Here is a 72089-nt window from a genome sequence, read left to right as displayed (position 1 = left end):
TACCAACAAAGGAACATTTAAAGCACATTTCAGAGCTGGCATTGGATGAACCAAGATCTTTAGGCAAGACCCCTGAGAGCTCTTTAATAATAATAAATGCCTTGTTTCCCTACATGACATTTCATACAGAAGTCCTCCGACTTCCATGCACTGTAATAAAAGGTGTTATTATTACTCCATTGGAAGGGCGAAAGGCTAAGTGAACCCTGCCGTAACCTTCAAACTTATAAGTGCGGGATCACACCATGCGAGAGTCCAGCATTTATTTGTGAGCTTTCCATCTGCCCTGGATGCAGAGCCATCAGATCAGAAAATATCCTGGAACTGATGATGCTGGTGTGTTCTGTGGTGGAGATGTTCCAAGTGAACAAGCAGGAAAAAGTTCTTCAAAACGATGCAGGGGTGCAGCGGTGGTGATCCTATTCACTTTTCGTTCTTCGGGAGACACACCAGAACAGGAGACGTATGCAAAGAGTGTGGGCAATCAAGACACAATGTCAACAACTGACAATGCAAGAGCATCCAGAGGAAGTCTCAGAAAGGAAAATCGGAGGAACGCATTTGGAGTGATGATCAAAGATGTGGAGTGGCAAGACCCACTAAGAGAAATAGGTGGGACAATGAGGGAGAGTGTGCCAATCAATAGTGGTGCGAGCTGAAGAATTTGAAAAACCCACCTGCAAGATAAACGTAAAGGGAATAAAACTTGAATGTATGTTAGGGAACTTTAATGCCACTGGAGATGTTCAAAAGAAAATGGCAAACAGTGCGGTCCAGTTGGCCCTATCATGTGTGTGCCTAATTGAAATGAAAGGCACACAAAAGACATGAAAGGCTGCCTCAATGCAGATATCAAAAATGTAGGCATGCCCATAAATGGGGAGATTAGTATTGCAAGCCAGGGACTACAAATTCCAGGTTAGATGAGCAAGCCATTCTAGGAATGACTCTGAAACCAGAGGCAGTGGAATAAGTACTCTTGTCCGAGCTAGGATGCATTGGCATCAGGAAAATATGCACGTTTCCTGAGGTTTTCAGGAACAACACTGGAAAGCTAAAGGTTTTTCAGGATAGGATAAGGCGCAAAGGTGATGCCATTCCTGTGAAGAGTCTGAAAGGTGCCCAAAAGGCTACATGAAGGGTTGGAAAAATGACTCGGTGACATGGTCGAAAGTAATGTGATCAAATAAGTAGATTTGCTTCATTGGGTTGCCCTTACTGTATTGTCTGCCAAACCTAACAACTTGAAAGATTTGTGAATCAATTTTAGAGTCCTCAATGCTCACACTGTTACAGATGTCCACCCACTACCAAGCAATGGAGAGATGATTCACAAGACAGGAAATGCTGTGCTGTCCTCCACTTTGGAGCTCCGGAGTCCAAGCATCTGGCCGGATTCATGACCCCTTTTGGCCCGTTTAAGTTGCATTCTATACCATTTGGACTAACCTCTGCAGTGTCTATGTTGAGAGACTAATTTGAAAACCTTGCAAAGTTATATACATTTCCAAGAGGATAATTTAGTCAGGACAGAGGATTTAAGTGAGCATTCCTTATTTTAATATCATATGGACTTACAGTAAAGAAAGAAAAGGGTAAGCCTCACTAGTGGATGGGCGACTATCTTGGGCACCCACGGGGCAGTGTTGGATCCAAGGAAAGCTTTGTTCAGGCTAATAAACAGGAACCAACCCCACCAATAAGGAAGTAGTAGTGGTATCATACCTAAGATTACGGGGGCACCATTTGAAGTTACTTCACAACTTTTCCACTTTGTTAGACCCCTTGAGAAGGCTAATGATGAGAGACACCACTTTCGTGTGGTGTGAGCAAACAACAATATTCTTCAAAATGGCAAAAACGAATTCAAGTAATGCCGTCCCCTCCAAGTGTGCAAATGTTATTTTAAAAATGTTTTATTTCCATGAAAGGATGTTCAAAGGCAAGCGTCTATTGATGCAGGTAAAGGATCCCCCATGAGAACTTTAGGAGGGTGCTTGAAAGTTAGCCCCTTTTCTCTTTCTAGGCCAGCTGGAAGGGAAGGAGAGTAGTGACTAGTCCGGTGAAGTTGAAGTAAGTGTAGCCAAGGGGCCGGATGGGAGAATCCCAGGTGAGAGGGGGCAGGAGGTGTAAGACTGTTGTATGTTGCATGTTGTACAGGAAAGCAGGGGCACAGAGGAAAGAACCTTCAGCTCACTTAGAAGGCAGGACACTATTGCTTGATAGCTTGTTATGCGAGCAAGATGATTGGCTGAACCCTGCACAGTAAAGCTAGATATTAAGTGGGTGAGTCGAATCTTAGCCATGTGCTTTGCATGTATTAGGCACCTTTTCGTGCAGGTGTGGAATTAGCTTGTTCTCTACCTTTGTTCTTTGTGGCAATGCCTTTCAAGAATGAACATTCCGCTAGGACAATGAGCTACTTTTGGGATATAGTTGGGGTGTTCATCTAAGCTCACATTTAGTGCAAACAAATAAAGGCAATTTGAGGGAGCACTATTTAAAGGAAAGTGATGAGAATCTATTTTTATTTTTTTATTTTGTTATCGGTTTATTACAAGCCTTTAAAAAATACATACTGTACACATCTAATTTAATACAAAATCACAGTTCCAGAAGCAAAAAGAAAAACTTCACTCAAGCTTAGACGAGAATCCTGTGAGTGTTTTTTTCCAGAACAGGCAGTCCTCAGGTGCAGGGCTCAGCTTGTGTTTTGGGTAAACAATGGCTTGACACTACGGTCGAGCTCAAGGCAGCCACTTGGCTCGTGCCAGCCTGAGACCCTACTGACTCTCACACTTCTACAGTAGACCTTCTCTCGTCTTCCGTGCCTACAAAAAGCAGCTTCAAGTGGTCCCCAAGCATGCGATACTTCTAATGTTCTCATACCGTAAAGCGTGTCTGGGCACAGTCTGATCATAGTGGCATTCAGCCATGAATTGGGCCCTTGGTGCTACACTTTAACTGTTGTTTATTTACCTGTTTATTCACAAATGCCTGTTTTCTCCATGATATGTTATATCGGTCATGCATTTGCTTCAGGCCTTCACAATGAACATGTAAACCACCTGCATCAGACATATCGCTTCACTCACAACATTATACTTTTTTCAGTGTACTGTGTGTTTGTACCAACAAAACAGCTCCAGTGTGACTTCCCAGGGATTTCCAGGAGCAAGGTGTCCATTACTCCTTCATCATCCTTTCGACGTTAACTCTCATGTCACGTACATTATTTTGAATATTACATGCATAATATAACTAAATGAAACACATAGTAAAGCAACATTAAAATGTGTTTGTTGTTCACCATTTCCTTTCACATTAGTATTATGAGTTAATTATTCGCTGCGTTCCTAAAAGTTGAGTAATAATGATTTGTAGTTGTGAAGAGTTGTGCTCGGGATATAAAAATGTGATTAAAACAGCGGACTTGAAAGGCATTATGCGCTGTTCCTTCTGGCTATTTACAAATAAGAATAGCCATGTCCAGTGCTTGGGCAGACACTCTGGAGCCCTCCATTCCAGTAATTGCAAATTACAGTGCGAGAACTTCACAGACATTCCAGGCTGAGAAAAATGCTAAATATCAATGTTCCAAAAAAAGGGCAAATGCAATTTTGTAGCGCCCAAAATGTCGAGCCACGGCCATTTATTTCTGTTTCACGGAGGCCTATCAAGGTATGCAGGAAGCTGACTGTACTGTATGGAATAAAGGCGCGTTAAAAATGGGATGACGCAGTAGGTTAAGCAGAGTAATATAGCGAGAAGGCGGCATGGTATTTTACACTTAGTTTGGCTTGCATACTTGTTTCATTACCCTTCGCTCACTTCGCATTTATGGAATGAAAGGCGAAAGTGGTCCTATGCTAAATTCAATGGAAAGCATCTACAAGCCTACTAAACTTACTTTCGATCCGAACCTGTGCATAAAGACCAATTTTGATTTCTATGTTTAAATCACAGGAAATAATATTGCAGCAGTATATGACTGAGAACTCTCAAATAACAGACCTTTCCCATTTTTTACCAAAGTATTTAATTCCATAAAATGGGCCTCATTCCGAGTTTGGTAGGGCGGTAAAAAAAAAAGTGGTGGGAATTCCATTGCCACCACTTTTTTTGGTGGTAAGGGAATCGCTGCTGTTTTTGCTGCTCTGGAAAATCCTGAGTATGATGTTGAAGTGGACGATTTACCTCCTGCATTAAGCCAGAGGTAAATCCTCCCCTTTAATGCCTAGAATCTGCAAAATTACAGTGGCTGAATTACTGCTCACAGTATTTCTGCCAAAAATCTCCATGGAGTCTTATACACTCCAGAAATCGGGGCTAAAACCATTTTACCATCACTTGTAATCCTGTGGTTAACCCACAGACCATGTGGTGGTAACGGCAACCTTATTTTGGTGGTGTCACACATCGGGGTCTGAATGACCCGCGTGCCTCCTCATCACGCCAGGTGAAACAGGCCACTTTCAAGGTACCTACCAAAGTCGTAACGCTTCGCCACAGTATCTGACGTTTCTCAGCCCCTTACTTCTCTCGGTGGCGGTTACCCTGGAGATTGGGCTCAACAACATCAAAGGTATCGACATCCCAGCCTTTGCCTACAACTCCCAGGAAACCTACCTTTTGCGTGTAGTTATGACTATTCGGAACGTGAGCTCTGACGGGCTTACGGCGCTCCGTCTCCTGTGTATATTGGGCACTGCAGTGGGAAGGGCGCTGCTTCTGATTAACGTTGCAACCGGCATCCAAAGTTTCGTCTTCTGTGCCTTCCTAATCGTGTACCAATTCCTGTTTTTCTAATTACGGACTGCCTTGAGACTTCTCAATTCTTCTGCCTACCTGTGCACCGGACCTTTGCCTGTCCTATGGTTTGCTTGCTTCCTGATTCTGTACTGTCTTTAGCACGCCTGTGTACCAGATCTCGCTGCATGTCCACTGGATTGCCTTCCGCTATTTCTTACCGTACAGAAACTTCTGTCCTGAATTACCTACCATCGCCTTCACCTGGTTTTCCTCACCTTCCCAGCTGACTCCAAGTAATGGCAACTGCTTCCTTCTTCAATTCCAGTGTTCTTTTGTGGATTCCGACTCCATTCCGTTGTTTTGGATTTATTCCCTCAAGTGTACGCAAGGACGCTTTGCTGATTGTACACAAAGACTCATTTCTGAAAGTGCACACAGGGACGTCTTGCTGAGAAGTGCACCTACCTGTATCTAGTGCTCTCCTCGTGCCGCCCGGGTATAGCAGCCCTACTAACCTTCCTGTTTATTGTTTTGTACCTCCGTTGTTTCTAACCTGGATTGATTAGGTTATTTCAATTCCTGTTCTTGTAAGACACCCTTAACTTTTCTCTATTAATTCCTATCTGAACCATCAAAATAGAAGCTAATATCATTTCTATACTTACAGGGGAAATTCCATTTCTGTTCGTTTTCAATTACAAGGGGAGTGGGTGACCCAGGTACTTTCTGCTTTTGTGAGGCTTTTCTTGTGGTGATCTTTGCTCTCCCCAAGTATTTACCAATTGTCTTTTTCTTTTTAGCTGGGTCCGTGGTGGTGTGTTCTCCCCGCTCTTTTGGGTCTCTCAGTCTGTGATTTAGTGCAGCTGAGAGTCATATCATCAAAAAGAGCTTATTTCCCTCAACAGAGAGGAGGCTCAGGTGGAGGCTTCATCTCAAGCTCTTCAAGCAACATCCAGTACAACCGTCCGGCCGGTGAGTAACAGGTGGTATTTCTGACGAGTTACCACCAAACTTGGAATGAGCCCCACTAGTGGCCTTTCCCGTAAAATGCGCTAGATTAAATTGTCACATGCACAAACCGCATGCCTTATTGATTATAATAGAGATTACAGAAACCGATTGGCAAAGTGTGACCCTTACTGACTGGTAATTACTCAGAAAGCCTACTAGGACAAGGGCAGTGCCAGTCATACACTTGGGTTGCCTAATGTGTGGCTGTCTAGGACATATCTAGAAGGCTCCAGCAGTCCTTACACTAGTCTCAGGAGGATAGCTCAGGGGCAACATGCTCGCCTTGGAAGCAAGATGACACGGAACAACACAGCTTTGATCCCCTTTGAAGCACGATGACACGGAACAACATGCGTTGTTCCCTGGGTCTGCACTTAGAAACCTTTGGGTATTAAGCATGTTATAAATAACCTATTATTTATATATATATATCCATATATTTATCATCTGGAACGGGACGGCCACCGAATTGACAAGTTTCTTTCACACTTTGAATCAAAATCAACAGAATCTGCAATTCACTGAACATCACAGTAAAACGGAAATAGTCTATTTGGACATAAAAGTGAAAGTTATTGGAAACAACATAAGTACAGAGGTACACAGAAAAGAAACGAGTACTAATACACTCCTACATGCCACAATTGCACATCCACAATGTCTCAAAGACAGTATTCCGTATGGTGAGTTCTTACGGATCAAAAGAAATTGCAGTGAAAATGAAGTATGGGAAACCAATGCTAAAAGACCGCGGGTGGATTTCTAATGCAAGGTTATAAGAAAAGAATTATAAACAAAGCTTATGACCGTAGCTGCAACAAAACCCGGGACATGATTTTGGCCAAAAAGAGCACGCTCAAAGATCAGACAAAAGACCAACAAAATGAAGATTGCTCCCTCAGGTTTATTATTACATTCAATTCTGGAGCTAAAGAAACAAAACAGATCTTGAACAAACATTGGTATCTTTTGAAACGAGATCCTGATATCAGTCCACACCTGCCGTCACAAGCCACCATAACATATAGGAAACCACCATCTATACAAACAAAACTATCACCTAGCATTTTTCAGTCACCCAAACAAAGCATTAATACCTGGCTAACCACAAAACGATCTGGTTTTTACACCTGTGCTAAATGCACAGCATGTCGTTACGGAATGAACACCAACGTTTTCTTACACCCTCGAGCTAAGAAAGAAGTCAAGATTAAACAAGATCTGAGGTGTTTCACACAATTTGTTATTTATGTGATTATATGTGCATGCAATCTATGGTACATTGGCAGCACAAAACTGGAAGCCAGGCTACAAATATTACAAAATCTACGTGCAATCAAGAATCACAACATGTCTTATCCACTTGCCAAACATTTTGAAGAGGTTCACCAAAATGACATTAGATCATTTAAGTATTTTATCATCAATTCAGTGGGTATTCATCCAAGAGGTGGGGACAGATTGCGGACACTGAGACAAATGGAATCAAGATACATAGTAGATTTTAACACCAAATATCCGGGAGGTCACAATCGTGACAAAGAATTTTTTGTATTCCTGGGATCTTAAATCCTATGATCAATATGATTATTATACTGTGTTGTATGTATATCTTCGTTAATTCCAGGTTTTTCTGATTATGAAACTTTTCCACAAAGTTCTATTTCTCTATTTCTCTGTAGGCAGTGTGCTAATAGAATAAGTCAAGGTTTCCAGTACACTATGTACGTTTTGGACGCCTACACATCAGGTTGCAGTTTTTGCACATACTTTTTATTGATTTTACTAATAAGTATATTTTTAATCACAGTTTTGTATACACATTTCTTTGGAAAATAGGAGAGAATGATATGCATTTATAGATGAAGTGTGTTGCTTTCATAAGTATTCAAAATGCATTAATTTTAAAATTGTGAATTTTATGGAAATCTCAAGAATATATATGGGCTGCAGGGATCCTAAAAATACGAATAACGAGATCAAGATAAGGCTAAGGTGAGAATTTTAGTGTTGAAGATGCTGTGATCAAAATGCTTAAAACTTGTGTGTTTCAACATAGCATCTTGCATTTTAATCCTTAACCCCTTGTTTTTTACAATCAAGTGACTCTATCTGTGAAATTGTGGTCTATTTACTCAAATATGTTTGTTTTTTGATTATGAGATGTAATTCCAATATATAGCACTATGCACTTTAATATATTAGAGATGTCACTTAAATAACAGGAAAAGGGTAATATACAGTCTTTATACCCATAATTGTCACCCCCTTTTTTAGATCATAATTGCGATTTTATTCAAATGTATGATTTGAGCCAGACACCCGCAAGGGTAACAAACTGTCTGTACTTTGATTAGGATATACCATCACAAATCCCTTCTTGTTTTTGCTTAGAAAGCTAAAAATTTGGGTTGGTCAAGTTATACTACAGAGGCACCCGCAAGGGTAACATATAGCCTCTATTGTCATAAAAGATTAATTTTGGGATACGGATCCATATGTATTATTATGAACATACATAATATAGCCTGATCTCCATATATATAATATCCTTTTCACAAATGTCGAAACTTAGATGATAGAGACATACCCAAGAGGCACCCGTAAGGGTAACACACAGCCTCATAGTTTAATGTATGAATCACACTTAGTTTCATAATATGCACTTTGAAAGCACATAGCACTTTATCATTGAATTGTCTATCTGTGTTTACATAGCACATAGCACTTTAATACAAATGAATCATTTGTAGTTTTACAATATGTACCTCGAAAGCACATAGCACTTTACTGTATAGTAGTAGATTTACATATACGTAGTACACAGCACTTTGCTAAATACGCCAAATATAATAGGATGGCATCGTGCATACTTCAATTGTTGCATCTGCAAGCTATAATGTCATGTGTAGCACCGAGTACCCCACTTACCCACCTGGGAAGACGAAACTCAGGGGGTCATTACGACCCTGGCGTTAAGGGTTTAACGGCGCCATAAAAAGGTGTCGGCGCCGTTAAACCCTTAACGCCTGATTACGAGGTCCCTTTGCGGGACCCGACCTTAACGGCTGGGTTTACCAGCCGTTAAAGTAGGGTGCCGCAAAGGGACCTCGGTGCTAATTACGGTACCGCAATTTGCGGTACCGTACTTAGCGCCTTCCCCAGTCCCATTGAGCCCTATGGGGTAAAAATGGGAATGGGGAAGGGCCATGGTGAAATGGGGAAATACTGTCCCGCCAACCTTGGAATGGGGCGGTATTTCCCCATTCCACCATGGCGGACTCGTTACAACACCGGCACCAACCATGGTGCTAATAGCGCCATGGTTTAGCGCCGGGGTTGTAATGAGGGCCTCGGTCATCACAAAAGATAATGCTGAATAACCATTCTTTTGTATAATTTTCAAAATGGTGGATGTTTGAATGGATTAAGTGCATAATTGATAATCCCATACAAATCATCACTTTTTAACCAACTTGGGATAATTCAATTCTGGGATAATTCGAGATAAGTTACAACATTGAACTTTCATTAGCATTATTCAAACATGGGCATTGATAGAGAACAGAAGTAACATTCACAATGTTCCAATATGGCCGCTTGTCTGTTTGCCACTAGCTAACACACCTAAGTGCTAAAAACTGAAGATCGACTTGCACACTATGTCTATAATACTGCAGTCTTCTCTCCTTGTCACACACCAGACGAAGCCCGAGTAGGGTGAAAAGCGTCGTTACTTTTTTGTGCTAAACTGCTGCTGCCTTCCTTGTCCATGTACTTTTAATTAATAAAGGACTCTTTGGCTGCACGGCAAACACTGATTGTCTGTGGATTTGTAAGAAATATTGAGTTTTTCATCACGAGCACAGCCGGAGTGCTGCTGCGCCCCAGACTGGATCCCAGTCCTTCCTTTTGTTTAATTTTATATATATATATATATATTAATTACATGGCCACCGTAGTGGCCATGTAGTTATGGTTAAGTTGCTGTTTCCATAGGAAGAGCACTTTTTGGGTGGCTTATAACTTTGTTCCCCCTGGACGAATCCACACCAAACTTTGCAAAAAAGGTATATGGCCCACTCTGAAGTTTTTTGCAAAGCTTGGTGAGGATTCGTCCAGGGGTGGCAAAGATATAGGGGAGGGTCCCAAAACTTTTTTTCCCATAGACTGAATGGGGAAAAAACTTTGCTCGCGTCTACAGCCCAAACTGCTGGACGGATTTTCACCAAATTTGGACCAGGAGTAGCGGCTTGGTTCCAAAAGCATCTGTCCAGTAGTTTTTTTTTAAATGACCAAAAAGTAGGTCATAAAAAATTAGTGATATCTGTGTTCGGTCCGTGAACACATTTCACTGTTCGCTCCGCGGACAGTGTCCTGATTGGCCAATCGGCTTGTGTGATGTCTGCGGACATGTGACGTGTTCGCTGATTGGACGGCGTGGAGCTTGAAGCGTGTCAGATTTTCGGTAGCGCCCGCCATCTTGGATTCACGGACGTCCGCGGACAGCGCAGTGAAACTTGGTTTAAAATGTGTATTTAGTAGAGTCTGTTTGTGTGTAAGAGTGTTTGGGGAGGGTGGGAGAGTATGAGATAAGTTAAATGTTGTATTTTTTTATGTGGTAGACTCTCTTGTTGTGTTCGATTATCTGCGGACAACACGGCTGTCCTGAAATGTTCTAAATAAACTAAATGGGGGGGTGTTCTGAGGACCCAATATGTGTTCGTTTTGTTCGCAAACAAGCTGAAACTGTTCTAAGAACACGCGCGGTGCCCTGAAATGTTTGTAAATAAACAAAATGGGGGTGTCCTGAGGACGCTGTCCGTATTGTTCTCTGGTAAGTTGAATGTGTTCTAAGAACACTTCTGGTGTCCTGAAATGTTTGTAAATAAACAAAATGGGGGTGTTCTGAGAACGCTGTACGTATTGTTAGTTGTCAAGTTTAAAGTGTTCTAAGAACACTTGCAGTGTCTTGAAATGTTCGTAGGGGGTGTCCTGAAGACGCTGTCCGTATTGTTCTATGGCAAGTTGAATGTGTTCTAAGAACACTCGTGGTGTCCTGAAATGTTCGTAAATAAACAGAATGGGGGTGTCCTGAGGACGCTGTCCGTATTGTTCGATGGGAAGTTGAATGTGTTCTAAGAACACTCGTGGTGTCCTGAAATGTTCGTAAATAAACTAAATGGGGGCGCCCTGAGGACGCTGTCCGTATTGTTTGATGGGAAGTTGAATGTGTTCTAAGAACACTCGCAGTGTTCGGAAATGTTCGTAAATAAACAAAATGGGGGTGTCCAGAGGACGCTGTTCGTATTGTTCTCTGGCAAGTTGAATGTGTTCTAAGAACACTCGTGGTGTCCTGAAATGTTCGTAAATAAACAAAATGGGGGTGTCCTGAGGACGCTGTCCATATTGTTCGATGGCAAGTTGAATGTGTTCTAAGAACACTCGCGGTGTCCTGAAATGGTCGCAAATAAACAAAATGGGGGTGTCCTGAGCACGCTGTCCGTATTGTTCGTTGTCAAGTTGAAAGTGTTCTAAGAACACTCGCAGTGTCCTGAAATGTTCGTGCACACTTCCCTGTTCAACCGCGGACAGTGTCCTGATTGGCAAATCGGCTTGCGTGATGTCCGCGGACATGCGATGTGTTCGCTGATTGAATGGCGTGGAGCATGAAGCGCGTCAGATTTTCGGTAGCGCCCCCCATCTTGGATTCACGGACGTTCGCGGACAGCGCGGTGAAACTTGGTTTAAAATTTGTATTTAGTAGAGTGTGTTGGTGTGTAAGAGTGTTTGGGGAGGGTGGGAGAGTATAAGATATGTTAAATGTTGTGTTTATTATGTGGTAGATGCTCTTGTTGTGTTTGATTTGTCTGCGGACAACACGGCTGTTCTGAAATGTTCTAAATAAACTAAATGGGGGTGTCCTGAGGACGCTGTCCATATTGTTCTCTGGCAAGTTGAATGTGTTCTAAGAACACTCGCGGTGTCCTGAAATGTTGGTAAATAAACAAAACTGGGGTGTCCTGAGGACGCTCTCCGTATTGTTCGTTGGGAAGTTGAATGTGTTCTAAGAAAACTCGTGGTGTCCTGAAATGTTTGTAAATAAACTAAATGGGGGTGTCCTGAGGACGCTGTCCGTATTGTTCGATGGGAAGTTGAATGTGTTCTAAGAACACTCGCGGTGTTCTGAAATGTTCGTAAATAAACAAAATGGGGGTGTCCTGAGGACGCTGTCCGTATTGTTCTCTGGCAAGTTGAATGTGTTCTAAGAACACTCGTGGTGTCCTGAAATGTTCGTAAATAAACAAAATGGGGGTGTCCTGAGGACGCTGTCCATATTGTTCTCTGGCAAGTTGAATGTGTTCTGAGAACACTCGTGGTGTCCTGAAATGTTCGTAAATAAACAAAATGGGGATGTCCTGAGGACGCTGTCCATATTGTTCGATGGCAAGTTGAATGTGTTCTAAGAACACTCGGGGGGTCCTGAAATGTTCGCAAATAAACAAAATGGGGGTGTTCTGAGGACGCTGTGCGTATTGTTCGTTGTCAAGTTGAAAGTGTTCTAAGAACACTTGCAGTGTCCTGAAATGTTCATGCACACTTCCCTGTTCATCCGCGGACAGTGTCCTGATTGGCAAATCGGCTTGCGTGATGTCCGCGGACATGCGATGGGTTCGCTGATTGAATGGCGTGGAGCATGAAGCGCGTCAGATTTTCGGTAGCGCCCCCCCACCTTGGATTCACGGACGTCCGCGGACAGCGCGGTGAAACTTGGTTTAAAATTTGTATTTAGTAGAGTGTGTTGGTGTGTAAGAGTGTTTGGGGAGGGTGGGAGAGTATGAGATAGGTTAAATATTGTGTTTATTATGTGGTAGATGCTCTTGTTGTGTTCGATTTGTCTGCGGACAACACGGCTGTTCTGAAATGTTCTAAATAAACTAAATGGGGGGGTGTTCTGAGGACGCAATATGTGTCCGTTTTGTTCGCAAGCAAGTTGAAACTGTTCTAAGAACACTCGCGGTGTCCTGAAATGTTCGTAAATAAACAAAATGGGGGTGTCCTGAGGACGCTGTCTGTATTGTTCGTTGGGAAGTTGAATGTGTTCTAAGAACACTTGTGGTGTCCTGAAATGTTCATAAATAAACTAAATGGGGGCGTCCTGAGGACGCTCTCCGTATTGTTTGATGGGAAGTTGAATGTGTTCTAAGAACACTCGCAGTGTTCTGAAATGTTCGTAAATAAACAAAATGGGGGTGTCCAGAGGACGCTGTCCGTATTGTTCTCTGGCAAGTTGAATGTGTTCTAAGAACACTCGTGGTGTCCTGAAATGTTCGTAAATAAAATGGGGGTGTCCTGAGGACGCTGTCCGTATTGTTCTCTGGCAAGTTGAATGTGTTCTAAGAACACTCGTGGTGTCCTGAAATGTTCATAAATAAACAAAATGGGGATGTCCTGAGGACGCTGTCGATATTGTTCGATGGCAAGTTGAATGTGTTCTAAGAACACTCGCGTGTGCTGAAATGTTCGCAAATAAACAAAATGGGGGTGTCCTGAGGACGCTGTCCGTATTGTTCGTTGTCAAGTTGAAAGTGTTCTAAGGACACTCGCAGTGTCCTGAAATGTTCGTACACACTTCCCGGTTCAACCGCGGACAGTGTCCTGATTGGCCAATCGGCTTGCGTGATATCCGCGGACATCTGAAACTGTTCTAAGAACACTCGCGGTGTCCTGAAATGTTTGTAAATAAACAAAATGGGGGTGTCCTGAGGACACTATCCGTATTGTTCTCTGGTAAGTTGAATGTGTTCTAAGAACACTCGTGGTGTCCTGAAATGTTTGTAAATAAACAAAATGGGGATGTCCTGAGGACGCTGTCCGTATTTGTTCGATGGGAAGTTGAATGTGTTCTAAGAACACTCGTGGTGTCCTGAAATGTTCGTAAATAAACAGATTGGGGGTGTCCTGAGGACGCTGTCTGTATTGTTCGTTGGGAAGTTGAATGTGTTCTAAGAACACTCGTGGTGTCCTGAAATGTTCATAAATAAACTAAATGGGGGTGTCCTGAGGACGCTGCCCGTATTGTTCGATGGGAAGTTGAAAGTGTTCTAAGTTCTGAAATGTTCGTAAATAAACGAAATGGGGGTGTCCTGAGGACGCTGTCCATATTGTTCTCTGGCAAGTTGAATGTGTTCTAAGAACACTAGTGGTGTCCTGAAATGTTCGTAAATAAACAAAATGGGGGTGTCCTGAGGACGCTGTCCATATTGTTCTCTGGCAAGTTGAATGTGTTCTAAGAACACTTGCGGTGTCCTGAAATGTTCGCAAATAAACAAAATGGGGGTGTCCTGAGGACGCTGTCCGTATTGTTCGTTGTCAAGTTGAAAGTGTTCTAAGAACACTCGCAGTGTCCTGAAATGTTCGTGCACACTTCCCTGTTCAACCGCGGACAGTTTCCTGATTGGCCAATCGGCTTGCGTGATGTCTGCGGACATGCGATGTGTTCGCTGATTGAATGGCGTGGAGCGTGAAGCGCGTCAGATTTTTGGTAGCGCCCGCCATATTGGATTCACAGATGTCCGCGGACAGCGCAGTGAAACTTGGTTTAAAATTTGTATTTAGTAGAGTGTGTTGGTGTGTAAAAGTGTTTGGGGAGGGTGGGAGAGTATGAGATAGGTTAAATGTTGTGTTTATTATGTGGTAGATGCTCTTGTTGTGTTCGATTTGTCTGCGGACAACACGGCTGTTCTGAAATGTTCTAAATAAACTAAATGGGGGGGTGTTCTGAGGACGCAATATGTGTCCGTTTTGTTCGCAAGCAAGCTGAAACTGTTCTAAGAACACTCGCGGTGTCCTGAAATGTTCGTAAATAAACAAAATGGGGGTGTCCTGAGGACACTGTCTGTATTGTTCGTTGGGAAGTTGAATGTGTTCTAAGAACACTCGTGGTGTCCTGAAATGTTCGTAAATAAACAAAATGGGGGCGTCCTGAGGACGCTGTCCGTATTGTTTGATGGGAAGTTGAATGTGTCCTAAGAACACTCGCAGTGTTCTGAAATGTTCGTAAATAAACAAAATGGGGGTGTCCTGAGGACGCTGTCCGTATTGTTCTCTGGCAAGTTGAATGTGTTCTAAGAAATCTCGAGGTGTCCTGAAATGTTCGTAAATAAACAAAATGGGGATGTCCTGAGGACGCTGTCCATATTGTTCGATGGCAAGTTGAATGTGTTCTAAGAACACTCGCGGTGTGCTGAAATGTTCGCAAATAAACAAAATGGGGGTGTCCTGAGGACGCTGTCCGTATTGTTCGTTGTCAAGTTGAAAGTGTTCTAAGGACACTCGCAGTGTCCTGAAATGTTCGTACACACTTCCCGGTTCAACCGCGGACAGTGTCCTGATTGGCCAATCGGCTTGCGTGATATCCGCGGACATCTGAAACTGTTCTAAGAACACTCGCGGTGTCCTGAAATGTTTGTAAATAAACAAAATGGGGGTGTCCTGAGGACACTATCCGTATTGTTCTCTGGTAAATTGAATGTGTTCTAAGAACACTCGTGGTGTCCTGAAATGTTTGTAAATAAACAAAATGGGGATGTCCTGAGGACGCTGTCCGTATTTTTTCGATGGGAAGTTGAATGTGTTCTAAGAACACTCATGGTGTCCTGAAATGTTCGCAAATAAACAGAATGGGGGTGTCCTGAGGACGCTGTCTGTATTGTTCGTTGGGAAGTTGAATGTTTTCTAAGAACACTCGTGGTGTCCTAAAAATGTTCATAAATAAACTAAATGGGGGTGTCCTGAGGACGCTGCCCGTATTGTTCGATGGGAAGTTGAAAGTGTTCTAAGAACACTCGCGGTGTTCTGAAATGTTCGTAAATAAACGAAATGGGGGTGTCCTGAGGACGCTGTCCGTATTGTTCTCTGGCAAGTTGAATGTATTCTAAGAACACTCGTGGTGTCCTGAAATGTTCGTAAATAAACAAAATGGGGGTGTCCTGAGGACGCTGTCCATATTGTTCTCTGGCAAGTTGAATGTGTTCTAAGAACACTTGCGGTGTCCTGAAATGTTCGCAAATAAACAAAATGGGGGTGTCCTGAGGACGCTGTCCGTATTGTTCGTTGTCAAGTTGAAAGTGTTCTAAGAACACTCGCAGTGTCCTGAAATGTTCGTGCACACTTCCCTGTTCAACCGCGGACAGTTTCCTGATTGGCCAATCGGCTTGCGTGATGTCCGCGGACATGCAATGTGTTCGCTGATTGAATGGCGTGGAGTGTGAAGCGCGTCAGATTTTTGGTAGCGCCCGCCATCTTGGATTCACGGACGTCCGCGGACAGCGCAGTGAAACTTGGTTTAAAATTTGTATTTAGTAGAGTGTGTTGGTGTGTAAGAGTGTTTGGGGAGGGTGGGAGAGTATGAGATAGGTTAAATGTTGTGTTTATTATGTGGTAGATGCTCTTGTTGTGTTCGATTTGTCTGCGGACAAAACGGCTGTTCTGAAATGTTCTAAATAAACTAAATGGGGGGGTGTTCTGAGGACGCAATATGAGTCCATTTTGTTCGCAAGCAAGCTGAAACTGTTCTAAGAACACTCGCAGTGTCCTGAAATGTTTGTAAATAAACTAAATGGGGGTGTCCTGAGGATGCTGTCCGTATTGTTCGATGGGAAGTTGAATGTGTTCTAAGAACACTCGCGGTGTTCTGAAATGTTCGTAAACAAACAAAATGGGGGTGTCCTGAGGACGCTGTCCGTATTGTTCTCTGGCAAGTTGAATGTGTTCTAAGAACACTCGTGGTGTCCTGAAATGTTCGTAAATAAACAAAATGGGGCTGTCCTGAGGACGCTGTCCATATTGTTCGCTGGCAAGTTGAATGTGTTCTAAGAACACTCAAGGTGTCCTGAAATGTTCGCAAATAAACAAAATGGGGGTGTCCTGAGGACGCTGTCCGTATTGTTCGTTGTCAAGTTGAAAGTGTTCTAAGAACACTCGCAGTGTCCTGAAATGTTCGTGCACACTTCCCTGTTCAACCGCGGACAGTGTCCTGATTGGCAAATCGGCTTGCGTGATGTCCGAGGACATGCGATGTGTTCGCTGATTGAATGGCGTGGAGCATGAAGCGCGTCAGATTTTCGGTAGCGCCCCCCCATCTTGGATTCACGGACGTCCGCGGACAGCGCGGTGAAACTTGGTTTAAAATTTGTATTTAGTAGAGTGTGTTGGTGTGTAAGAGTGTTTGGGGAGGGTGGGAGAGTATGAGATAGGTTAAATGTTGTGTTTATTATGTGGTAGATGCTCTTGTTGTGTTTGATTTGTCTGCGGACAACACGGCTGTTCTGAAATGTTCTAAATAAACTAAATGGGGGGGTGTTCTGAGGACGCAATATGTGTCCGTTTTGTTCGCAAGCAAGCTGAAACTGTTCTAAAAACACTCGCGATGTCCTGAAATGGTCGTAAATAAACAAAATGGGGGTGTCCTGAGGACGCTGTCAGTATTGTTCTCTTGTAAGTTGAATGTGTTCGATGGGAAGTTGAATGTGTTCTAAGAACACTTGTGGTGTCCTGAAATGTTCGTAAATAAACAAAATGGGGGTGTTCTGGGGACGCTGTCCGTATTGTCCGTTGCCAAGTTTAAAGTGTTCTAAGAACACTTGCAGTGTCCTGAAATGTTCGTAGAGGGTGTCCTGAAGACGCTGTCTGTATTGTTTTCTGGCAAGTTGAATGCGTTCTAAGAACACTTGTGTTGTGCTGAAATTTTCGTAAATAAACAAAATGGGGGTGTCCTGAGGACGCTGTCCTTATTGTTCGATGGGAAGTTGAATGTGTTCTAAGAACACTCGCAGTGTCCTGAAATGTTTGTAAATAAACAAAATAGGGGTTTCCTGAGGACGCTGTCCGTATTGTTCGATGGGAAGTTGAATGTGTTCTAAGAACACTCGCAGTGTCCTGAAATGTTTGTAAATAAACAAAATAGGGGTGTCCTGAGGACGCTGTCCGTATTGTTCGTTGAGAAGTTGACTGTGTTCTAAGAACACTCGTGGTGTCCTGAAATGTTCGTAAATAAACAAAATGGGGGTGTCCTGAGGATGATGTCCATATTGTTCGATGGGAAGTTGAATGTGTTCTAAGAACACTCGCAGTGTTCTGAAATGTTCGTAAATAAACAAAATGGGGGTGTCTTGAGGACGCTGTCCCTATTGTTCTCTGGCAGGTTGAATGTGTTCTAAGAACACTCGTGGTGTCCTGAAATGTTCATAAATAAACAAAATGGGGGTGTCCTGAGGACGTGGTCCATATTGTTCATTGTCAAGTTGAAAATGTTCTAAGAACACTCGCAGTGTCCTGAAATGTTCGTACACACTTCCCTGTTCGACCGCAGACAGTGTCCTGATTGGCCAATCGGCTTGCGTGATATCCGCGGACATGCAACCTGTTCGCTGATTGAATGGCGTGGAGCGTGAAACGCGTCTGATTTTTGGTAGTGCCCGCCATCTTGGATTCACGGACGTACGCGGACAGCGCAGTGAAACTTGGTTTAAAATTTGTATTTAGTAGAGTGTGTTGGTGTGTAAGATTGTTTGGGGAGGGTGGGAGAGCATGAGATAGGTTAAATGGTGTGTTTTTTATGTGGTAGATGCTCTAGTTGTGTTCGATTTGTCTGCGGACAACACGGCTGTTCTGAAATGTTCGTAAATAAACTAAATCGGGGGGTGTTCTGAGGAGGCAATATGTGTCGATTTTGTTCGCAAGCAAGCTGAAACTGTTCTAAGAACACTCGCGGTGTCCTGAAATGTTTGTAAATAAACAAAATGGGGGTGTCCTGAGGACGCTGTCCATATTGTTCTCTGGCAAGTTGAATGTGTTCTGAGAACACTTGTGGTGTCCTGAAATGTTCGTAAAAAAACAAAATGGGGATGTCCTGAGGACGCTGTCCATATTGTTCGATGGCAAGTTGAATGTGTTCTATGAACACTCGCGGTGTCCTGAAATGTTCGCAAATAAACAAAATGGGGGTGTCCTGAGGACGCTGTCCGTATTGTTCGTTGTCAAGTTGAAAGTGTTCTAAGAACACTCGCAGTGTCCTGAAATGTTCGTGCACACTTCCCTGTTCACCCGCGGACAGTGTCCTGATTGGCAAATCGGATTGCGTGATGTCCGAGGACATGTGATGTGTTCGCTGATTGAATGGCGTGGAGCATGAAGCGCGTCAGATTTTTGGTAGCGCCCCCCCATCTTGGATTCACGGACGTCCGCGGACAGCGCGGTGAAACTTGGTTTAAAATTTGTATTTAGTAGAGTATGTTGGTGTGTAAGAGTGTTTGGGGAGGGTGGGAGAGTATGAGATAGGTTAAATGTTGTGTTTATTATGTGGTAGATGCTCTTGTTGTGTTCGATTTGTCTGCGGACAACACGGCTGTTCTGAAATGTTCTAAATAAACTAAATGGGGGGGTGTTCTGAGGATGCAATATGTGTCCGTTTTGTTCGCAAGCAAGCTGAAACTGTTCTAAGAACACTCGCGATGTACTGAAATGGTCGTAAATAAACAAAATGGGGGTGTCCTGAGGACGCTGTCAGTATTGTTCTCTTGTACGTTGAATGTGTTCTAAGAACACTTGTGGTGTCCTGAAATGTTCGTAAATAAACAAAATGGGGGTGTTCTGGGGACGCTGTCCGTATTGTCCGTTGCCAAGTTTAAAGTGTTCTAAGAACACTTGCAGTGTCCTGAAATGTTCGTAGAGGGTGTCCTGAAGACGCTGTCTGTATTGTTCTCTGGCAAGTTGAATGCGTTCTAAGAACACTTGTGGTGTCCTGAAATGTTCGTAAATAAACAAAATGGGGGTGTCCTGAGGACGCTGTCCGTATTGTTCGATGGGAAGTTGAATGTGTTCTAAGAACACTCGCGGTGTCCTGAAATGTTCGTAAACAAACAAAATGGGGGTGTCCTGAGGACGCTGTCCGTATTGTTCTCTGGCAAGTTGAATGTGTTCTAAGAACACTCGTGGTGTCCTGAAATGTTCGTAAATAAACAAAATGGGGGTGTCCTGAGGACGCTGTCCATATTGTTCTCTGGCAAGTTGAATGTGTTCTGAGAACACTCGTGGTGTCCTGAAATGTTCGTAAATAAACAAAATGGGGATGTCCTGAGGACGCTGTACATATTGTTCGATGGCAAGTTGAATGTGTTCTATGAACACTCGCGGTGTCCTGAAATGTTCGCAAATAAACAAAATGGGGGTGTCCTGAGGACGCTGTCCGTATTGTTCGTTGTCAAGTTGAAACTGTTCTAAGAACACTCGCAGTGTCCTGAAATGTTCGTGCACACTTCCCTGTTCACCCGCGGACAGTGTCCTGATTGGCAAATCGGCTTGCGTGATGTCCGAGGACATGCGATGTGTTCGCTGATTGAATGGCGTGGAGCATGAAGCGCGTCAGATTTTTGGTAGCGCCCCCCCATCTTGGATTCACGGACGTCCGCGGACAGCGCGGTGAAACTTGGTTTAAAATTTGTATTTAGTAGAGTGTGTTGGTGTGTAAGAGTGTTTGGGGAGGGTGGGAGAGTATGAGATAGGTTAAATGTTGTGTTTATTATGTGGTAGATGCTCTTGTTGTGTTCGATTTGTCTGCGGACAACACGGCTGTTCTGAAATGTTCTAAATAAACTAAATGGGGGGGTGTTCTGAGGATGCAATATGTGTCCGTTTTGTTCGCAAGCAAGCTGAAACTGTTCTAAGAACACTCGCGATGTACTGAAATGGTCGTAAATAAACAAAATGGGGGTGTCCTGAGGACGCTGTCAGTATTGTTCTCTTGTACGTTGAATGTGTTCTAAGAACACTTGTGGTGTCCTGAAATGTTCGTAAATAAACAAAATGGGGGTGTTCTGGGGACGCTGTCCGTATTGTCCGTTGCCAAGTTTAAAGTGTTCTAAGAACACTTGCAGTGTCCTGAAATGTTCGTAGAGGGTGTCCTGAAGACGCTGTCTGTATTGTTCTCTGGCAAGTTGAATGTGTTCTAAGAACACTTGTGGTGTCCTGAAATGTTCGTAAATAAACAAAATGGGGGTGTCCTGAGGACGCTGTCCGTATTGTTCGATGGGAAGTTGAATGTGTTCTAATAACACTCGCGGTGTCCTGAAATGTTCGTAAACAAACAAAATGGGGGTGTCCTGAGGACGCTGTCCGTATTGTTCTCTGGCAAGTTGAATGTGTTCTAAGAACACTCGTGGTGTCCTGAAATGTTCGTAAATAAACAAAATGGGGGTGTCCTGAGGACGCTGTCCATATTGTTCTCTGGCAAGTTGAATGTGTTCTGAGAACACTCGTGGTGTCCTGAAATGTTCGTAAATAAACAAAATGGGGATGTCCTGAGGACGCTGTCCATATTGTTCGATGGCAAGTTGAATGTGTTCTATGAACACTCGCGGTGTCCTGAAATGTTCGCAAATAAACAAAATGGGGGTGTCCTGAGGACGCTGTCCGTATTGTTCGTTGTCAAGTTGAAAGTGTTCTAAGAACACTCGCAGTGTCCTGAAATGTTCGTGCACACTTCCCTGTTAACCCGCGGACAGTGTCCTGATTGGCAAATCGGCTTGCGTAATGTCCGAGGACATGCGATGTGTTCGCTGATTGAATGGCGTGGAGCATGAAGCGCGTCAGATTTTCGGTAGCGCCCCCCCATCTTGGATTCACGGACGTCCGCGGACAGCGCGGTGAAACTTGGTTTAAAATTTGTATTTAGTAGAGTATGTTGGTGTGTAAGAGTGTTTGGGGAGGGTGGGAGAGTATGAGATAGGTTAAATGTTGTGTTTATTATGTGGTAGATGCTCTTGTTGTGTTCGATTTGTCTGCGGACAACACGGCTGTTCTGAAATGTTCTAAATAAACTAAATGGGGGGTGTTCTGAGGATGCAATATGTGTCCGTTTTGTTCGCAAGCAAGCTGAAACTGTTCTAAGAACACTCGCGATGTCCTGAAATGGTCGGAAATAAACAAAATGGGGGTGTCCTGAGGACGCTGTCAGTATTGTTCTCTTGTACGTTGAATGTGTTCTAAGAACACTTGTGGTGTCCTGAAATGTTCGTAAATAAACAAAATGGGGGTGTCCTGAGGACGCTGTCCGTATTGTTCGTTGGGAAGTTGAATGTGTTCTAAGAACACTCGTGGTGTCCTGAAATGTTTGTAAATAAACTAAATGGGGGTGTCCTGAGGACGCTGTCCGTTTTGTTCGATGGGAAGTTGAATGTGTTCTAAGAACACTCGCGGTGTTCTGAAATGTTCGTAAATAAACACAATGGGGGTGTCCTGAGGACGCTGTCCGTATTGTTCTCTGGCAAGTTGAATGTGTTCTAAGAACACTCGTGGTGTCCTGAAATGTTCGTAAATAAACAAAATGGGGGTGTCCTGAGGACGCTGTCCATATTGTTCGATGGCAAGTTGAATGTGTTCTAAGAACACTCGCGGTGTCCTGAAATGTTCACAAATAAACAAAATGGGGGTGTCCTGAGGACGCTGTCCGTATTGTTCGTTGTCAAGTTGAAAGTGTTCTAAGAACACTCGCAGTGTCCTGAAATGTTCGTGCACACTTCCCTGTTCAACCGCGGAAAGTGTCCTGATTGGCAAATCGGCTTGCGTGATGTCCGCGGACATGCGATGTGTTCGCTGATTGAATGGCGTGGAGCATGAAGCGCGTCAGATTTTCGGTAGCGCCCCCCATCTTGGATTCACAGACGTCCGCGGACAGCGCGGTGAAACTTGGTTTAAAATTTGTATTTAGTAGAGTGTGTTGGTGTGTAAGAGTGTTTGGGGAGGGTGGGAGAGTATGAGATAGGTTAAATGTTGTGTTTATTATGTGGTAGATGCTCTTGTTGTGTTCGATTTGTCTGCGGACAACACGGCTGTTCTGAAATGTTCTAAATAAACTAAATGGGGGGGTGTTCTGAGGACCCAATATGTGTCCGTTTTGTTCGCAAGCAAGCTGAAACTGTTCTAAGAACACTCGCGGTGTCCTGAAATGTTCGTAAATAAACAAAATGGGGGTGTCCTGAGGACGCTGTCAGTATTGTTCTCTTGTAAGTTGAATGTGTTCTAAGAACACTTGTGTCCTGAAATGTTCGTAAATAAACAAAATGGGGGTGTTCTGGGGACGCTGTCCGTATTGTCCGTTGCCAAGTTTAAAGTGTCCTAAGAACACTTGCAGTGTCCTGAAATGTTCGTAGAGGGTGTTCTGAAGACGCTGTCTGTATTGTTCTCTGGCAAGTTGAATGTGTTCTAAGAACACTTGTGGTGTCCTGAAATGTTCGTAAATAAACAAAATGGGGGTGTCCTGAGGACGCTGTCCGTATTGTTCGATGGGAAGTTGAATGTGTTCTAAGAACACTCGCAGTGTCCTGAAATGTTTGTAAATAAACAAAATGAGGGTGTCCTGAGGACTCTGTCTGTATTGTTCGTTGAGAAGTTGACTGTGTTCTACGAACACTCGTGGTGTCCTGAAATGTTCGTAAATAAACAAAATGGGGGTGTCCTGAGGACGATGTCCACATTGTTGGATGGGAAGTTGAATGTGTTCTAAGAACACTTGTGGTGTCCTGTAATGTTCAGAAATAAACAAAATGGGGGTGTCCTGAGGACGCGGTCCGTATTGTTCATTGTCAAGTTGAAAATGTTCTAAGAATACTCGCAGTGTCCTGAAATGTTCGTACACACTTCCCTGTTCGACCGCGGACAGTGTCCTGATTGGCCAATCGGCTTGCGTGATGTCCGCGGACATGCAACGTGTTCGCTGATTGAATGGCGTGGAGCGTGAAGCGCGTCAGATTTTCGGTAGTGCCCGCCATCTTGGATTCACGGACATATGCGGACAGCGCAGTGAAACTTGGTTTAAAATTTGTATTTAGTAGAGTGTGTTGGTGTGTAAGAGTGTTTGGGGAGGGTGGGAGAGTATGAGATAGGTTAAATGTTGTGTTTTTTATGTGGTAGATGCTCTTGTTGTGTTCGATTTGTCTACAGACAACACGGCTGTTCTGAAATGTTCTAAATAAACTAAATGGGGGGGTGTTCTGAGGACGCAATATGTGTCCATCTTGTTCGCAAGTAAGCTGAAACTGTTCTAAGAACACTTGCGGTGTCCTGAAATGTTTGTAAATAAACAAAATGGGGGTGTCCTGAGGATGCTGTCCGTATTGTTCTCTGGTAAATTGAATGTGTTCTAAGAACACTTGTGGTGTCCTGAAATGTTCGTAAATAAACAAAATGGGGTGTTCTGAGGACGCTGTCCGTATTGTTCGTTGCCAAGTTTAAAGTGTTCTAAGAACACTCGCAGTGTCCTGAAATGTTCGTAGGGGGTGCCCTGAAGACGCTGTCTGTATTGTTCTCTGGCAAGTTGAATGTGTTCTAAGAACACTCGTGGTGTCCTGAAATGTTCGTAAATAAACAAAATGGGGGTGTCCTGAGGACGCTGTCCGTATTGTTCGATGGGAAGTTGAATGTGTTCTAAGAACACTCGTGGTGTCCTGAAATGTTTGTAAATAAACAAAATGGGGGTGTCCTGAGGACACTGTTCGTATTGCTCATTGGGAAGTTGAATGTGTTCTAAGAACACTCGTGGTGTCCTGAAATGTTCGTAAATAAACAAAATGGGGGTGTCCTGAGGACGATGTACGTATTGTTCGATGGGAAGTTGAATGTGTTCTAAGAACACTCACAGTGTTTTGAAATGTTCGTAAATAAACAAAATGAGGGTGTCCTGAGGACGCTGTCCGTATTGTTCTCTGGCAAGTTGAATGTGTTCTAAGAACACTCACGGTGTCCTGAAATGTTCGTAAATAAACAAAATGGGGGTGTCCTGAGGACGCTGTCCGTATTGTTCGATGGCAAGTTGAATGTGTTCTAAGAACACTCGCGGTGTCCTGAAATGTTCGCAAATAAACAAAATGGGGGTGTCCTGAGGACGCTGTCTGTATTGTTCGATGGGAAGTTGAATGTGTTCTAAGAACACTCGCGGTGTTCTGAAATGTTCATAAATAAACAAAATGGGGGTGTCCTGAGGATGCTGTCAGTATTGTTCTCTGGCAAGTTGAATGTGTTCTAAGAACACTCGTGGTGTCCTGAAATGTTCGTAAATAAACAAAATGGGGGTGTCCTGAGGACGCTGTCCGTATTGTTCGATGGGAAGTTGAATGTGTTCTAAGAACACTCGTGGTGTCCTGAAATGTTTGTAAATAAACAAAATGGGGGTGTCCTGAGAACACTGTTCGTATTGTTCATTGGGAAGTTGAATGTGTTCTAAGAACACTCGTGGTGTCCTGAAATGTTCGTAAATAAACAAAATGGGGGTGTCCTGAGGACGATGTACGTATTGTTCGATGGGAAGTTGAATGTGTTCTAAGAACACTCACAGTGTTTTGAAATGTTCGTAAATAAACAAAATTAGGGTGTCCTGAGGACGCTGTCCGTATTGTTCTCTGGCAAGTTGAATGTGTTCTAAGAACACTCACGGTGTCCTGAAATGTTCGTAAATAAACAAAATGGGGGTGTCCTGAGGACGCTGTCCGTATTGTTCGATGGCAAGTTGAATGTGTTCTAAGAACACTCGCGGTGTCCTGAAATGTTCGCAAATAAACAAAATGGGGGTGTCCTGAGGACGCTGTCTGTATTGTTCGATGGGAAGTTGAATGTGTTCTAAGAACACTCGTGGTGTTCTGAAATGTTCATAAATAAGCAAAATGGGGGTGTCCTGAGGATGCTGTCAGTATTGTTCTCTGGCAAGTTGAATGTGTTCTAAGAACACTCGTGGTGTCCTGAAATGTTCGTAAATAAACAAAATGGGGGTGTCCTGAGGACGCTGTCCGTATTTATTTATTTATTTTATTTTTACATTTATAAAGCGCTCACACAGCCCGTGGGCATCAAGGCGTTGTTACAGGAATTGTTGTTTTTTTTTTTTTTTTTTCTTAGTTGCGTCATTGTTTTTTTTTTGTCTTAGTTACGTATTTATAACGTGCTTAAACACCCAGAGGTTTCTAAGCGCAGACAAGGGGGTCGAACCTGTGTTGCTTCGTGTCGTCTTGCTTCCAAGATGCGCACGCTGCCGCTGAGCTATCCTCCCGGATAGACTCGCAGTGTCCTGAAATGTTCACAAATAAACAAATGGGGGTGTCCTGAGGACGCTGTCTGTATTGTTCTCTGGCAAGTTGGATGTGTTCTAAGAACACTCATAATGTCTGCGGACATTAAAAGTTTCCATAGGCCATAGTTGAAATGTGTGACTCTATGGGTGTGATATGCTGCGGTGGTTGTGGCCAGGGCATAGAGTCATCTATGCCCTGGCCACAACCACCGCAGCATATCACACTCATAGTGGCTTATAACTTTGAGTCAAAAACAAATTTATAAGGAACAAAGTTATAAGCCACTATGGGTGTGATATGCTGTGATGGTTGTACTTATTATAAAATTTTTACCGTTTGGTTTAGTAACTGGAGTACATGTATTTGTTGTTCATTTCTGTGATAAAAGAAAATAGCATGTTAGTATTAGTATTTTGTAATGATTTATTACATTGTATAATCAACAATTTTTTTTTGGACCCTCATATTTAGTAGATTACAAACCAGAGTACTGTGCAATTTGCTCAGTTTCTGTGTTTGTTGCTAAAATCATCGGGTCTGTGGGAGAAAAAAAAATCCATGTTGGATTAAAAAAAAACTTTTTCTGTTATGCTACAGTTTATTTGTTTGTTTGTTTTCAGTGTTCACTTGTTGTTTCTGGCTAATGTTTTATACATTGGCTTGTTGCATTTGTTTGGATATTGTAAAATTTTGGAGCAGTTAGATACCAGTAGGCGTATTCTAACTGTCTATTTTTTTTATATATTTTAGTGGTATTGATTTATCTGTTTGGATATTGTTAAATTTTGGGACAGTTAGATACCAATTGGTGTATTCTAACGGTCTATTTTTTGCTCTGATTTAGTGGTATTTATTTATCTGATTAGTTGTTGTAGAATCTTTGGACAGTTAGATAGCTTTTGGAATATTCTAACAGTTTATATTTTTTCACTATAAGTTTACTTAAGGTTTAAGTACAGTTTAGTCATGAAATTTTGGTTTTAAGAACATTAAATAAGCGTTTGTAAGATTTGCTGGTAATCTCTGCTTTAGAGTAATGGTACTATCATTACATTCAAACAATCCACATTTCTTTTTTATAAATGCAGTGTAGTGCCCTGAATTGGTTGTGGCTCCTGCGTGGTAGATTATACCTATTGTTGTGAAGGTTTTCTTACCAAGTGATATTTCACCATGTGTGAATCCAGTCAGCTTGCAGTTGTTTTTGGTACCATCTGCATTGTAACTTAGAAGCATTAGTATTACGTATTTACTATGTGTTTACATTACTAACGTGGAGCGATTATCCGAATTGCAGGTAGTACATAATCTACCATGGTTTGCATTTTGTACAAGTTGCTGAAATGGAATGGATTCACAATTAGGTATTGATATATATATGACGCGTTCATTGGGGATTTCTTCTTGTGTCACATTGTTGCAGAGAGTGCATATATGTTTCCACATGTATGAAATCTGGAAGATTTCATTTATAGGTATGTTTTTATTTTCCAGTACTTGTAGTAAGTACATTAGAAATTCTTGTGGATCTTTCTGTGAGTTTATAGTGAATTTAACCATTCCAGCACAGTAGTTCAATTGTTGTCTTATTACATAAACACTATACGTGTTATCAGGATTGTTTGTTGCATTTCTGTGAAGTACTAACATTTGCAAACACAATTGGTCTGTACTGTGTAAGTAAATTTTGTCAACAATTGGTGGCAATTGAAATAGAATATTCATTGCTACATTTGCGTAGCAACTTACTCCAACTATATTTGAGAGTCTAAATGGACCAGGTAGTTCTGTATCTGATTGTTTTTTTTTTAGTTTGCCTTCCTTCTTTGATGAAGTACCTGGTTTACTTTCCTTAATGGGTTCTTTTATGTTTGTGGTACTTGATGAAGTTTTAGTTTCTTTTACTCTCTTCGGAGGATTTGCAGTGACATCTTGTTGCATTTCTGTTTGATTTACTTTTCTTTTACAACGTTTTACTTTTTGTGGTACAGAATATGTGTTAGGATGGGGGTGTATAGTGAGCGAAGTCTATTGTTTTCTAAAATGCAAGGAATATCAGCGTTTACTTTATTTGCATCAAAGTTGATTAGAAATAGTCCGTCAAGTGTACGTAAGCGTGATAGTGCTACGTAGCTCATGCCTTCTTTAAAAACTGTGTTACCAATGTCTATCATTGCTTTGTCTAGGGTAAGACCTTGTGATTTATGAATGGTGACTGCGTATGCAAGAGTTAGAGAAAATTGTTCTCTGCGTACATACATGTCTTTGAAGAGAAGGAATCGAGCTGTTGAGCATCGTATCCTTTTTACTTCTGAAAGTTTGTCAAAGAGAATATTGACAAACTGAATTTTGTTGTCATGTGGGTATGTTTGAAAGCCAACAACTGTACCCAGTGCTCCATTAACTAGTCCTTGGTCCACGTCACGGTTACATTTAAGCATTACTTGGCAATTTAAGGATAATTTTAATATCTTTTCCAAGCCTGCTGTGTTTGAGATTGATTTTTCTAAACTATTTAGTCGTGTTGTGGCTTGGTCACACATGGGTAGTGTCATACCATGTACAACTAGTTTGTCTGTGGCGCTAATTTCCATTATTGGTTGCATTTCTTTACTTAACATTATTTCATTGAATTTGAAACAGCTTGCAAGAGTTGGCATTAAGGCCATACAATTGACATTTTTGTGGGCTAATTGTTCCATAACATCTGTAGCACATGCATTATCACCATAAAGTGCATGAATGTGCCGGGTTTTCAATATTGCTTCTGCTTCTTTAGAAAGTACACCAACTCTGATACTTTTTAAGATGTTGGCATAAGTGAGATCTGCAGATTGCCACATGTTTTCTGTTAATTCTCTGTATTGGAAATGTTGCCAAAAGTCGACATTTCCAATGCTGCCAACAGTTTTACGGCAGAGTTTGTGTACTAATGTTTTAAAAATAGGCTCACCTTTTACTGGTGTCAATTGAAGAAGATCTCTGAAAATAATAATGTGTTTTCCTGCAAAGAGCTCTTCATAGTTTGTTTTGAGTACTTCTTGTAATCTGAGGTGAATCAAAGCCAACATTAGGTTGGACACCATGCTCACTTCATCTATTAGACGCATCTTCATTTGTTTCAATACTCTGCGTAGTTCCATTGCAGCTTCTGTAGAAAGTTTGTAAAAAGTCTAATTTGTTTTGGTGTTCTACTGGCAGGAGTAGTAATCGGTGTAAAGTGACACCACCTATGTTGTAGGCAGCTAAACCAGTGGGGGCAGTGACAACAGCTGACAGTTTGTTATTTGTCAATTGTTGAAGGAACTTACTGATGATTTTGATTAGGAATGTTTTGCCAGAACCAGCTTCACCACTGACATACAATAGTATAGGTTTGTAATTTTGGCAGGTGCATTCTTTGTTTTCATGTTGTACACCATGTGCAATTTCTTTTGTTACTTCTTAAAAAATGCTACGTTGCTCATTGTTTAGTTTTGATTGTAGTATAGTTAAGTCTTCTTTATCTTCATACTGACACATGGTGTTTTCTACTTCTATCATAGCTAATTCCGCCTCATTTGTTATTAGTGGCTCTCCCAATGGTTCTTGGCTTCCTGTTACAAAAGGTTGACTACTGTCAGGAGTGTCCTTATCTAGTTGGGCCTGGAGTTCTTCTCCGTGTTGCTGTTCATTGTGCAACATTGTTTTGTACTGTGTACAGTTTACATCAGTTATAGTGCTTTCATTTGCTTTGAAAGCATCTTCATATGAGTCATAGTTATCCAGTATTTCTTCTTCTTTTCTCCATGGTTTAAAGAGTTGTAGCAGGGACATGTAATATACTTCTTTATGTTGAGCAGTCTTTAATGACAATTTGATATGATTAATTAAATTTGGTTTGGTAAGTTTTACTAAGCGTCCTTCACAGTTTGTCACTCTGTATTTACCGTTTTTTTCATCAGGTTTTATATTATTTTTGTATGTGTAGTTTGGGCTATGTGGTATAGACACATGCAGGGTAATTTATAGAATTTTGCACAAAAGTGGCGCACGCGGCTGGCGCACAGTGTCCCCGTGCGATACACTGCGCCAGCCGCGTGCGATATAATCCCTTTCATCGCACAGCGTATTCATGGATTCTAGCCTCCAAAACCATCCGTGGCGCAGAGTGGCGCAGCGACCCTGCAGCAGCGCCAGTTACGCCCCCAAGAACGCCCTCGCGCAAGGAAAAGCCATCAAAATCCCCAATTCATCGCAAATGTCTGCGCTAACCCTGGACCAGTTTACAGGGCTGCCAAACAGCAAACGCCAAGCGGGGAATGTGTATTTCAGGGGTTCGCGGGAAGTTTCACACGCGATTGTTCTGGGTACGTGTATATCATGGGTGCGCGTGAAGTAACACACACGATTCCATCAGGGCACGTGTATTTCAGGGGTGCGCGGGAAGTTCCACACGCGATTGTCCTGGGTGTGTGTGTTCCAGGGATGCGCGGGAAGTTTCACACGCTAATCCGCAGGGTACGTGTATTTCAGGGGTGCGCGGGAATTTCCACACGCGTTTGTCCTGGGTACGTGTATTCCAGGGGTGCGCGGGAAATATCACACGCAAATTCAGCACGGTACGTGTATTTCAGGGGTGTGCAGGAAGTGTCATACGCGATTCCATCAGGGCACGTGTATTTCAGGGGTGCGCGTGAAGTTTCACACGCAAATTCAGCAGGGTACGTGTCTTTCAGGGGTGCGTGGGAAGTTCCACACGCGATCGTCCTGGGTATGTGTATTCCAGGGGGCGCGGGAAGTATCACATGCAAATCCAGCAGAGTACGTGTTTTTCATGGGTGCGCAGGGAGTACTACATGTGAATTGCCGTGTGGGTCCTCCTAGGTGTTCCCTCTATACCCTCCACGGCCCCTGCAGGCAGCCCACACCACAGGGGACTACCCTGCACCCCTGCTCATGTCCCGCAGGCAGCCCATCCACCATCGGCATGCCCCCCATCCCAGCCACATGTCACCTTGCACTACTGATCAACAACGCATGTCTCCCAGCACCCTCACCCCCCAGCACTGTGGGGCACCTGCCAGCAGGCCCCCACTCATGTCCAACTCATGTCCCTCTGCACCCCCACCCCCCAGCATCCAGGGGCACCCTCCACCAAGCCCCCACTCATGTCCCTCTGCACCCCCACCCCCCAGCATCCAGGGGCACCCTCCACCAGGCACCCACTCATGTCTCCCAGCACCCCCACCCCCCCGCAGTGCACGGCACCCTCCACCATGCCCCCACTCATGTCTCCCAGCACCCCCAACCCCCGCAGTGCACAGCACCCTCCACCAGGCCCCCACTCATTTCTCCCAGCACCCCCACCCCCAGCACTGTGGGACACCTGCCAGCAGGCCCCCACTCATGTCCAACTCATGTCCCTCTGCACCCCCACCCCCCAGCATCCAGGGGCACCCTCCACCAGGCCCCCACTCATGTCCCTCTGCACCCCCACCCCCCAGCATCCAGGGGCACCCTCCACCAGGCACCCACTCATGTCTCCCAGCACCCCCACCCCCCTGGAGTGCACGGCACCCTCCACCATGCCCCCACTCATGTCTCCCAGCACCCCCACCCCCCGCAGTGCATGGCACCCTCCACCAGGCCCCCACTCATGTCTCCCAGCACCCCCACCCCCCAGCACTGTGGGGCACCTGCCAGCAGGCCCCCACTCATGTCCAACTCATGTCCCTCTGCACCCCCACCCCCCAGCATCCAGGGGCACCCTCCACCATGCCCCCACTCATGTCCCTCTGCACCCCCACCCCCTAGCAGTGCAGGGGCACCCTCCACCAGGCCCCCACTCATGTCTCCCAGCACCCCCACACCCCAGCACTGTGGGGCACCTGCCAGCAGGCCCCCACTCATGTCCAACTCATGTCCCACTGCACCCCCACCCCCCAGCATCCAGGGGCACCCTCCACCAGGCACCACTCATGTCTCCCAGCAACCCCCCCCGCAGTGCACAGCACCCTCCACCATGCCCCCACTCATGTCTCCCAGCACCCCCACCCCCCGCAGTGCACGGCACCCTCCACCAGGCCCCCACTCATGTCTCCCAGCACCCCCACCGCCCAGCACTGTGGGGCACCTGCCAGCAGGCCCCCACTCATGTCCAACTCATGTCCCTCTGCACCCCCACGCCCCAGCATCCAGGGGCACCCTCCACCAGGACCACGCTCATGTCCCCCCGCCACTACGTCATCAGAATCTAGATCCCTGGCCCTTATGGGCTGCCTCCACATGCCAAACACCCACCCAAGTATTGCATCCACCCACTTAGAAATGCCAATTACATGATACATCCCCAATGGCAAGTATGTAAATGAACACATGTCCCTCACATACACACAATGGGTGTCAGTGAATGTCAAAACACATATCATGACATGCATGAAACCAATGAGATGCTACTACACATTGAAGTTTGTTGAAGAAAATGTATTAAAAGCAAGCAACATAAATGAAATCAAAAATAAACAAACGACAATGGGAATTAAAAACAAAAAGCAGCATGTCCGTAAAATAATGTAAAACCACAAATCATAATCCAAAAGAAAGCTGTCCAAACTCACAGTTCAAAAAATAAAATCCAAAGGAAAATCAAAACCGAAAACCATTGCTCCATGGGTAAAATCCAAATAAAAAAATAAAATCCAACAGTCAACTATATACAGCTTAACCAACCCAGGGTCCATGATCCCAACAGAAGAAATGAAACCTATCTACTAATACCACCTAATTTAAAAAATATATACAAAAATGTGGTCCATTGTCCAAAAGGTTCAAAAAAAACCAGAAAAACCAAAGGAAACCTAACACTAACTACATAACTATTTACAAGGCCAGCGGGCTAGTCCGACGGCTCACTTCGGAATGTTCCGGGCCAGGGCATCATCGAACTTCTGCTCAATGTCCCGGAGGCGGTCCTCCTACATGGCCCTGAGGGTCCGCAGGGCCGACGACATGTTCTCCTCCAACTCCCTGCGGATTGCTTCGAGGCACTCGGCCCGCCTCAGGGCCCTCCGCATGGAGTTCTCCGTCCTGACCATCGTGAGCCGTGCCTCTTCCACCCGCTGCCGCTCCGCATCTATGGCGTGGCCCAACCGCTGCCACACGGAAGACACTTCCCGTCCTGGGTCCTCCTGCCCTCCGGCCGATGCCTGCCCCTCCGATGTCGAAGGCCCCGAGCCATCATGGCTCCCACCTCGTTGCTGCTGCTGCTGTGCCTGTGCCCGTGCCCTGGCTCCTGCAGCCTGCACATCCTCCACCGGCCGGGGTGCAGTCGTTGATGTGGCCACCCCTGCTGGACGTCCGACTCCCGACTGTGGCAGGGATGTGTCCTCCACCAGCCTGGCCGCACCGTCAGAGGCAGCTCCCGAGGGCACCCAGGTGACAAATGGGTGGAAAGATGGCACGGAGGACGACTGGCGCATAGGGTGTTCAGTTGAGGAGGGGGTCGAAACAAGCTCCAGCAAACGGAGGAATCCGGCCTGGGTGACCTGTCCCAGTAGGCTGACGCGGTCAACGAGCCATTCAAGGTGACGTGCAGTCTCCTCATGAAAAGACTGCAGGTCACCTCGCATGGCCCGTTGACGCAACGCCACACCAGTCAGGACAGGCTCAACCCGTACCTGGATAGCCACGTCCGCAGGCAGAGGAAGGCCCTGCCTGAAAACGGGTCTGGACGTAGGCATCCCTGCTGGTGCAAGATGATGCAGTGACAGGATCAGGGACAGGATTGCACACAGGCACCTCCGCAGCGGCCTGTGCTGCCTCCTGTCCCTGGTCCTGCACTGCACCACTAGCACCAGTGGAATCCCCACCTCCAGACCCGGTCTCTGTCGCTTGCATGGCCTCCTCCTCCACCAAACCCCCCACCAACCTGGATGACTACGTGCCATCTTCCCCCGTTGGGCCCTGTGGGGTCCCAGCTGCCCCTTCTGCTGCCGAGGAGTCCAACTCCGACCTCCGCCTCTTGGACCTCCCCCCGGCAGCTGCGGCCTGGGACGCAGCACCGGACTCCTCACTCCCTGACGAGATGACAACCTGGGAGGGGAGCCGGGCCTTGCGTCTCCGGCTGGTGGTGCGATCCCCGCCGCTGTGCTCCACAGCACCTTCTCCGCCCTCTTCATCAGTTGACGCTGCAGACAGGGAGAAATAAAACACAGGCATCAGGGCACTGTACAATGGACACATGCACACATGACAGTTGTACATGAGTGGCATTGGCAAACCTCAGACATGGCATCACAATCGTAAACACACATGTCATTTCAACTCGCACACATGAGCCATATCACAGCCATATCGCAACAACCAGCACCATCCATACACATACAACTGCATGAGCAGGCAAAGGTGACCCAGACATCACATGCAACACAGGGAGTGCACTACACATGCACACACACACCACCACACTTGCATGCATGTGTACACCTTTGCCAACTGTCACAGTGTTCAGAATGGCATCCATGTCACATCTGCCAATCAGGCTTCCACATCCCGCTGTCACATGCATCCATGCTGCATCACTGTTGCACCCTTGTCAAATACACACACATGCACATGTACACACTGCTGATACATGCAGCTGAAACCAACATCCATGTGTGACATCACGAACATGCCTACTTACATACACATTCATCCAAACATGTGTGCCCACACAACTGCATTTGGCATGCAAGCCTACACAAACACGCACCATCCATGTCCCTGTACACCCCACCCCATAATTGTCCCCATAAAAACACATGTGCAACCTGCACACTACTGGCACATCACCACACGCACAGCTTACAATGATGATGCATGTACACTTACCGCTCGACTCCAGACGGGTCTGCCTCTCAAGGACCTGGACGTGGAGCACTGGGGATATGCGTTCCAGGACCCTCATCTGATCATCCGACAAGTGGCCCCGGCGCCCCTTAGCATCCGCTGCCTTCAAGAGGCGCCGGGCCTTGTTGAGGTTCCTGGACCTAAAGTCCTCCCAGCGCTTCTTGACATGATGGAATAGTCGGACTGCCACCCCCTCCGCGTTGATGGCAGTCACGATGTCCGTCCAGATCGGAGTCCATCCTTCCTTGTCGGCGCGCAAACTTCCGAAGAGGGCATCATACTGCCCCAGGACTTGCTCCACCAGGACACCAACTTCGGTGGCAGTGAAGCTGGTGCCCCTCTGCCTCTCTGGCCGGGGGTTGCCAGTGGTGCCAGATGTTGCAGTGCCAGACATGACAAGCCCAGAGGTAGGAGTGGGTGGGCAACTGGGTCCTGTGGCTGGTCTGTGGAGCGATGGAATCCCAGTCGGGAGTCTTCGGTTCCAGCAGGGGTGGTCACAGCAACAGCACCCCTGGCTGATGTGCAGGCAGCAAATGGCAGGGCACGTGGGCAGTAGGCAATCAGGCAGCAGCAGATGGCAGGTGGGGGCGTGCTCGGGGCTCTGGGGGGCAGTAATTCGGCCTTCTGGCAGGAGCGTGGTCTTCCGTGTGCTTACGCGTGGCCAGCTTGATACGGAGTGATTTGGCACGTGTAAATCAAGCACGTCTGCGTGTAATTCGAGGAGAGGGCCTTAGCGCGTAAGCGCGTCAGCACATGTATGCAAATTCATTGGCCCAAAGGCCACCAGCGCGTATGCGCGTCTGTGACGTGTGCACAGCCGTTTCCCTGTACACGGGTGCATGTTACACATCCAATGACTGCACTTCAGAGTGTCAGCTCGTGTAATTGGAGGATGGGGCCTTAGCGGGTACACGCGGAAGTGACGCTGGACGTGTGGGCATGTTTAAAAGGTATGTGTATAACGCCATTTCCTTGTACGTGCTTTTCGTGGAGAGCGAGTGGGTGAAATCTGTACTTCTTGTCGGTTCACACGCGATTTACTTCACGGCATTCCAAGTTCGTACTCCCTCTTACCTCTGAGAGCTTTTTCTCTTTTTGTCTTTTTCCTGGGCCTGTTTCCTCAAACAGCGTTCACTTCTCCTGTAGTCCTGTCTCCTCAGACAGCGTACAATTCTTCTTTTGGCGGGGGTGTTGCCAACGTGCACACGCGCGTATTTTTCACATGATTTTTCCTGGCAGACGGTGAGTCACGCACGTATTTAACATCTGTGCTTCCCCCGTGTGTTTCCTACCCCTTCAGAGGTCAGTCTAGGATGCGTGTGACACGCATACGTTCATTTTTGTGTTTCTGGGTGCCACAGCGTAGTGCAGGTTTATTTTTCCATGCATGTGGTCTAGGAGGGGTTGTGTGCACATTATCTCCCTTTTTTGGGGTGCCTGTGCATTGCGTAACCTGTCATCTTTCCCCAGGGGTCACATACAGCCTTGCTAGAGCACTAGGGTACGAAGTCCAGCTAGTACCCTACCCCTTTGACTCCCAATTGCCCAGGACAATAGTTTACTGCAACTCCCATACGCACAACAACATCAGTGCCATGGTTGGGAGGCGAGCACGCGGTAAGGGTGGCAAAGGTGGCCGAGCCACAAGAGGTGGCCGTAGTGGATACGGTAGGGGACGTGGCCGGGACTTGCAGGGTGCCCCTAGACCCCCATGTGTGGGTGACCAGTCAGGGACACCCATGCCCCCCCCGGTTGAGGGTAACGTGGCTGACACCATCCCTGCTCAGCCCTTGTTGGACCAGCCCATTGTGGCACCAGACCTGGCACAGGGTGACTCCATGGCTGACTTCCAGGTCAGCAGGTCTAGGCCACGTGTGGCGGTGCACGTTGGTGTCACCAGGCCACGTGGATCAGGGGCAGCTATGTCATCTGCTGCCCCGAGTAGGCAGGGTGGGGAGGCTGCAGGGGCAGCTGCGGCTCCATCCACCCCAGCTCTGAGTCTCTCAGCCAGGACAGTGTCGGTCCCAGTCCATCCTACTGACGTTCCCCCTGACTACATCACACTTCAGCTAATGCCTGCACCAAGTCCCATGGTGAGTGTTCATTCCCACACTCCTAGTCCACAGTCCACCGGGGCTCCTGCCCCTAGTGTCAGGAGCGGCGTAGGACACTCAGGATCCCCACCACCTTCCAAGCGGATTAGGAAGAGTGCTCGTCCAGTACAGGCTGATGCCCCAGACACGGCTATACAGTCCGGCCCACCAAGGAAGCCCAGCTTCAATCAGGCCGAACTTGATGCACTTGTTGAGTATGTGTCCGCACATGACAGCGAAATGGTGATTACTGCAGGATGCAAGACCACACCTGCACAACGTCAGGCACACTGGCAGACCAACGCGGACCTCATAAGTGCCCTTGGATTCGTGAGGCGCACAGCTAATGATTGCTACAAGCGCTGGAATGACCTGAAGCGCAGGGCGAAGAAAAAGCTGGCCTCAAGTCATGCCGCAACTCTAGTGACTGGAGGTGGGTCTCCAGCAGAGGACATAGAACTCACTCCACATGAGTATGTTGCTGGGACCTACGTCACGGAGGACCAGATCCAAGGCGTGGGAGACCTGCCAGATTACGAGGCATTGTCCGGTGAGTGCACATGCATGTGTGTGTCATCCATGTGCAGTGTGTGTGTGTGAGGGCTTCTGATTGAGTGCCAGGTGAGGGTGTGTGTGCCTGAGTGGTTTGGGTCACCCATGTGCTTCATCCAATACATTCTGCGCACCAGGATTTGGGTATTGCAGTATCCCTTCTGGCAACAGTAGATATTCAGCCCAACCTCACGCCAGTTGCCCTTGAAGTGTCATCTTGCCACAACATAGTTGCGTATTGTTCTGTGTTCATTCATGCTGATTGTCTGCATTCCACCACTTTCACTAGGCATTTCTCAGTCCTATTGTCACATGTGTGACATGGCTATGGTACAGGCCAATGTGTGATGGCACTGCTAGCCAGCATGCAGCAAATGTGTTGGCCTTCCATCTTGGTGTCATCAATGTGTGCCATTTGCCTCCCCTTCATACGCAGTGACGGTGCATGCATGGGAGGGTTATAGTCATGTGGGACATGTGTCAATGAAGTACTGTTTCTGTTGCTTCTCAGCCCTAATTGTGTGCCATAGTGCTAATGCCTGTTCCCATTTCTTTTCTTTCATGTCTTTGCAGGGGATGACGCACTTGATACTGCTGGGGTTGTGGAGATGGTGCAGACCCAGGAGGGGTCTCAGGCCTGACCGGGCACCAGTGAGGGACGTGGTGTGGTGGTGGGTGAGAACCCACACTTGCTGCAGACCATCATCTCAAGGGGAGTCTCTGGGTGCACCTCCCCCGAGCTCTATTCAGGTGTCGATTCGGATGATGAGACCTATGTGCCGTCGCAGGTAAGTGTTTCTGGGAGGGATTCTGTACTGTTCAACCCACCTGCACCAGGGGTAGAACCCTCAATGGGGATGTCAGTGTTGGTAGGTCCGCCTTTGGTGGTTACGGATGCAGGGTCACACTCCGCAACATCTGATCCTGTTCCTGGGCCAGCAGATCAGAGGGGGAATGCAGTCCTGCAGCCTCAGGCAGTGCCGGCACAGCAAGGCGCAGTTCACCTTGCCCCAGACAGGTGTAGTGCCCGCCGACGCGGTGGCCATACGCCACCTGGCAATACCCCATGGGAGCAATCCATATACGGTATGGCAAACCAACAGGCAGCATCATCTGAGATGATGGCTCAGGCCATGGATAGGGTGGCCACTTCCATTGTCCCCCAAGAAAGGCTGATTGAACAACTACAGCAGGCAACAGACACCATTTGCCAGTCACACAGGGAGGACATGTTGGCGTCCAACAGGGACAGGCAGGCGTCACTGGAGACTCTGCGGGAAGCCATTTCTATTGAGTCCCAGGGCCACAGAGAAGCCCTGAGGGTGGAACTCCGTCAGCTCAGGGTAACTCTTGTTGAGCTTGAGGCTTCAACTAACACAAGGACAGAACAGCAGCTGGAGCGGCTCACACATACGCTCTCAGCTGAGATGCAGGCAACTAGGGAGGAGGTCCGGGCATCCCGTGAGTTGTTGCATGGGGACCTCTGCACGATTGTCCTCCAGAACCAGACCTTCCACACCCGCATGCTTGCTGCCATGGAGGACCAGACTAGGGCTTTGCGTGGGCTGCCTCCCATAGTGCCACCACCTCCTGATGCAGCTGCAGAGGGTGAAGAGAGCGACAGCAGCAAATCTCTCACAATAGGGTAGCCGTGCAGGCCATGAGCCCATGGAGGTGGTTTTTTTCTGCAAGATCCACACAGGTGGGTTTTGGTGTGCACCCTGTCCTCGGACCTCCTGTGTGGCCTCCCCTACCCCCCCTGGCCCATTCATGGCCATTTTTGATTTTTGATTTTTGATTTTTTGGACAGTGTGTTGCCTTGTGTGGCTCCCGTGGGCATACGCTGTATTGTGGCTGGGCACATGCAGGCTTGTCCTGAATTTGGGTCAGATGCTTGGGCTTGTGTGACACACACCCCTCCTGCTTCCCGTTTCCAAGTGACATTGACTTACACGGTGACGTTGGACTCCCATTTGATGTGTGGGCAGTCTGTAGTCAATACTGTGTATACATTCCTAGTGCATATTGTTGTTGTATTGTATACTGCATGGTGTATTGATATGTGCCTCTGCATCCATCTCATCCTCCTAATTTGCAGGTCCATTTCCCATGTCTTCACAAGGCGGTCTACTTTGGAAATGGAGTCTATGTTGTAAGCAGTGCACCTACACTTTTGCGTGGTGCTAACACTGTACAGTTGGAAGTGTTCGAAGTGCTGGCATTATCAGGTGGTGAGGCTACCAATTTTTTAAGTCTGTACTGTCATGTTTATGGTAGGTTGGAGGTTGTGTAGGTGATTAGTATTATTGTTAAATATTTGGTAATCTGTGTTGTTGGTCCTGCATTACTGTGAGCATTTCATGTGTGGCCAGTTTCCATTAGGGACACTGTAGTTTGTGACACTTGACATGGCACTGTTCTGATGTTGTATTTTGCAAATGGGTATTCATTTTTGCTGCATAGAAGTGTGTCTTTTGATGAAACTGCATTGGTGGTGTTTGTGTAGGTAGGGATGCACACATTGTGACACTTCCAGATGAACAATCTCAGGCTGCTATGGTTCTGACAGTTGACTGTCCCTTAATTCATCATAATTGTCAGATTGAGTCATCATTGATTGTCAGATGGTATGTGCCAGGGCTGTTTGCACTCCACAGGGGTGTGATTTCTATGTGAAGTAATTAGCCACCAGCTGCGTACGGGCTGCCTCACCCCATGCCCTTTCCCCTCCCATGCGCAGCGGGCATGCATGTGGTTGGGGATGTGGGGGCACCACCATGTCCACAGCCAGGCCCCGGCGTGTTGCAACATTGTGCAGGACACATGCTGCCACTATGATCCTGTGTACTACTCGGGGAACGTATAACAGCTGCCTGCCAGAACGGTCAAGGGAGCGAAAGCGTGACTTGAGCACTCCGAACGTGCGCTCCACTATGCCCCGGGTTGCAATATGGGCTGTGTTGTATCTTACCTCGGGAGGCGTGATGGGGTTCCGAATTGGCGTCATCATGTGGGTGCTCAGAGGGTAGGCACTGTCCCCTGGGGAGGTGGTGATGGGGATCATTAGTGGGGTAGTGACATTACTCTGTATCGGTCATGCATGCGTGTGCTGTGGCATTTATACTCACCAAGCAGCCATGCACCGCCATGCCGCCCAGCTTCCATATCCCGGTTTAGGGTTGACATCCTGTAAATGAAGCTGTCGTGGGTGGACCCTGGGTAGTTGGCATATACTGAGGTGATGATTCCCTTGGCATCACATACTACCTGGACGTTGATGGAATGCCAGTGCTTGCGGTTTCTATAGATGTTCTCAGATGCCCTGGGGGGACGTAGAGCCACATGGGTGCAATCAATGGCACCTAGCACTTTGGGGAATTGTGCCACCCTGTAGAAATCCTGGCTGACAGCCTGCCTTTCTGCAGGTGTTCTGGGCAGGTATATGTGCCTGCGGACTGATGGGCGTCCAGTGATGATGGCCAACACCTGGTGTAGGCACCGTGACTGCGTGGCCTGTGACACCCCCACCCCACTATGGCACTTGTCCGCTGAAATGATCCGGTAGCCAAGAAGTGCAGTACATTGAGGACCTTCTCCAGGGGGCTGAGTGCTTGGGAGCACAGGGTGGGTGATGTGAGGTCATCCTCCCACTCACTGACCAGGTCGAGTATTATGTGTGGTGGAAACCTGTACCTCCCACACACCTGGTCATCAGGCATACCAAATAGGCTGGTTCTGGGTGTGAAGATTCTGGCTCTGACTATCCTTCTCCTCCTCCTGTGGTATCTCATGGCCACTGCTGCTAGGAACGGTATATTCATCCTGGCGTCTGAGCTTGTTTGTTGTTTGCGCACTCTTTTATGCTGTGCGGGACGTGCGCCTGCTTCATGCTGGTGTACGTGTTTCTGGATTTGACCTTTTTTTTGGCGCGTTGTAGGCGACCGTGTAAATCTTCCCGCCCACCCCAGGAATACACGTAACACACTCTCCCAGGCCCAGTCACGAGTAAATATTCCCGCCCACCCCTGGAATACACGTACCCCACTCTCACAGGCCCAGTCGCGTGTGGAACTTCACGCGCACACCGAAATACACGTACCCTGAAAATTTGCGTGTGAAACTTCCCGCGCACCCCGAAATACACGTACCCAGGGCAATCGCGTGTGGAACTTCCTGCGAACCCCGTAATACACGTACCCTGCTGATATCGCATGTGGAAGTTCACGCGGACCCATAATACATGTACCCTGATGAAATCGTGTGTAAGACTACCCGCGCACCCTGGAAATACACGTACCCAGGCAAATCGCACTGCTGGGGAGTGGGGGGGTGGGAGACATGAGTGGGGGCCTCGTGGAGGGTACCCCTGGATGCTGGGGGCTGGGGGTGCCGAGGGACATGAGTTGGACATGAGTGGGGGCCGGGTGGAGGGTGCCCCACAGTGCTGGGGGGTGGGGGTGTAGGGGGACATGAGTGGGGCCTGGTGGAGGGAGCCCCTGGATGCAGGGGGTGGGGGTGCAGGGGGACATGAGAGTTGGACATGAGTGGGGACCTGGTGGAGGGTGCCCCACAGTGCTGGGGGTGGGGGTGCAGGGATACAGGAGTGGGGGCCTGGTGGAGGGTGCCCTACAGTGCTCGGGGGTGGGGGTGCAGGGAGACAGGAGTGGGGGCCTGGTGGAGGGTGCCCCTGGATGCAGGGGTGTGGGGGTGCAGGGGGACATGTGTTGGGCATGAGTGGGGGCCTGGTGGAGGGTGCCCCACAGTGCTGGAGGTGGGGGTGCAGGGGTACATGAGTGGGGGCCTGGTGGAGGGTGCCCCTGGATGCTGGGGGGTGGGGGTGCTGGGAGACATGCGTTGGTGGGCAGTAGTGCAAGGTGACATGTGGGTTGGCTGGGGGGCATGGCCATGGTGGATGGGCTGCCTGCGGGACATGTGCAGGGGTGCAGGGTAGTCCCCTGTGGTGTGGGCCGCGTGCAGGGGCCGTGGAGGGTGTAGAGGGAACAGCTGGGAGGACCCACACAGCCAATTCACGTGTAGGACTCCCCGGGACCCCCGAAATACACATAGGCTGCTGGATTCGCGTGTGGAATTTCCCGCGCACCCGGAGTACACGTACCCTGCTGAAATTGCGTGTGGAACTTCATGCGCACATCGAAATACACGTACCGTGAAAATTCGTGTGTGAAACTTCCCGCTCACCCCGAAATACACGTACCCAGGGCAATCGCGTGTGGAACTTCTCGCGAACCCCGTAATACACGTACCCTGCTGATATTGCGTGTGTAACTTCCCGCGCACCCTGTAATACACGTACCCTGCTGAAATCGCGTGTGGAACTTCCCATGCACCCGGAATACACGTGCCCAGGCCAATCGCGTGTGGAACTTCCCGTGCACCCCGTAATACACGCACACGCTATTTTTCACACAGCGGGTATCCGTGTTTGTCGGTATCCCTTTGCACCTCATTTGTCCTAGAGGGCCACAGTATGGATCATTCATCATAGCTGTATATGGGTGCTTTTTGTTAGCGCACATTTTGGCGCACATTTATTTGAGGTGCAGGGACGCTACCGCCTGCTTTCTTGTGGCGTACTTGTTTGGCCCTGTGCGCGTCTTTGACTGTGCGCTGGTTTGCCCTATTCGATTCCATGAATACGAGTTGTAGGCGAGCGTGTGGGCATTCCGCGCACTTGCCTCCTGTACTTCCCCCGTGACGCCCATATTTTCACGCGTTGTTCCCCATTCCGAGTGTTCCGCCCCGTGTTCCGCCTACTTTTGTTATGTGCGCTGCGCTATGTGTGATTTTGCAGCGGCCGTGGCGCACGCCGTTGGATGGCCTGTGCGCCGGCGTGCAACGCGCACTTTTTCAGCACACATCCAATATTTTTCTCACGCACGGACTTCCATGAATCGATGTGCGCTGGTTTCCCTGCGATTTTCGCAGTTGCACTGCGATTTTCGCACTTTTACTGCGAATCGCACGTTTTGGCACCTCTGCGCCGGAATTTTCGGCGCACATTAATTCCATGAATCGGCCTGATGGTTTCCTGTTTGGGTAGTATGTGTCCAATAAATTGTTTTTTAAAATGTCTTGGCTGTTGGGATCATGTTTGGCTATTGTTTCTATAGCTTTGTATGATTTTAAAACTCTTTTTCTAGATTTAGCTGGACCAAGACTTAGCCATACTATATTTTCAGATTTACCATACAGTGCAGTATCAGTTAAACGATCAGCTCCTTCATAGGATCCACATTCTCTATGGGACAGCATTTTTATGCCCAAGCTGTATAATTTTTGAGACACTGTTTTATCTGATGACAGGTCATTCCAGAGGTCTTGCAGCTCTGTCTTTTCTGCTTTGGTTAAGCATGCTGTGACATATCGTGCAACTGCAGTAGAATTGTCTGCAATGTATTGCACATTTATGTTTGCATTCCATAATTGGGCAATGTTGCATTGTAATCATTGATATATTTTTCTTCTTCTTTTCTTTTTATGTAATATGTATTTTTAGGTGACTTACCTTTAACACTATGGCCCTCATTACGACCCTGGCGGAAATTGACTGACCGGACCGCAACAGCGTAAATAGCGTTTCCGCCATTGCACGAAGGAGCAAAGTGCGGCCAATCACGACCCATCGGGCACGAGCATTACGCCATGGCGGAATCCGAAAGGCTGCGATGGCGGAAATGACCCCAAAACGGCCCTTACCGCCGCCGTACGCTGCACCAGGTGCAATACCGCCACCCATCTTAGCGGTCACCGTAATGAGCGGTCACCGTAACGAGCGTGCACCGCAAATTACGGCCACCGTAAATATACGGAAACGGAAGTAAAAGCATGTGGCCGGAACGGGAAACAGCACGCCGCACAACTATAAAATCCGAATCCCAACACAACCATAAAAAATCCGACCCTGACACACATCCCAACCCGTTAGCAACCCCAGTTAAAAAAATAAATATGGGAAAGGTAGCCAAGAAAGCGTGTGACCGCAAGCGGCAGGTACACTTCTCCCGAGAGGAACTGACCGTGCTCACCGAGACCCTACAGGAAAATTCCGCCGTCGTCTTCTCCAGTCAAATGACCAGGACGGCCCTTGCCAACAAGAAGGCCATATGGGTCCTGGTGGCACAGCGCGTAAGTGCGGTGGGGACAACACCCCGCACGCCACAGCAATGTCGCAAGCGGTGGGACGACCTGCGGATCCGCGTACGCAGCATACTTTCTGCGAACAGGAACATCGCCACAGCTACCGGGGGGGGTTCAGAGTCGCCCATCAAGTTGACCCCCTGGGAGGAAATCTGCGCCTCCACCATAGGAATGGAGAGCATAGAGGGAGTCGGAGGGATGGAGAAAGGAGTGCCGACATCCGGAGAATCAGGTAGGTTGGCCAAGAGAAACAATGCGAAATCCACAAACCACGAACATGTGCAGTACCATGTGACCCCATAGTGCAATACATACTTAGCCCTGACAGCGCCCTCTAAAAGTCAGAATGAACAAACAAATCAATCAAGAAGCCATAAACAACCCCTACATGTGCAGCATGCACCCCCTAACTGCAGGCAGCCAAATGAATGCATCCTCAATCCACACGAAAATGAGACCACCTCCAAGGCCCAGTCCCAAATCAGCCTCATGTACCACCCCAATGCATTTGATACGTTGCCATTCCAAATCCGACAGACCCATAACTAACGCTCGCCCCTCTTTACTCCACCACAGGGTCCGATACCAACGACGAGCTGCAGGACACCCCTACCAGCACGCCTGCAAAGAGGGCCAGGACCAACGTCCCAAGAGCCTCCACCTCAGGTGCAAGGATCAAGACACGGCAGCAGCAGGAATCAAGTGGCAGCACACTGGAGGGGACTGCAACAGGCACCCCAGCAGCCAGCAAGTCCACAACCCCAGCACCACAGGTCCCCCCAAAGAACGTATCTGATGGCACTGCCTCTGGTGGTAGCAGCACCATAGGTGACACAGCTGTCATGCCAGCATGCTCCGACACGGAAAACAGTGCTGGCGACGTAGGTACCATCCATGACCTTTCCCAATCCCCCTGCATGTTCCATCCCCTACACCATGACGAAACCACGCAGGGGCACCCTGAAGACGACGACTGGCCAACCCCCACAAGTCCTGTGCCAAGGCAACATGTGTTGAGCAGCCCCCCTGTCACACCACCGCAAATGTCCATGGCCCAGCAGAGGCAACAGTCCCTCGACCTGCTGATCGAGCAACAGCAGGAAGCGTCCACGCTACTCAAGGACCATGCAAATGAATGCGGGGGTTCCAGGGCAGCCATGGAAACATCCACCGAGACACTCAGGGCACAAATAGAGAAAAGTAGTGAGAGCCTCAGGGGAGAAATGGAGAGAAGCACCGAGAGCCTGAGAGCACAAATGGAGAAAAGCACCGAGAGCCTGAGGGGGGAACTGCATGCGACGTCCAAAGACGTTTGTGCTGAACTTGCTGCTGTGCGCCGTGTGCTCTCGGAGCTCTCACAAACCCTCAGAGACATGCATGGACGCGAGCAGGCAGAGGGCTCATCCGTGGCAAGTTCCGTCCAGGGCAGCCCCCAACGCAGATCTGGCAGGAACCTGCGCTCCACGGGCAGGGGTGCCCCTGATACCCGTAGAGGGGGCTTGCAATAGCGTCTACCCACGGACAGCATGCATATTTGGACACTGGTGTTGGGGGGGGAGGTAGTAGGGTGGAGGGGGTGTGTTGGGCTTCACTGGGTGGCGGGTCCATAGGGTGTATAAATCAAATCACATCAACAATACAGCACCTCATTATCATCCAATGACATGTGTGGACATTGATATTTGCGTACGAGGCCTTCATAGGCGTACAGTCCACAATGTGCCTGTACTACACACACACAGTGCCACAGGTCCCCTTTCCGTGTAATAGGCACCATGCGTGGTTGCTAGAAGCATGCATCTATGATGCTCTGTCGGATTGCACGTGCATCCTGTGCCTCATGGACTCCTTGAGGTGCCTCCACATCCCCACCCTCATCATCATCATCATCTTCAGGTGCATGCAGTACAGCGTCAGGGGGCATGGGCACATTCCTACGTATGCACATGTTGTGCAGCATGACACATGCCATGACCATCTTAGAAACCTTCTCATGGCTGTATATGAGTGCCCCGCCAGACCTGCTGAGGCTGCGGAAACGAGCCTTCAGTAGGCCGAATGCCTGTTCAATGACCACACGGGTACGTGAGTGGGCATGGTTGTAGTCCTCCTCATGCTCGTTCTGTGGGTTCCGGATTGGTGTAAGGAGCCATCTCTTCAGTGGATACCCGGCATCACCTGTATGAGACGAATAAAGGGTGTCAGTGGAATGATAGTGCTAAGTAGCCCCCCCCCCCCTGCAAGGTCATTGACGCATCAAATGGGCCACGATGTCATGCATGGAATGAGACTCACCGAGTAGCCAGGATCTGTGCCCTGCGTGTCGCTCCATGTAGCGTGGTATTCTTGTGTTCCTCAGGACCATAGAATCATGGGTAGATCCTGGAAATCTGGCACAACAATGCGTAAATATCTTGTTGGAGTCACACACCATTTGCACATTGATTGAATGAAATTGTTTCCGGTTGCGGTACTGGACCTCCATGGCATGTGGGACAACCAATTCAACATGGGTGCAGTCGATGGCACCAATGCAACCCGGGATGCCGCCAAGTGCATGGAATCCCACTTTAGCGTTGGTAATCTCCTGGTACGTGCGTGGTAGTGTGATGTGGTCGTCGGCGTGCTTCAGGAGGGCATCGTGCACTTGGAAGAGTGTCCGTGAGAACAGTGGCTGTGAAATGCCATGCAACTGTCCCACTGTGTGCTGGTAGGTGCCTGTGGCCAGGAAGTGGAGTGCAGACACCACCTTCAGTAGGGGTGGGATGGCGGTTGGGCTATCTATCATGCTCACGAGGTCAGCATGTGTCATGTCCACAATGGCGATTATGGTGTCCCGGTCCAAACGGTAGAGGGTGTGGATCTGCTCAGCAGTGAGGTTGAACGGATCGGCTCGGAGGCGTGGGATTGCGGGCCGCCTGCGTGGTGGTAGTGGCAGTGCTTGTGGGCCTTGCTGACCCTGCCTTGCCCTCCTCCTCCTCCTTCTCCTCCGTCTCCCCTGTGCGCCCGGTTGTTGTACCTGTTGTTGTTCGTCGTCTTCTTGTAGTTGTAGCACTTGCAGTGCTATCTGGTACCCCAGGCCCAACATCGCTAGTCCTGCCGGTAGCATTTTGGAGTGGGAGTGGTTGTGGGAGGGGTTTGGGTCTGCAATATATGTGCTGTCGGCCTGTATGGCCTCCACCTGTGCTGATTGAATGAATCTGTGGCAGATGCAATCCCTTCTGGTCGAGCACGGCCCGCACGTAAGGCTGCATTTGGCCGCATGGCATCTTGGGATTGGAATCATGTATCAAATCCCGATGGCAGTGTGATGTACTTTGACTGATTTTCATGCTATGCTCCCATTGTTACACATGCTATGATTGCAGCCGCTTACATACCTGTGAAGAGTCAGTGGTATGTAGGGCTCGATCGATGGCCGACCCTCATGCAGCACAGTAACGTACTTCACCGACGGGCGTGGCGTCCCATTTGTGATTGCAGCCAGTTAGCATCATGACACACAGCCGCACTACATTGATGTAATTGTGAATGCAAGCGTTCACAGAAGCCTTTTCGACGTAATGTTGCAAGTGAGGAATTCGAAGGCCAGCATTTTGGGTTTTGAAGTAGCGGCGAGGATACGCCCACAGGTCTGGCTGGAAATGTAACGTTCTATTGTAGAATGTCCTTGGGACATGGCCCATAACGAGCAGGCAATGAATGATATGAATTGAATGGGATGCGCAATAGCGTAGTGGACGATGAGGCAGGACGTTCCCAAATCCATCTTGCTTCACAACACTACAGATCCGGCCAGGGGCACAGTGGTTTTTGCGGACTGCATTACGCACAGACGCGATGGAAGTTTCACATATTATGTGAGTGAATATTCATGCGTTTTCATTGCGGGATGAGGGAATGATGTGTGGATGCATGGACTGATGAATCCGTTTAGGGTCTGCCATGTACATGGGTTTTTTGGTTCACTCCCCTTCCCCTGCGTTATGTGATGCAAGGCTGCCATAGTGGGACATACGTCTATCTGCCCTTGTCGGATCCTCCCTGTCTCGACGCGCCTTCATACACTTGTGTCTAGGCACGTTACTAATCCCATGTCATGGGTTCTATCTTGACGGACGCATGCACAGTAACCGACGTTGCCAATGGTGTATTTAGCTCGATTGGTTTCGTTGTGATTCGATACTGGATTAGGGGTGTGTATATTCCTTTGGAGTGGGCTAGCATGCATATGGGTGTGGATTTGGTGTGTTGAATGAAGATTGTAATGCATCATGAGACCCGTAATGCAATCGGTTGATTTGTGTTTCTTTTGGGTGACAGGTATCTCCTGCCCTATTGCAGATGCCATCTCTACGCCACTCCTCCAGATGGTTTTTACTCTCGACTCCTGCAGCTTCGGGTGAATCAGTGGAGCACCATTTCGATCATATGGGACGATCGCCAATGGGCCACATGCCCTTACGCTGTACTGGTGGCTAGGTGCAACATTTCGGCCTTTCAGCTCGACTAGTGCCTGCCTCATGGGACGGACCTGCGGTTCTTGCCGCTTCCATGTTGCCTTTTGGAACGTTGATGTAAGCCCTGTGTGCCATGATGGTACAGGGCGTCACACAAGTGGAAGCCGGTCAATTATTGCAGATGCAGCCCTCGGTGATGATGGTTGTTTTGGTGGGATTTTGCAAATTGATGTGGGGCCTTTGTCATTTGGATGGGCATTTAAATTGTATTCCGATATTTGTCGTGTTGCGTTGTTCTTTGCAGGTGATGTGGCGATTTTCGCTTTGTGGCGGTATGTATTGCGTGATGATCTGCTTTGTGTTCCGCCTTCTGAGTTGAGTTGTGTGGTACAGTACTGGCCGCGTTTGCCTACGTAGCACAGTATGGTCACGGATAGAGGCTGCCATTGTGACTGTTTACATGATGTGCTGTTCAGGGGCGGGGGATTGGCTTTTGGCCGACTGGTGCCTGTCAGCCAGGTCGATTGGTGGAATGATGGGTTGTTCAGAATGTGGCTGGTCACAGGTGACTGTGTTTGCGTGCGTTTGTTGGAGGGGGACTGGGGTCATGTCCATTGGAATAGCTTCTGTATTGATGCCATCTGTGCCCTGCAGCTCCCATCGGCCCCTCTTGGGATGAGCCTGGCTGCTCAGTCACTCTGCCGACTTGTGTGGTACATGCTTCTGCTGATGGTTGGTTTGTTTACTGGCATGAGTACAGGGCTGGTGCAATCCCCCTCAGGATGCTGTTGTGGATGTTGCCTTGCGCTGGTGGCAAGCGATGGGGGACTACTGTTGTTTTGTGTCATGTGTTCTTGATTTTCATTTTGATGTGTTGTACCTTCACATGCCTGTGCTGCGTCAGTACGGCTATGGTGACATGCCGTACATGGATGCCCACTCACGGGGCGCTTTGAGCCCCTGCATGCTTTTCTACGTTGGCATGCATGGGTGAATAGTGGATTTCACTGGTTGCATAGTGTGAGTACATTGCGCCTGCCAGGAGTTGTGCAATGAGGCCAGGGAGTGGAGTACAGGCACTCAGTGGGCCATTTACGGTTGGTTCGCGTTGCCGTATTTCTCGCCATGGCGGAATGGTACTTTACGACGTGCTTGATGGCGTTCAGTACATGTCCGCTAGGGTCAGAATTCGCGTACCGTTGCGCCATGGCGGTGATTCCGGTTTTGCAAGGCGCGCGTGCGCGTACTTGGTGCAGTTAGCGTTGCCGTTCACTGCGGTGTCGCTAATGGCATCGTACTTTACGGTGACGGGTCATGATCGCAACGAGCGGTGTTCGATGGCGGTATTGCATTTCCGCCATCATTTTTCCATTTCCGCAAGGGTCGTAATGAGGCCCTATGTCTAACTGAAGACATGAGGTTGTTCACTCGACCTGTATTTGTAACTGGTCTAGGGAAACCAAATCGGCATTTGGTGTAGTATTTCCCTTTGTTTTTGCATTTGTGACGACAATATTTGCCACATTTGTGTCTTTGAAATTGTAATATTTGTGCATGAAGATCACTATTTTTGGATTACGATGGAATTTCACAAGTGACATATTTTTCAATAAACTATAAAACAATGGCATCACTGTCTTGACCAAATTTAGGAGCATCTTTAATCCATAAAAGCATGTGGATATGTGGTGCTCCTCTGGCTTGGTATTCTTTTCTCCAAAAGAAGTGTTGCACTTCTCCAAGGGGAGGAACAGATTTATTACAAATAAAATGTAGCATAGCAATGAAGCGATGGTGAAAATATCTTGAAACATTAACAGGATCCAGAGAACAAAGTTCTCCAGGTGTTAGTATATCTATGTTTGTTTTGTTTTTGTTTGATATGCGTAGGAAATCATGTAAATCTTCCCATGCATATTCTGCACAACTTCTGCACAACTTAATGTAACAAACCAAGTGGGTGGGCCAAGGTTTTTGATCATACAACGTACATCTCCGTGAAGTCGAAACCAGTACTCTTTAGTACCAGGCATATTTGCTAATAGATTTGTAATATTTTATTGTAAAACCTCAGATTTTTGTTGCACTTTTTGTAATAATTGAGTATCTGTCATATTTTGAAAGTGTGTTCCTGATTTTAATATGTGTGCAACTCCGTAACATAAAGTTGCTAGTTCACTTTCAAAGAGTAGGTGGAATATGTATTCCACATTTTGTCTAAATCTGGGATTTTCAGAATACATCCATAATGAGCAGGTTTCTGATGCTGATATTTGAATAGGTCTATCATCGTACCTTCCTCCTTTGCCTGTAGGAAAGAGTAGAGGAAAAGCACGTGCTTCTATACTTTTTTCCCATATGCTGATTGGTGATCCCTTTGTTTGACGCATTTGGTACGTTTCCAGTGCATCTTCTATGGTGTCATTAGAGTGCAATGGTTGAATTGTATAATGGTCTAAAGTGTTTGATATTGTAGCAGGATCTAGGAGCTCAAATTGACCAGCTTCTTGTGTCTCTTGAATTATTTCAGTTGTATCCTTCAAGTTTTCTTCAATATTAATTTCTTTGTAATATTCATTATTATCTTTAAGATATTGCAAGGCTTCTCTAACTTTATGTAAATCTACCAGCTGTTGCCAATTTTTTTTCGTCTTTTGTAGGTACTCCATTTACCAAGATAATTAAAGATTGTTGCATTGGATGTTGCACTCCTAGAGTGTGCACATTTTCTTTTAGATCTAATGGTAAATACACTACTTTTCCACAAATACCTTTCACTAATTCAGAGGGAGGCCATTTTGCAGTTTTTGGTTGAAGGCGTATTATTGCTTGAAATGGGTGCAATGTTTGAATTAAGATGCTCTCACATAAATTGTTGTTGAAGGGGTTTTGGTAGTGGATATAATTCCAAATTATTTGTGATAGCACGTGAAGGAGTTTGGTTGTTGTCAAGTTTTGTAGTGCAGTAACTACAAAGTATTACGGGGTCAGTTATTTTGTATTTGTTTTCTGCTACAAGGTAGAGAGCTAATTCAAACCATTTAGAATCTTCATTGTCTTCTATTTTGTATGATAGGTCTACAGTTTTTGTGTTACTTTCATAAAAAGTTCTGCGGCAACATACGCACACATGGTTTGGTAATTCAGCTGATGTACTTTTAAATTTTAGTATTTCTTTTTTGTATGTGTGTAGTAAAAGGTTGCCATGTGTAGAATTGTTACTAATTTGGTTTACAGCTATTTCATTCTGTAAGTGGGTTTCACTTTCAAAATATTTTTTCTGGATATAGTTGATTTCTTCTAGTAGGTCTTTTGCTGTACCATGTAGAAGAATGTTATTTAAATTGGCTAGTGCTAAAGCAGGACTTTTAGCATAGTACAGTTTATAAACTAGATTTCTTATAGTTGAATGATGTGTTGATATCCTTTTGATATCATGGAAGGTGGTTTTGCAAGTAGGTCCTGTAATGCAGGCCAATGAATGTCCTTGTAGTCCTGTGTACTTGCGTACTGGACAGATAGCCATATTTTGCAGTAGTTTAATTTTGATTTTGTCTTTGCTTTTCACATATTTATTGAGGAATTGGTGTAAAGACTTGTAAAATTGTTTGGGAATGTTACACATTGACGTGCATGGCCATTTGTATACTAGACGTTCTGATTCAGTGAATGGAGGGGTAATTCTAAGTTTTCAGGACATATTTTTGTAAGGAGTACTTCTTGTTCCATTATGGTATTATTAACTTTTTCATAACCTAGACCACTGCTAGGTATGGCAATTGTATTTGTTTGCTTTTGTTTGTACGCTTCTTCATTAAAGTATGGTTCTGTGCTCGTAGTGTGACTCCATTCACCTCCACAGATACTTAAAAAGTTCTTTCTGTTGACATTTCATTTATTGAGAAGTCTTTTTTGTAATTTAGTTATTAGTTTTGTTAGTGGTTTCATTTTGTTTAACACTAAAATAAATAACTTTCTTTAGAGAAGAATTGCACTGTCTATCAACGCTTCTAAGATTAATTTCCTACGATAGGTTTTAAGCGTTGAACCTGGTTTCTCTCCTGTTTTTATATGATTTTGAAGGACTTTGTGATGGAACATTTTGGCTAAAATACTTTTCTTGGTCTCCTTACTTTGAACTATATCAAGATTTAAAGAAGCAGTTTTATCTGTAGTGATAGCTGATTTTCTGCTAATTGTTTTTTGGTTTGGTTTACATTTTGATAGAGGAGGCAAAGTTTTTGTACTTGAAACTTCTTTTGTTTCACTAAATGACTGTATTAGCTGTTTTGTTTCAACTTTTTTTTTACAAATTGTGCTAGAGATGGATGCTTATGTTGGACACTTTTATTTTCATTTGCTCTACTTCTGCGTTGCTTTCTACAGACTTGTTTTTGGTAGGCATTATTTAGGGTCTGTTGAAAAAAAAATAAGGTATGGGTTGGGGTGTTCTGCAATTTATGTGTGCTGTGTGCATGAGTGTTTCAGTAAGATGATAAAGATGTATGTAATGGTGTGTGATTGCGCATTGGGAAATACAACTAGTAGGGATGGGTATTCTTGAATTAATGTGTTACTAAACTGGGGCTCAGATGACAGAAAAAAGTAAGCTAGTGGTGTGGAGAAGTATAAATAGTATATCTAATGCTATTTAATTAAAACAGTTGTTTGTTCTTTAACATCTAAATTCTAGCGGTTGAGTTGGGTAATTTGTGTGTCGAAAAATAGGAATTTGTGGGACATTCTGGCTGTAAATCGCTGTTTAAGACATGGGGATTTCTGGACAGAGTGGTGCAGAATCTCTATTTTTAGGCACAGAAATAGCATGAATTAACCTTACAGTGTGTTTGAGTGACAATAGAAATATTATGGTGATATTCTACTTTCTATTTTTCTAAAATGAACAGGTTACTTCTTAGTTGTTCTTTGTACTCAAATTCGGTTTCTTCTTTTCAGGAGAATGGTCTTCACTGCAATTGTAAAAGAAACAAATTAGTAATTCTGTTTGTATATAGCACTGTTTTTAATTTAGACAATGATTTTTTTAATTGAAATCCTCAGCGCCTTCCTCAAAACCATTAAAACTATCTTATTTACATAAGATATGTCGCACCAGTTGAATACATATGATATGTTCTTAATGAACAAATTGTATTGCAATGACTAACTGTAGCAAACAAAATAACTTTACTATGGGCCTCATTACGAGTCAGGCGTTAAGGGGTTAACGGCGCCGTAAACGGCGCCGACCCTTAACGCCTGATTACAAGGTCCCTTAGCGCCATGGTGATTTTAACGCCTGCTTTTTGCAGGCGTTAAAATCCATGGCGCTAAGGGACCATGGTGCTAATTACGCCACCGTAATTTACGGTGGTGTAATTAGCGCCTTCCCCCCTCCCATTATGCCCTATGGGGCAAAAATGGGAATGGGGAAGGGTAAAATGGGAAATGGGGATATACCGCCCCACTCACCTTGGAATGGGGCGGTAAATCCACCATCCACCATGGTGTAAACTACGTTTACACCATGGTGGTAAGGGTACGACCCAGGCGGTAACTTACCGCCTGGGTCGTAATGAGACCCTATGTCATGTGAAATTCATAATATACCACTGAAGACCATTATTCCTGTAACTAAGCTCTTCCAAGTAATAGTGCCTCAATGTTATGGGCTGCTTGTCCAATATAAATGTAAGTAATTAAATAAATAAAAAAATAAAAAAATATATAATTGTGCAAGTATTATTGTTTGAGATTTGAACATAGAGTGTGCATATGAAGAGCCAATAAATGAGGTGGACAGATGAATGTGGAGAACCCACGAGAGTAGAATGCGGCTGAATGAATATGGAGAGCACATGAATGTAGAAAACGGTTGAGTGTAATCAGGGGAAGAACATGGACCGTGGAGGAGCTTAGGGAACGGCTGAGTACAGCTATCGGCTGAATCTGACAAGCGACGGAATGTAGCGAGCGGCTGAGTATCGCAAGCAGCTGAGTATGTCGGGCGACCGAGTGTAGTAAGCGGCTGAGTATGGCGAGAGAACGGGTATGCGTCGAACGAACGAGAAATAAGAGCGATAAAACGAGTGTACACAAAACAGTTAAGTACATTGTACGGGAGAGTGAACGGAGCTGATGAATGCAGAACTAACAAGTGGCGGATGAGCATCTGATGCGATTGAGTGCGTAACAGATGAGCCTGGGAGCGGGTGAACGCACAAAACAAATGAATGAATGGACCAGAGCGCATGATTAGCGTACTCCTCCATGCTAGATGGAGGAGTACGCTATACGGAAGAATTCGCCGACCCGATGAATAGTGCATAAGAGCAGATGAGAAACAAAACACATCGCACGGACCGGACCCCCCTGAACTGCGTAATGTGCAGACTTTGATGTGGAACGCAAGGAACCGTTGTAAGAGCATACTTCATTTCACACCCCACGCTTACTCTCTCCTTACACCACCACTCAAGTAGAACACAGAGATACTATGACACCATTCGGTATATCTGTTCTCATATCAACATCCGCCGCTCACTCCCCATCACTCTAAGTAAACATTGCTGGTTTCTCACCCCCAGCCAAGCGTTCTCGTCAGGCCTAACGCTGCCTCACTCGGACTGGATAATCTCCTGCCAGATCGAACACATACTCCTGATTCCTCAACCACCACACCTATCGCTAGGAAGCAGCTACCACAGAAATTCCGCACCAGCTGCACACATACCTGGTGCGCACACGCACCTTTGACCCTCTCTAATCTCTCCACTGACCCGAACCTCGGTTCCCAAGGGCGTTCAACCTACCAGCGCCTTCAGACCATACCAATGGTATATAAGGCGCTATATAAATGCAAAATAAAAATAACAATAACAATGCAATTTTGTTTGACTATATGTAGTCTATATATTTCATTTAAAAAATGTTAGTTTAACATGATTTGAGTGTGTGTGTGTATAAAGAAATTAAATAGTATAAAGATTTGTAAGTGACAGTTGATTTTAGGAGATTGAAAAAAGACAGTAGATTCATTTTACAGATTATACAAGCTAAAGGTCAGTTAGAAAATGTGTTCATGTACTGTACAGAAAATATGCATACCTGTAGTTTGTGTTCATGCATATGGATATGCATGGAGCGGCAAGTAGAAATCTTGGAGACTTGTACAGTATTTCTTGTAGATGGTGCTTGCCAATGATATGACACTTGTATTCAGAAAGATTCACAGTACATTTGCAGTGCTGATCTATGATGATGCAGTTAGATGTAGAGGTCTTGAATGTGATTGGTGGATGGTCATGTGACTTCTTAGCTACATCCAATGAGAGAATGGCACAGAGCGTGAACTGGAAATGGTAGAAGGGCTGTTCATGTTACGATATGTCCGCGGACATGGCTGTAGTTAGCGGACATCGGGTGTTACATCCGGGGATTTTTGGGTCCAGAAGTCATGCAAATGAGAATGAGCACTGAAAGGGATTGGTCAGGAAAGTTTAGTGGGTGTGTTGTGCCAGGAGAGAGTTTCTCAGATACTCTTTTTGCTGAGAGAAGAACAGATAGCTATGGCTGTGTGTTTCAGAAAACAGATTGTTTGGATTTTGGGAGACTCGTGGATACATTGGTTGAAGGTGCATGCAGAAACCTGTGGAGTAGCTGTAGATCTTGGATTCCCACATGTGGAAGTACACTGGCATGGAGTACGTGGAATGAAGTGGTTGGACTTGTTACCTCTCTGTGCTACTTTGGAGACAGAGCAACATCCAGATATAATTATAATTCATTGTGGAGGGAACAGTTTAGGACATGTGTCTGGAATTTCTTTGCAATTTGCAATGAAAGAAGGACGTGGGAAGGTCATGAACATGTTTCCAAATTCTCAAGTAATTTTTTCACGGATTGCACAGAGACAAATGTGGCTTTGTTCTTCTTCATTTGGTCCACAAATGGAGAAAGCAAGGCGCAATGTCAATAAGGATGTTTGTGCCTTTCTAAGAGATTTTGGCATGTCCTCTTTTCACAATGAAAATATTATGTTTCGTAGTACATACATTTTTTGCAGAGATGGAGTACACCTAACTTATGCTGGCAATCAGATTCTTCTAAGAAACATACAAAATGAATTGCGACCTTTTTTAGAATGACAGCATCCATTTTGAAGTAGGTGTTGAGTATTTATGATTTTTGAAACACAAACACCTCCCAAAGCCTCTTTTCAGAGCCACCACTTCCTCCCAGAGAAAATTGCAATGGTTATGATAGGGTAGCACCCCAAAATTTTAGATGTCCGCGGACTGTCCGCGGACTTCTAAAAAATACAAAGGGCCCTGCTTCATTTATTTTCACTTCTATTTTTTAACTGTGAAAGGCGGCTCTGAAAAGAGCCTTCTTTTTTTTGATTTTTGTTATTTTATATATTTTTTGGTTTTTTATACACAACACACTAGGAAAGGAGGGGAAAGGAAGGTAAAGTGGGGGACACCAACCACAGGGATAAGAAAGGGCGAGCTGAAAGAGGAAGATGTAGAGTGGGTTTTATTTGGGTACTGAGCAGGTCTTCTCGTGCTCTGAGACGATAGTCTCAAAAGCACTACGAAGTTGCTCCCCCCTGCAGAGTACTAAGTTGCTGTTTCCATAGGAAGAGCACTTTTTGGGTGGCTTATAACTCTGCTCCACCTGGACGAATCCTCACCAAACTTTGCAAAAAAGTATATGGCCCACTCTGAATTGTTTTGCAAAGTTTGGAGATGTTTGGGCCAGGGGGGGCAAAGTTATAGGGTGGGGTCCCAAAACATCTTTTTTTTCCCATAGACTGAATGGGGGAAAAACTTTGCGGACGGCTACAGGTGAAACTGCTGGACGAATTTTGACAAAATCTGCGGTAGGTACAGGGGCTTGGTCCAGAAAGCGTGCTTTTGTAAATTTGGTCACCATCCGTGCAGTATGTTTCTTTGTAATTATCAAAATGTAGGTCTGAAAAAATTAGTGATATCTATGTTCGCTCTGTGGTCACACTTCCCTGTTTGGTCGACGAAAAAGATACCGATTGGCTAAGGGACTGGCGTCATGACCGCGGACATGCAACGTCTCTGCCCATTGGCTGCTGCAAGACGTGTTCTGCGTCAGATGGTTCCAAGACTGTAGGCCCTGGCCACAACCACCACCGCATGTGACACCCATGCATACACCCGTAGTGTTGCATTTTGATTGGCAAGTTGTGGGGGAGTGCATGCAGTGTTGGGTGCATGGCCGAAGGATGTTCTTGGGTGCATGGCCGAAGTCCATGCACCCAAGAACAAAGTGGTAAGTATTAGACGTGGAAGACACTGCACACCCATCCCATGTAAGATCAACAGACATACAGCTAGGAGTGAAGCCTCTGGGCAGACGTACTGAAGGATAATACACCTACAGAATAAACCCCACTACCACACATCACTGAGGTGGTTGTGAGGAGACCCTGCACTCTTGGGTGCAGGGCCGAAGACCATGCACACAATAATACACTTATACCTACTTAATGACGTATGTCCTATGGCCTCCTTGCACGCACAGAAAATGAGGGGTCCATTAAGACCAGTATTTCAGCCCATGCAGTGTACAGGGGAGTTGTTACATTTGTAAGGATACGTGTGGTGTTAGGGAAAATTGAAATTGACAACATGCCGTGAATGCATTATTTTTTGAAATGGCTATTATCATATTCATTAGTACGCCACCATGGGTGGCACATGCTACAGTGGTTGCGGCCAGGGCCTAGAGTCTTGGATGAATGGCCGTCGGCCGAAGGCCGAAGGCCTTACTTCCAAGACTGTAGGCCCTGGCCACAACCACCGCCGCATGTGCCACCCATGCATACATCCGTAGTGTTGCATTTTGATTGGCAAGTTGTGGGGAGTGCGTGCAATCTTGGATGCATGGCCGAAGGCCATGCAACCAAGAACAAAGTGGTAAATACTAAACTTGGAACACACTGCACACCCATCCCATGTAAGATCTACAGACATACAGCTAGGAGGAAAGCCTCTGGGCAGAGGTATTGAAGGATAACACACCTATAGAATAACCCCCACTAACACACATCACCAAGGTGGTTGTGGGGAGACCCTGCACTCTTGGGTGCATGGCTAAAGCCCATGCACGCAAGACTGAAGTCATAAGCAGTGGAGTTACAAGTCAATATGGGTGTGGTGGAATGTGCTAGTTGTGTTGATGCCCTAGTGTCTTAACTTCATGTCTGCAGACGATGGTCCGAAACGTAAATTTATAAGCAGCTAATTTACAAGGACCATGGTTTCCATTTGCAATGATGGTTGTGGATAGGAACTATACTCCTTGTACCTTGGTTGTAAGGCGTAGGTGGTAGGTTACACACCGAAGATGGAAGGGCAGCCTACAGGCTCTGCAGCATATTAGTATCATAGATTAGACGTGTACATTCCCATGTGTAGAAAATGCCTGCCAATATACTTACTCCTTACTTTGTTCAGTATCCCAATTTTTTATTTTATTTGGCTATTGTACTTGGCGGAAGTATCACTTTTTCCATTTCTGTGATGAAACAAAAAGGTGTGTTAGTGTTTGCATTTTTTTAAAAAATGTACTACATTGTATAATAGTCCCAAAAAATGTTTTTTACCCTCATATTTAGTTTACAAACCAGTGTACTGTGCATTGCGCTCTGTTTCTGTGTTTGGTTTTCTAATCCTTGGGTCTGGGGGAAAAAATCCTTGTTGGATTTAAAAAAACCTTCATTTCCTATGGTACTAACTACTTCATTTTTTCTTTTCAGTGTTTTCTTCATCTTTCTGATCAATGTTATGTTTGTGGCCTTCCTGCCCATTTTTAACAACAGTTAGATACCTGTAGGCATATTCTAACTGTGCATTTGTTCCTACAGATTTGTGATACTCATTCATTTGTGTCGTTGTTATATCTTGTTTCCTTCATCTTTCCCATTAATGTTTTCTTTGTTGCCTTCCTGCCGATTTTTAACAACAGTTAGATACCTATAGGCGTATTCTAGCTGTGCATTTGTTTCCAACGATCTGTGATAATCATTTATTTGTGTCATTCTTCCATCCTGATGGGTAGTTAGATACCTGTGGGCGTATTCTAACTGTTTGTAGTCTTTCACATACTTTGTTGACAATCTTGTAGTACACATTATTTTGTAAATTTTGGCTTCAAGAACATTAAATACGCATTTGTTAGGTTAGCTGGCAACCTCTGCTTTAGAGTAACGGTGTTATCATTACATTCAAACCATCCAGAATTATTTTTAATGTATGCAGTGTAGTGACCTGCATTGGTTGTAGCTCTTGCATGGTAGATTATTCCTACTGTTGTAAAGGTTTTCTTTCCAAGTGACACTTGACCGTGTGTGAATCCAGTCAGTTTGCAGTTGTTTTTGGTGCCATCTGCATTATAACGTAGAAGCATAGTTTCCACATGTACGAAATTTGGAAGATTTCATTTACAGGTATGCTTATGTTTTCGAATACTAATAGTATGTACATTAGAAATTCTTGTGGATCTTCTTGTGAGTTCACAGTGAATCTCACCATTCCAGCACAGTCGTCCAATTGTTGCCTTACTCCATGAACACTGTATGTGTTGTCAGGATTGCTTGTTGCATTTCTATGCAGCACTAACATTTGCAAACACAATTGGTCTGTACTGTGCAGGTAAATATTCTTAACAATTGGTGGCAATTGAAATAGAATATTCATTGCTACATTTGCATAGCAACTTACTCCACTTTCATTTGAAAATTTGAATGGGCCAGCAAGTTCTGTATCTGAGTACGTTTTTTGGTTTTTCTGTTGCTTCTTTGCCGACGTGCCTGGTTTACATTCCCTAATAGGGTCTTCTATGTTTGCGTCAATTGATGAAACTTTAGCTTCTTTTCTTTTCTTTGCGGAATTTGCTATTGCATTCTGTTGCATTTCTGTTTCATTTACCTTTCTTTTACCATGTTTCACTTCATCTGGAACAGGGTATTGTTTCAGATGAGGGGTGTACAGTGAACACAATCTATTGTATTCAAGAATGCAAGGAATATCAGCTTTGACTTTACTTGAATCAAAGTTTATTAGCAATAGACCGTCAAGTGTACGTAAGCATGATAATGCTACGTAGCTCATGCCTTCCTTAAACACTGTGTTTCCTATATCTATCAATGCTTTCTCTAGGGTAAGACCTTGGGATTTATGAATGGTAACTGCATATGCAAGAGTTAGAGAAAATTGCTCTCTACGTACATACATGTCTTTGAAGAGAAGGAATCGAGCAATTGAGCGCCCTATCCTTTTCACTTCTGAAACTTTATCAAAGTGAATATTTACAAACTGAATGTTGCTATCACGTGGATATGATTGAAAGCCAACAACTGTGCCCAGTGCTCCATTAACTAGCCCTTGCTCTACGTCAAGGTTACGTTTAAGCATTATTCTAAAATTTAATGATAATTTTTTCCAACCCAGCTGTGTTGGAGATTGAATTTTTTAAACTATTTAGTCTTGTTGTGGCTTGTTCACACATGGGTACTGTTATACCATGTACGTCTAGTTTGTCTTTGGCGCTAATTTCTATAATTGCTTCCATTTCTTTCTTTAACATTGTTTCATTGAATTTGAAACAGCTTGCAAGAGTTGGCATTAAGGCCATACAATTGACATTTTTGTGCGCTATTTGTTCCATAACATCAGTGGCACATGCATTATCGCCATGAAGTGCATGTATATGCCGGTTTTTCAATACAACTTGTGCTTCTTGCAATAATACACCAATTCTAATACTTTTTAAGATGTTGACATAAGTGAGATCTGTAGATTGCGCATGTTTTCAGTTAATTCTCTCTACTGGAAATGTTGCCAAAGGTTAACATTACCTTTGCTTCCAACAGTTTTCCAGCAGATTTTGTGGCCTAAGGTTTTAAAAATCAGTTCACCTTTCACTGATGTCAATTGTAAAAGATCTCTGAAAATTATAATGTGTTTCCCTGCAAAGAGTTCTTCGTTATTATTTTCAAGTACTTCTTGCAATCTGAGATGAATCAAAGCCAACATTAGGTTGGAGACCATGCTCACTTCATCTATTAGTAGCATTTTTATTTGTTTCAAGTTTGTAGTAGTCTCATTTATTTTGATGCCCTACTGGAAGCAGTAGTAATCGGTGTAAAGTCACACCGCCTATGTTGTAGGCAGCTAAACCAGTGGGGGCTGTTACAACAGCTGACAGTTTGTTATTTGTCAATTGTTGAAGGAACTTGCTGATGATTTTGATTAAGAATGTTTTCCCTGATCCAGCTTCTCCACTGACGTACAGCAGTATAGGTTTGTAATTTTGGCAGGTACATTCTTTATTTTCGTGTTGTATACCATGTACAATTTGTTTTGTTACGTCTTCAAAAATGGTGCGCTGATCGTTGTTAAGTTTTGCTTGTTGTACAGTTAAGTCTTCTGTATCTTCTTGATACTGATACATGGTGTTTTCTACTTCTGCCATAGCTACTTCAGCCTCATTTGCTATTAGTGGTTGTCCTAATGGTTCTTGACTTCCTGTCACAGAAGGTTGACTACTGTCAGAAGAGTCTTTATCTAGTTGGGCCTGAAGTTCTTCTTCTTGTTGCTGCTCATTGTGTAACATTGTTTTTTACTGCGTAAAGTTCACATCGGTGATAGTGCTTTCATTTGCTTTGAAAGCATCTTCATAGCACTCATAATTATCAAGCATGACTTCCTCTTTTCTTCATGGTTTGAAAAGTTGTAACAGAGACATGTAATATAGCTCTTTCTGTTGCGGAGTTTTTAATCACAATTTCACATGATTAAATAAGCTTTGTTTGTTAAGTTTCACTAAGCTCCCTTAACAATCGGTCACTCTATATCTACGTTTGCTTTCATCAGGTTTTACATTATTTTTGTATGCAAAGTTTTGAGCTATGTGGTATAGACACATGCTTTCCAGAGTGGTGCTCCTGTTCGGATAGTATGTGTCCAGTAAATTGTTTTTTAGAATGTCTTGGCTGTTGGGATCATTTTTGGCAATTGTTTCTATGTCCTCGTATGATTTTAGCACTTTTTTTCTAGATTTTGCAGGACCAAGACTGAGCCATACTATGTTGTCTGATTTTCCATGCAAAGCAGTGCCGGTTAAACAATCTGCTGCTTCATAGGCCCCACATTCTCTATGAGAGAGCATTTTCATGCCTAGGCTGTACAATTTCTGTGATAATGTTTTTTCTGATGCTAGGTCATCCCAGAGGTCTTGAAGCTCTGTTTTTTCTGCTTTTGTAAAGTAGGTTGTAACATATCGTGCAACAGCAGTTGAATTGTCTGCAATGTACTTCACATCTATGTTTGCATTACATAATAGGGCAATGATTGCATTGTAATCATTGATATATTTTGATTCTTCCCTTCTTTTTATGTAATACGTGTTTTTAGGTGAATTACCTTTAACACTATGTCAAACTGAAGACATGAAGTTGTTTACTTCACCTGTTTCTGTAACTGGTCTAGGGAAACCAAAGCGGCATTTGCTGTAGTATTTATTTTTGTTTTTGTATTTGCGGCGACAATATTTTCCACATTTGTGTCTTTGAAATTGTAAAATCTGCCCATGCAGCTCACTATGTGTCTGTTGCGAAGGGATTTCACATGTGACATATTTTTGGATAAACTGCAAAACAGTGCTATCACTGTTGTGCCCAAATTTCGGTGCACCTTTGATCCATAACATCATGTGAATATGTGGTGCTCCTCTCGCTTGATATTCTTTTCTCCAAAAGAAGTGTTGCACTTCTCCAAGGGGAGGAACAGTTTTATTGCAAATAAAGTGTAGCATTGCAATGAAACGATGATGGAAATATCTTGAGGCATTAACTGGATCTAGAGAGCAAAGTTCTCCAGGTGTTAATATATCTATGTTGTTTTGTTGCTGTTTGCTATGCGTAGGGACTCATGCAAATCTTCCCATGCATATTCTGCACAACTTAGCGTAACAAACCAAGTTGGTGGTCCAAGGTTTCTGATCATGCAACGCACGTCTCCGTGCCGTCTGAACCACTATTCCTTTGTACCACGAAAGTTTGCAAACAAATTTGTTATACTTGATTGTAAAACCTCATCTTTTTCTTGTACTTTTTTGTATTAACTGCGTAGCTGCCATTTTTGAAAGTGCGTTCCAGATTTAAGAATGTGTGCAACTCCATAACATAGTGTTGCTAATTCACTTTCATAGAGTAGGTGTAACATGTATTCCACATTTTGTCTAAATCTGGGATCTCACGAATACATTCGCAATGAGCAGTATTCTGATGCCCCAATCTGAGTTGGTCTATCATCGTACCTTCCACCTTTGCCAGTAGGAAATAGCAGTGGAAAAGCACATGCTTCTTTACTTTTTTACCAAATACTCATTGGTGACCCTTTGGTTTGTCGCATTTGGTAAGTTTCTAGTGCATCATCTATTCTTTCATTGGAATGCAATGGATGAATTGTGTAATTGTCCAGTTTCTTTTAGATATTGCAATGCTTGTCTAACTTTCTGACAGTCCACTAATTGTTGCCAAAATCTTTTGTCCTTTGTTGGTACTCCATTTACCAAGACTATTAAAGAATGCTCTATTGAACGTTCCACTCCTAGAGTGTGTACATTTTCCATTAGATCTAATGGCAAGTAAACTACTTTGCCACAAATGCCTTTCACCAATTCAGAGGAAGGTAATTTTACTGCTTTTGGATGAAGGCGTATAATTGCTTAAAATGGCTGAACTGTTTGAATTATTATGCTCTCATACAAATTGAGCTGTTGTAGGATTTTTGGTAATGGGAACAATTCCAAATTATTTATAATAGAATGTGAAAGAGTGTGGTTGTTGTCTAATTTTGCAGTACAGTAACTGCAACATATTAAGCGTTCAGTTATTTCATATTTGTTTTCAGCTAATTCAAACCATTTAGAGTCTTCATTGTTTTCTATTTTGTATGCTGTGTCCATATTTTTTGTGTTTCTTTTGTAAAACGTTCTGCGGCAACACACACACACACATGGTTTGGTACTTCAGCCGATGACCTTTTAAATGTTACTGTTTCTTTTCTGCATGTGTGTAATAAAAGGTTGCTATGTGCAGAATTGTCGCTACTATGTTCTAAAACTGTTGCATTTTCTACGTGGCTCTCACTTCCAAAATACTTTTTCTGAATACGGTCCATTTCTTCTTGTAAGTATCTGGGTGTACCATGCAGAAGAGTGGTATTTAAATTGCCTAATTCTGAAGCTGGACTTTTTGCATAGTATATTTTATACACTAAATTTCTTACATTTGAATGATGTACTGATATTCTTTTGATATCATGGAAGGTACTTTTGCAAATAGGCCCAGAAATGCAGGCTAATGAATGTCCTTTTAGTCCTGTGTCTTTCCGCACTGCACAAATATCCATATTTTGCAGCACTTTCATTTTACTTTTGTCTTTACCTTTTGATTGAGGAACTGACGTAAAGATTTGAAAGCTTTGTTTGGAATGACACACATTGATCTGCATGGCCATTTGTATACTGGACAGTGTGGTTCTGCTGAATCGAGAGGTAATTCTGAGTTTTCAGGAGATAGTTTTGTAAGCAGTGTTTCTTGTTCCATGATGGTAGTATTGATTTTCCCATACCCTCGTCCACTGCTATGGATGGCAATTGTGTTTGTTTGATTTTGTTTGTATGCTTCTTCATTAAAATATGGCTCTGTGGTTGTTGTGTGACTCCATTTTCCACCACAAATTTGTAAGAAATTATTTTTTTTCACATTCCGTTTATTGCTGAGTTTCTTTTGTAGTTTGGTACTTAGTTTTGTTAGTGCTTTCATGAACAACTTCCTTTTGAGAAGGATTGCACTGTCCACGAGTGCTTGTAGAATTAACTTTCTACGGTACATTTTAAGGGGTGATGATGATTTTGGTCCTCTTCTTAGCAGATTCTGAAGGACTCTGTAATGAAATTTTTTGCTAAAATATTTTTACTATGGGTTATTCTTACACTATCAGGATTATTAGGAACTTTGTTAGCTGTACTGGCAGCCGTTTTTTTGACAACATTTCTGTGTTTTGTGACACTTTTTGATGGGGGAGGTACAGTTTCGGTAGTTGAGACTTCCTTTATTATGTATCCCAACTGCATTAGCTGGTTTGTACCAAGATTCTCTACAAACTCTACAACAGGTGGATGCTTGCATTGTGCACCTTTATTTTTCTTTGCTCTAATTCTGCGTTCCTTTCTACGGAGTTGCTTTTTGGTAGGCATTCTTTGGTGTCTGTTGAGAAAAAATATATACTTTGGTCTGTTGTCCAATGTATGTGTGCAGTGTGCATGTGTGCATAAGTCTGATGGGGAAGCTCTTTGTCATGGTGTGTCAACGTACAGTGAACTCAAACAGTCATTTGGTAAGGCTACTTTACTGTTTGTATGCTACTACAATGTGCTTCAGATGAGAGTACAGATGAGAGTACAAAGTGGCCTACCTTTGACCAGAACCATTATTAATAACCGAAATGCCAAAAACTTGCTACAGCAATTTCTTTTTGCAATCTAACCTTTTAAGGATAACCTATGTCATTTCAGTACCAAACACACAGGGATTTGTCAGCCATTCTTTGTTCAATAAATGGATATTTGTAGGTGGAATGGTTTACAAATCAATGCTTGGTTTGGCACCCAAAATAAACAAATAACCCACGCAACTTTATTAAAGGAGTGGTTACAATATAAAGGTTGTACTGTACTTACTTTTTTGTGCAAGATTACCAGGTTTCTTCGGATATGTCGTCTGCAGTGTAGATGCTGTTGATTCTCAGGAGAGTAGTCTTCACAGCGAATTAAAAAAACAAAATCAATTACTGTGTGTGTTTGCAGCAGTGATGATACTGCAGACATTACTTGTGCTTCTTTCGTCAGAGGATTGAACTTTCATATTTCAACCCAGTGCACATGCACATTTCACTTCACTCTGTGCAATGTTTGCATAGTACTTGCAATATGGTACTTGAAATTCCTTCAAAATAACTAAATCTTTTAAGGGTATGGAAATGCCTTGTTCTTTACAAAGTGTACTATGCATAGGAGAGAGGTTTGTAAGCGATAGGGCAAAGTACTAGATGTGGAAACATTTTGTACTTGTTAATGAAAGGCACAATGTCGAAAAATCGGTAGACCCTCAGAAGGAAATGTCAGCACTGCAATCGGGAGCGCTTACTATTCTCAAACGATCACATTGCAAGTAGCATTACTGTAGGCCGTACATAGTACAGAACTCCGACATTTCCACATACAAAATTAAGGTCGGCCCTAAATAGGCATGCTTGCAACGTATGTACAGGTTATGCGGAAGACAGTAAGCAGTCGTGCGATTTGTGAATGACAAATCGGCAATCTTGCACTTTAAAGGGGGAGCGTTGCTATGTATTCCCTATGGACATTTAGCGGCATTATTTTGTCTACTTTAAATCATAAGGCTTCCAAATGTTCTCTGATTAAAATATACATACCTGTACTCTATACTGATGCATGTGTGGACATGCATGGAGCTGTACCTAGAAATTCGCAATCCTTGCACAGTAGCTTGTGAAGTAGGTGCTTTGCAATGGTATTCAAATTCCATTCAGAATCATCAACAGTAATTTTGAAGTGCGCAATGTTGATGACGGAGTTAAAATTAGCGATGTTCTATGTGATTGGTGGATGATTGTGCGACCGCTTAGTTGTGTCCAATGAGGGACTCGCTTTGATACCGCTGTGGAATGGGTGGAAGGACTGGGTAAGAGTTACGTGCCGCACGTAGGCAACGCTTGTCCGCTGGTAGGATGTGTCACATACAGGTTTCAACAGCAAATCCTGCATGGAAAGGCGACTGTAGGCATCAGCCAATCAGATGTTCACATTACTCTTTTGTGTGTAAAGGCGGTGCACACACTGAAGATGGCAGATGTGGAGAGGGTCAGGGTTTTGATGCTTGGAGACATTTTTGTGCAAGGCTTACAACACTATGCTAAGAGTAGGCATGTGGCACACCATTTCGATGTGCGAGTAGTGGAAGTGGTGTGGAGGGCTGACACTGATGCCAATGCTGCGGCAATTCTGCAAGTTTGCAGAGACATGCGCAGAATGACCACTCCTCATGTGGTAATTTTGCACTACGGTGCTTGCCATTTGGGATGTCGGACTTCACGTACTTTGTTGGCAGATTTGGCACAGTTGGTTGAAGCACTCATGACCATCTTCCCAACAACGAAAGTAATTTTTTCTGCTTTACTCCCGAGAGTACAATGGAACAACACTTCTGTTTTCTGTCCAGATCAAAGCATCGGCAGGTGTATCATCAATCGCGGCATGCGTGAATTCATGCTACGAGTTGGTATGTTTTTTTTGTAGCCACGATAACATTGTTCCAAGCAATGCGCATTACTTTGAAGGAGATGGTTTTGCGCTATCTTCTTTGGGAAATGCAATGTTCTTTTGGAACATAAGGCTTGCTTTAGAGAAGGTTCTGTAATGTTTGAAAGAGTAAAGCAAGGACAAAAAATACAAAAAAATACATAAAATACCAGATGTCTGTACGGTATCTGGCCAAAAAGTTAAAAAAGGCTCTTTTCAGAGCCTACCTTAAAGGTGAAAAAGGGTAATAGTACTTTAATGTACCGTCGTCATGCTCTGATCCTGTACATGTCCGCGAGCATGCCGGTAGTTAGCAGCCAGCACATATCACCACCAGGGATTCAAGGGTGGAGCCGCATGTAAATGAGAATGAGCGGAGCTAGGGATTGGTCCATAAAGTTCAATAGGTGTGTTCTGACCGACGTACTTTAGTAAGACCGTCTTCTCCCTCACAGGAGACCACACAGCCATGGCTTTCCATGCTCGAAAACAGATTATCTGGATTTTGGGAGATTCATGGATACATTGGTTGAAGGTGCATGCAGAAAGCTGCAGTTTATCTACAAATCTCGGATTTCCACATGCGGAAGTGCACTGGCATGGCGTGCGTGGCATGAGATGGCTGGACTTGGTACCTCTTTGTGTTACTTTACTGACAGAGCGTCCTCCAGATATACTGATCATTCATTGTGGAGGAAACAGTTTAGGCCATGTATCTGGAATTTCTTTGCAATTTGCAATGAAGGAAGGACTCGCGAAGCTCATGGACATGTTTCCAAATTGTCAAATACTTTTTTCCCGTATTGCCCAAAGACAAATATGGCTGCGTTCTTCTGCGTTTGGTCCACAAATGGAGAAAGCGAGACGCAATGTAAATAAGGCTGTGTGTGCATTTTTAAGAGATGTTGGCATGTCCTCTTTCCACAATGAAAACATTTTGTTTCGCAGCACTTTCATTTTCCGCAGAGATGGAGTCCACCTCACATATGCTGGCAATCAGATTTTTCTTCGCAATGTACAAAATGCATTGCAACCTCTTTTGCAATCACACTAACCTATCTGACAATCCGTTTTCCCCAATCCACTGTTTTTTACCCACACCACACACCACCAAAAGGTTCTTTTCAGAGCAGCCACTTACTCCCAACGTACATTTTGTTGCGTTTGCTCCACTTGAACCCTCCCTTTTTTCCTCTATGACTGTCCGCAAACTTTTTCAGAACTCCTCAGGGGTCTACGGCCGTTGCTTCATAGTTCTATTGTTATACTGAAAAAGGCGGCTCTGAAAAGAGACTTTTGTGTAATTTTTGTGGTTTTTACGTTCATTGCTTAACAGCACACGGCACACTAGGAGAAGAGGCGAAAGGAGGGTAAGGAAGGGACACCAGCCACGGTGATAAAAAAGGGCAACTGAACAGAGAAATATTTAGGGTGAGTTTTATTTAGGTAAGGAGCAGATTTTCTGGTGCTTGGTGACTGCATCCTCAAAAGCACTTCAAAAACTCTCCCCCATGCAGAGTACTGCGTCACAATACGTGCACACTACTGTCACCTTTGAAAGGTAAGGGTCAACAGCATTGTGAATGCCTTGTGAGGCAGCTGGAGGGAGGCGCTCCCCCACAAGAGTGTCTCTTGTGGTGGGAGGATCGGATACCGAGGATGCTGTGGAGGAACTCAAACGACTACGCTCTTCACATGGCACCACCTTGCGAATGTCCGCAGTGTGGAACGAAGTGAGGTGTCGCTTCATGCTTGTCGTACCAAAACTGTATGCTCCAAATCTCCCGTGACTCAACACCACCTCGCACTGGTTACACATTACCAGGTTAGCACGTGCTTTTGGTACTTTCCCATAAACGGAAAACAACCGCCACAGCCACAACTCCCACCGAGTGCTCCTAGTGCAGAGATCCTCCACTTCATTCTCTTCCTCCTCTTCTTCCCCGATCTCTACATCCTCACCCATACATCTCTCTGCAGGCTCTTGGTGAGGTGGTGGTGGTGGTGGGTTTGGGGGTGGTGCAGAGGCTAATGACCCAACAGTAGCCATGGAAGCCATACCGATTAGTTTCCTTTTGGTCACTACAGCAGTAAAGGCAACACACCTCAATCTGTTATAGCTAGAAAGACAATGAAGATGTGCTCGGGGGTGTGGCCTTTTGTAGGGGTGCAGGGGTGTGCCTCGTGACCGTCTTCATCCCTACAAAACGGTACACAAATTTTACACAGCAAGTCCTGAGGTGGCCTATTGTTTGGGATGTGTGAAATTACATTTTTACACTCTACAATACTTTGGCTTGTGTCTACAAGTTCATTTGTATTGTTGCGGAAGCACACCAACCACGGAAATTAGTCCTCATGCTCAGCGTAGGTGCGGTCACATGACGTCCTCAACACATCCGCCCCAGTAATGAAAGTCCCCTGGACAGCAGATGGAAAGTATCAAACGTGCGCATGCGTACAAGTGTCCTACGGACAGTGTTCAGGTTCTCAAACTACTTCAAAGTACGACACAAGTGAGATGGACAGTTAGGAACAGGCGCAATGTTCGCAATACGTACGTTTCTACTGCGCATGTGCAGACATGCTATGTTCACTGTATGGACAGTTGCAGTGTGCTTGGGACAACTCCATTTTGTTTGCCTACGAACTTGCCGGCCACAGTGCCTGTTCTACGGATGTCACCATTTTGGCTGCGCCCGATACAGACCGCTATACTGTCCTTCACACACTCCCATTTTCCTCATTTACATCCATTCCTGGACATCTGGTGTGTTCTACGAACATGTATTATCTCGTTTCCAAGCGTTACGCCTAGGTAGTATATCCTTTGGACACCCCTTTCTGTTTATGTACGCACAATTATTACAGATAGTGCAGTCAACCATCACATCGGTCTTTCTTGCCATTAGACAGCACCCATATTCCATTCCTTGCGGATAGGTCGAACAGGTGCGCTGTTCGCAAACATTTTACGTTTTTTAAAGAAAAATTCTACACAAAAACTCTTTCTCTACAACTACTGTACAAAAACATTTCGAACACACACACACATCATTCTAAAGAAATACCGGGGAAAGCGGACACTGAAACAAAAATGGGGGAATTAGGATTCAACACGGGCTGGTTATGAGGAGAAGATTTGTGAGGGGAATAAGGGATGGATATTTCGTCAAAACGTCTATTTTCCTGTTCAAGGTTTGAGGAAGGGTCACTAGGGAATGGAGAAGCAGGACAGGTGCAGGTGGGGCAATGATAACACATTTTTCCTCTCACACAGTCCTCCACAAACTCCCATAAACTTTGAAAATTGTCGTTCAATGTGTCAATTTTCTGCTCTATCCTTTTTATCCTGTCTTCTTCTGTCTCATTGTTGCCCTTTCTTCTTTTCTTTCCTGGTCTATACAAAAAAAAAATACATAAGTTGAATGCCTCTAAAATACTTGTCACTATTTTGCATATGCAGAGCACTCTGTACCATTATTGTCGCTGTCTTCAGACATTTCCCCATGCGGGAAATACTCCTCCAGCCATCCAAAGTACTAGCCATTTCTGCGTCAAAACAACATAAAGAAATTATTATTTCTGCACCACATACCACAACAAAAACATCACCCATATAAAAAATAGATCTGCACTCA

Source organism: Ambystoma mexicanum, chromosome 8, assembly GCF_040938575.1.
Source record: "Ambystoma mexicanum isolate Mex_15411 chromosome 8, UKY_AmexF1_1, whole genome shotgun sequence".
Lineage (NCBI taxonomy): Eukaryota > Metazoa > Chordata > Amphibia > Caudata > Ambystomatidae > Ambystoma > Ambystoma mexicanum.
The sequence above is the reverse complement of the archived record's forward strand: the minus strand, read 5'-3'. Positions refer to the sequence as shown.